Source organism: Pteropus medius, unplaced genomic scaffold (assembly GCF_902729225.1).
Source record: "Pteropus medius unplaced genomic scaffold, Ma_sr-lr_union100, whole genome shotgun sequence".
NCBI lineage: Eukaryota > Metazoa > Chordata > Mammalia > Chiroptera > Pteropodidae > Pteropus > Pteropus medius.
The window spans coordinates 3,271,723-3,343,811 of record NW_024344370.1 but is presented as its reverse complement, the minus strand read 5'-3'; the positions used below and the strand labels follow the sequence as shown (position 1 = coordinate 3,343,811).

The 72,089-nt window shown below is 40.6% G+C and overlaps 1 protein-coding gene across 1 annotated transcript; it reads left to right on the top strand.

The window, feature by feature from the left end:
* The first annotated feature begins 14,882 nt into the window (after positions 1–14,882).
* Positions 14,883–70,220, top strand: LOC120608175 (chondroitin sulfate proteoglycan 4-like). The gene is made up of 10 exons (XM_039869937.1): positions 14,883–15,180; positions 24,904–25,067; positions 25,374–28,934; positions 30,564–31,034; positions 33,809–33,985; positions 40,921–41,119; positions 44,573–44,704; positions 52,700–52,872; positions 66,589–66,772; positions 67,432–70,220. Exons 1-10 carry the CDS (start codon positions 15,102–15,104, stop codon positions 69,477–69,479), a joined length of 7,188 nt encoding a protein of 2,395 aa, XP_039725871.1. The 5' UTR covers positions 14,883–15,101; the 3' UTR covers positions 69,480–70,220.
* The last annotated feature ends 1,869 nt before the right edge of the window (positions 70,221–72,089 follow it).

The window sequence follows — 72,089 nt, the reverse complement described above, 5'->3', positions numbered from 1 at the left end:
GGGAAGTCCAATTTGAATTAATGATGCTCTGTTTTGTTATCTTTAACTCTCTGTAACAGTCTGCTTTCCTATTGTATGTCTCCTTCTGAAAATTCTCCATGAACACTGATATATTCTATTGAATTGAGAAATTCATTTGAGTGCCTTTATGTAGCCACTCCTGCAGGAGCTCTCTGCAACACCTAGCTAGGGAATTTCAGCTCTCCCTGTCATTTACTGCTATCTCCCTGTTGAAAGTAGGACCTGCATTAGGCAAACAGCCTGATAAAGAAGCTAGGGTCACATATCAGCTTTTCTTTCCTCTGGGAGTTTTTAAACACCCAAGCAAAGCAAAGTTTTCCCCATGGAACCCAAGCAACTTAGGTTTCCAGTTTGAAGTCAGAAGATTCCTATTATGCAATTTGTTCCCACTATTTTTCTCACTTCACGTTGGAATGTTGATCTTAAGCAACTGTCTCTTCTACAAAAAATACACAGAGCATCTTTTAACACAATATCCCTTTTCATTTCATTTGGCTGGGTAACTTCGTAAAAGGGAATTTAGAACTTGTCAACTGAATCTTGGTTCATCTCACTTGAATTTAAAGAGACTAGATTACTGTTTCCCTTCCTTTTCCTAGAAGTGAGACCTAAACTCAATCTTATTTCATAGAACTTGTTGGACATAGTCTGGGTCCAAAGATGGCACTTTAAAGTAGCAGGGGTCTCTTTTCTTAAAACCTAATGGCGCCCTCAAGTGGTACATTCCCTTTCAAGATCCTAAATCTTGACAACCCTTTCAGAAGTTTTTTTCCTTAGAAACTGGAGAACTTATTTTTTCAATAATCAAAGCTATCAGTTAGTTTTATTATCTTTTAAGATGGCTATCAAAATTCTCCCTTATTAGCTTCCGATCCCTGGAGCACTGGAGATGTTTCTTTGCCACATGCTGCCATGAGAACGAAACTTCAATGCACGTACCAATGCTATAGACACAATTGATGGTTTCTCAATGCATTCTCATGGAAGGGTGAGTTGGCTCTTAGATTTATGCTGAGTTGATATTTGAGCAAGGGAGGGACTTAAAAAAAAAACGGTAAATGTTTAGAAACAGCGTAGTGTGGCCTTCCGCCTACACATGCAGTTTCAAGAAGGCAGGATGACCTATGCTTCATAAGGTAGTAAATAGTACTGAATTCTTTGGTTTTCTCATGCATGTCAGTGGTCAAGTTACTGGTGGGATGATTGAACCACTCTGGTCATTATTTTTCAAGGCTTACTTTGAACATAAAATCTTTGAAGCATTGTAAGTAGATGGGTTCAGAGCTTCCCACAGGCTGGCAGCCCAATATCTGTTTCATGGGTGTTTTAATACTCACGTGGCCCAAGGCATCAGCTTCCTTGAGGCAAGAAAGCACTGCATCTCCCCTCACTCAGTCAGGCTGAGTGGTTTGATCAAAAGTCAGCACAGGCCTAGCCTGGCACATGTGAACATGGTCGGTGGTCTGGAAGGGCAAATTGCTTCACAATCAGCCAGAGGAAGAACCCAGAATGAGTCTCAGGCTTTCACTTTCCAAATAATTTTCTCATTTTATATGGACCCCACAAAAGGGTCAAAGCAGTTATCTGAAAGCTTAAAAATGAGAGGAATAAGAAAGAAGAGCTTTAATAACGTCCCTTCTCTGCTTTGAGAATAAAGGATCGATTTCAATAAAGTGTCATGGAGATTTATGCACAAAGAGGTTTATTGGTTTCATAGACACCAGAAAAGTTTTGTTGTTGTTGCTAAGCTCTCTGATATTCCCGGGACAGCAGAGTTGATACCACTTTAGTTATGGGAATATAAATTGCCGCGCTGACTTGGTAGATGAAAAGAAGCTGGAAGAGACAAGAAAGAGAAAACACAAATTTTGGAGTGTGTTTAGTTAGCACAGTAGAGAAAGAGTTCCCTGGTTCTCACACTGTCTCTTCAGGAAAGGGAGCTGTGTACTCTTGCCACACAAAGCTGTTTCCATAAAGTTAACAGACTAGAAGATTGTAGGAGTTTCATCATGAAGGAAGAAGCCTCATGATCCATGCTTTCACATAAATTTGTATGCATGGGGGGAGGGGGGAAGGACAATATCCGTAAAGGACAGGACATCCCTTTTAGCTTTTCAGTGCAGTGCTGAGCAAACAGTGGGGAAAGGATTGAGACCTGGAGATTACTGGGATTTAGGCTCATGATTCACACTGGCCACTGGAGGGCGTCCCTGTGCAATTATCATTGCCCACAAGCCCAGACTCTACTTCAAGTCATACAATTGCAGCGTCAGATAGATTGAAGGATTTCTCAGCCTCAGCACTGTTGATATTTTAGACCAGATAATCTTTGTGGTGAGACTGCCCTGTACCTTGTAGCCGTGTAACAGCATATCTGGGCTCTAACCACTAAGTGCCAGTAGCTTCTTCTCCCTGCCCCAGTCATGACAAAAACTATTTCCAGAAATTGCCAAATGTCCCCTGGGGGAAAAATCAACCTTGATTAACAAGCATTTGTGTACTGAATGTTAGTTTGAGGCATCAGTCATTCCATCGTTCTGAGGTGCAAGTCTCATTCCCTAAACTCTTGTTTAGCCTGGGGTTAATGAACAAACTCATTAGAAAAACACAAAAGTTGCTCTGGCCAACTTCTGCCATCATTTCTCAGTTAAACTCCAGATACAGGGCTCCCAGTCTGATGTAAGTGTAAATCTCACCTGCTCTCTGTCCCCTCTCTTCAGAGCCTCCTCCTCCAGCTCCAGTGACAACTGCGGACTACAAGGAGGTGAGGCATTTTGTCAACTAATTTGCACTAAGCTTTGTATTTCATCGGGAATACTTCTGCATCATTACACTGACAGGTAACACATTTAAATGGAAGAATTGCCTGAGAGAAGGTGTAGTTTAAATGTAGTAAATGACTCTCTAACAGCAGAATTCCAAGCACCATGGAATCTGCAAAATGGGAATATTAATAGTATTTATCTCATAAAGTTATAATGTGGATTAAATAAGTAAAGCACTTATAATCATGCCTGGCAAAAAGTAAGCACTCTTAAAATATTAGTTATTTTGTTGTTATTATTTTTATTATCTATCCAAGAGGTGTGTTTTAGAAGAGGTTGGCTAGCCTACCAACTTCCTATAAAACTATTCTTGTCTCTAACATCTAACCTCCATGCCATGTCCAGATACCTGGTACAGACCCTACAATGCAGCAGAGCTCAATGCTGAAAATCAGTCCACTTTTTAGTCTTCCCCTTTAAGTCACCTTTGAATGATGCACCAAAAATCATTGAATAAATGCATGAGCTATAAAGAAAATGGAAACAAGTTTCCATTTTTCGTGTATGAAGCACCTACACCATGTAAGGTGCCGTGAGGCTATCTAGAATGTTAGACATAATTGTATAATAAACACATGGACACAGCAGGGTGTAATGGGAGTAGTGGAGAGTACAGGGCGTATGGGACTGACGAGGAGGGAGAGCGGACTTCCCACACAGAAGTTTGCTGGGAAGGGCACTTGGGGACTGGGAGCTGCGGGGGTGGAAGGTAGAATATTCTGAGCCTTTATTTTGAGCCCTGAGTTATTGTTGTGTCACCAGGAAGCAGCTGCCCCTCAATCAGAGTCCAGTGGAAGTTTCACGTATGCCATTTTCACAGCAACGTCTGTAGAGTCCGAAACCTCAAATTCACACAAAGCCCAAATAGCCTGTTTTAAACCTTCCAGTCATGCTCCCTGCATTCGTGTTCTTGCTGGTTCTGAGAAATGCCCATGGAGAGTAAATGAACCAAATCACAAGTTTTGCTGAGCCTAAGAAATAGGAACCCTCATGAAAGTGCACAGCTAAGGCCTAATTTTCTCAGTCCCTTCCAATTCAAGCAGAGGGGTGTGTGTGTGTGTGTGTGTGTGTGTGTGACATAGACAGACAGAGATTGATTCCCATTTGCTTCCTCCCTTGGAAGGAAGATGAGGGCTACCCATAAGTGAGGGGCATTAGCAACAGAAAGTCAATGTTTTAGTCTTTGAATTAATGTAATTTAAAATAACTTGCATAAACAGTGTGCCTTTTGTGTGCACGTTAACTCCAATCTTCATCCTAGAGGTGATTAATAATCTTTGAAACTCACAAGGTTATTAACTAGTTATGCAGAATCCTAAACAGAAACCTAAACCCCAAGAGCAGAATTTCTTGGCACTTAACATATTTTTATTGAAAGAAAACCTAAGAGGGTATGTTAACTATCATAAGAGATATGGGATAATTTAAGTGGTGACATCCATGGTGTGAGATAGAGTTTGACTGAGAATATTTTAGAAGACTCACAGTCCTTGAATGAACAATGTTTAAGAATCTAACAAACCCAAGACTTTAATAACTGCTTTCCAGATCCCAAATCCCTTTGCCCTGCTTCCGCTGGTCACAAAGAAGACTTTATCATTGAACTTGACCACAAAAATGGGCATTTGCTCACCTTGGAATGGGCCTATCATATAAGGGTGATCATGTGAACAGGGCAGAGAGTGGAACCTCTTCTGCTGCACACAGGCTGTGGGACTGAATTGTGACTTTGGGTAGAATTTGTCCTTTTCATTGTTCTGCCACCTGGTAGTGAGCTTGTGGTGAAGGGGATGTCTAACCCAACCCACTCACAACCACCAGAGGATCAGCTTCTGATATTTACCAAAAAGAACTGGACATTTCCTGAATGGCCAAATGGACTTTGGCCAGTTTGCAACAGAATAAGCAGCCCTCTGATGGCAGGTGTGGGGATGGGATGCTGCTGGTCAAGACAGTTTATTCAAAAGTCTCATTTGGGAATATAGGCTTTTGGCTTCCTGAGGAGGGGTACACTGAGCTCCCATATTCTGTGAAGTGAATGATGAGTGAGCTATCTCCAGGGTCTCTTAGATCCTAAGAAGGATCAATGAGGAGTCTCAGAGCAGCAGACACTGTGGGTTTTTCATAGCTGTTTTTGGGCTATTGCTTCATCAGATGACATTTTCCAAGTAGCCAAAAATGGTGGGCGCATCGCAGATGCTCTAGCAGAGTGTCTGGCACAGGGCTGCGGGGATGGGAGGCAGCATGGCATCGTGCCCAAGGGTTCTGATTTCACAGAGACTTGGCTTCTAGTCTTGACAGTCTTACTAGTACAAGAGGAAGAGAAACAGGAAGGAGATTCCCAACACATCCTGCAGGTTCTTGAGTCAGAGCTCTCTAGATAACAGTCCTTTCTCATAGTGCAAAACAGAAGCGGTCACCTAATTACTGAATAAGGAGAGAAGATGGGGTTACAGGGCTAGAGGAATGAGAGAAAGGCAAGTATATTTTAATGCTGTCACTTGGAATGCCACCTCCCACAGTTTTGACAACTGTTTCTGGGACTCTGTGTGGCTCGTGCTGATGGACTAATCTTGAATATAATCTTGGCTGAAGGAAGTGCCTCACATGGCCCTGATTCCCCAGAGCTGTCTCTCAGGGGTAATAGAAGAAAAGTCCACTGGCTCCTATCTGCTCTAACTTTCTTCCTTCATTTTATGGCCTTGTTCCTAGGTGCTCTCTGAGTACAGTCCTTGAAGTGGCTCTCACTGATTGATGTGTCTGTATGGGATCCCGAGAAGGAATGTACTTAGGGAGGTTGCCTAGTGTGGGATCAACTTTTCCTTACTACTCAACTCCAGACATATTTAGCGTCTTGTTATTCTTCAGAGCTTCAGGCTTCACAAACTGCTATTTAGGGAAAGAAAGTAAAGTCTAGTAAAACGATAGGTTGCTGATGTTTGCTTAGAAACCACTGCAATCTCTTTAAAAAGCATGTAAGCGTCATTCCTTCCACATGGCCCTTTGAAGTTTCCTAATTTATGACTATAATATTTCCCATCCTCTGGTAAACCCTCGATTTCCTCTCCCTTGACTATCATAAGGTCCCTCATCCCCATCTGTAGATCACAAAAGCCCCACACCCTTCTCGATACATAAGGCAATTCTCAGCTGGGGAGGTTGTGACTTAGGTTACATCACTATGTAAAAACAAGTCTGTAATTTCAATGTTTTAAGGGTTTGGGCTGTTGTGTTCGCCCAGTTTCTAAGCACCTCTTTTCAGCAGTGCAGCCCTCACTGTGGTTTTCTTTTCCACAGAGGAGTAAACTGAGAGAGAGATGGTAGAGCGTCAGAGGTGGGTGCAGGTCACATGGGCTTTGTAGGGCATAGGGAGGATGTTGACTTTCCCTCTGAGAGATCCCTAAAATCGAAAACTTATCTCGTCTTCTTACCTGTGTGTCCTAGAAGCAGCATTGATATATGTCATTTATCCACACGCTATCCAATCATCAGAACTTTCAAAGCACTTGAATTTCTAGCCTTTCATTTCGCATGCCTAGAAAATTTCCAAATGTGGGTCAGTACTGTACCTTTCCTTCTTTGTATATGCCGCATGGTCTTACAGGAGAAAATGACACAGTCGTGCAGGTTGATAGAACATTACTCTCTCTCTCTCTCTCTCTCTCTCCAGCTAGGACTCTGTTTAGAGTAAATAGATACAATAGATAATTACATCAAGACAGTAGGCATAAACCAGGACTGTCTTGAACACACCGGAATAATGGTCAACCTACTTATAAACAATTTTATATAACAAAGGGGAAGAGAAGGAGGATCAGACCAAGGATAATTCCAAACCTTCCAGTCCTGTGTTGAGCCCACTTATACTTTGCAGACACCTTTCATCCCACTTCAAAGAGAAAATTAAGGCTACCAAGCTCAATTCCTTGAGCTCTGGCCTATAAACTTGCCGTATGCCCAAGTCCATCCCCACTCCTTCTCCTCTTGTTCAGGAAATGCTTCCACCTGCATCTGGACCCCATTCCCCTCCTGCCTCTTCCAAGACTCACCTCTAGCATTCCCTGCAATGTTCCATCTCTCCTCCTCTATTTATCCCCCACTTAAAAGCAAGCTCTAATCCTAAAAACCCCTTTCCTGATATCAGGTTCCCCTCGTCCTACACTCTAACTGCATTTCGACTCGTTAGCCCAAACTCTTTGAGGCACTATGTGCATGTTTCCCCTTCACATCCCATCCATTCAGGGCAGTATAATTCCTGTCGCCGCTGAGTAATTGAAGCTACTCTCATCAAGGTTAGCTTGACCCAAGTGGCCAAAACTACTGGACGATTTTCATCTGTATCTTACTCGACTTCCCTTGATATCCTTGACTCTCTCAATGTCTGTGAAACTGGGCTCTCTGGTTCTCTTGGTGCCTCCCTTAGGCAGTTCATCTGTGTCTCCTCTATGGTCGGTTGCCACCAGCACATTACATGAACTGATACCATATGAAGATATAAACCACTTGGCTGTTTCTACTATCTGCAGATGGCACCAGAGACCCAGGATCATGAACAGATGGGCCAGAGAGGGCTGTGGAAAAGCTGGTGATCCTCTGTATTTCTGATTTGAAAATCTTCAGTGCTCTGGATCTGGAGAAGCCATATGGCAGAGGGGTCTTTTTAGTGTACTTTTTTTTTCAAGTCTAATCCAGTTGTAGGGTAAAGATAAGATTGAGTCACATGTATAACTTGCGTAAGGGGGAGGCCAAATGCAGCAGCAAATGGTTCTTTGGAAAGCTGAGTTCAACAATTTCAAATCAATTTTCTAGTTCTAAGATAGCTGAAAATAGTTTCCTGTGGTGTCTTACGTTCCTTTAACCAGCATTATCAGAACGCAGCTTTGTGTTAGAAACACAAGTTAAGCAGATTGTGTCTTCCCCTAACAAGGCCTGGTGCCTGTTGATATTGCATCTGAGCCCCTGGGTCTGTTCAGTGGGTGGTAGTGGCAATCTCTTATTTTCTAGTTGCTGAGAAGTCCACAGATATCCTGTGGACATCTAAATGGCCATAAACTACTTTGGAGCTTTGGGACTCAGTGCAAGGCTTCCAAGTGGGGCCCGGCTCTGTCAGGGGCCTGGTGGGTGGGCTTGTGGGCAGAAGCTTACCACCCACAGCCGGACGTGTGGAGCTCTCATCACTTAGTGAATGACTTTACATGAAAGCCTGTGGCCTCATGGAGGCTTGATTCTGAGCGAAGCTAAGCAGGAGACAGGGCAATCGGGAAGATTACAGGAATTCCCATTGTGGTTACAGACAAGAGCCATCTTTGTGTGTTCTGTGTTACTGAAAGGCCTTTGTAAAAGTTCATTTGTTCAAGGCATCATGAAATGTCAGAGCTGGCAGGAACCCCAGAGAACAGCTAGCCCCACCTTCTCATTCTTTTTAATATAAGTTTTGAAAGGCAGATGGTGATTTGATCCCCATAACTGCATCAAGTTATGTGATTCCAAAATTTTTTTACATTCCTTCAATGATAAGCTAGTCACTGCTGGCAGCTAAACAAGAAATGATAACCAAGTGAAACACAAAAGGTTTTTGAAGCTAAATTCCTCATACAGTCAGCTTCCAGGACATCCCCCATTTCTTTATTAACCCTTTGCCAACTGACTTCTGTCCTTACCCTCTACAGAAACAGTTCTTAAGGCATCACATCCTCCTTCCTCCTGAGTTTTTACACCATCTCTGTCGACCCATTCTTCAAAGTCTTGCTTAAATACCAAAAAGGGCTCTTGCGTCTCTCATGTTTATCATATACAGTCTTTGTTCTAGTTAAGGCCCTTTTAGTAAAGTTCTTTTTCTTGCAAGCAAACTAGTGTGGCAGAGTAATTTTTTTAAGTGAAATAAATCTCTGCATCCCTACACCCAGCTATTGCCTTTTCCCCTTAGTCATATCATGTCTGAACAGTATTCTTCGAGGAAGGGATATCTCACTTTGCTTAAAGGCAACAGGAATAGTTAGTTAGTATTCCAAAATACTGCCTATTGTCATGTGCTGAGCACATTGCACGGACGATATCATTTAAACCATCCCTATGGACTACATCATGTCCACTTCTCAAATGATAAAACTGAGGCACAAGGGTTAAGTAATCTGCCTTGCCAAGTGGTGGAGCTGAGATTATGAACCTCTCACCACTCACCCAGTCAGGGGCTATAGAATCTACAAGAAAAATTTGCCTCCCTAAATGATGAGGCTGTTTGTTACTCAAACTGCTCTATAGCTACATTAGTATTCTCTCCATTCTCTACAGTTACTAGGGGACTGTCTGGCCTCGAGGGGAAAAGGGAGTGGAAAGAGCCTCGGTTCTTGCAGAGTCAGACGGGCCTCACTCCAGTCCTCTAATTTCTAAGCCTTATCCCGACCTCTGACCCCAAACACACCACAGTTTCAATATTATTAGCTGTGGACTCTCTTTTGGGGTAGAATCTCCTATAAAGGGTTTATCTTCCTACAGGTTGAGAGAGAGCAGAAAACATTCATACTTCCCTACTTGGAAAACATTTCCCGCTTTCTACTCAGAGCAGATCTCTTGAAAGATTTCCCTTGGGCTAGGCAGAGCCCTCCTCTGACCAGGATGGGAGACTCTGCATGTGCCGCTGTGCTCATGCCATGGTGCCGTAAGTTGGGTGGATTTTGCAGGGTAATGAAAGGCCTTTTGGTTGCTGGAGGTAGTGGGTTTGACTAGAATCACTCTGTTCCCCCCAGGAAGAGGTTCTGTTCTTTGAGAAATTCAGAATCCTTGGCAGAGGCCCTGAGGAGATTCTTGACTTTCCTTAGACAGCTTCCTAGAACTCAAAGTACTTAATCTCTGCAGCAAACTCTAACAAGGCTTCATTTGCCCTTTCTTCCTTCCTTCTGTTGGCTTCCTAGGAGATGTAAAGCTTCCTGAGATGTGTTTTTGAAGACTGGTATTTCTGAAGCCAGCAGAGACTGCTGAGAGTCTGCTTCACTTTTGCACATCGATTCCCACTGAGATCACAATTGTTGCCTCAAAGAAATTGGCTCAAATTTGAAAATCTTTTAACTAGTCTGGGAGTTAGGTAGGTCCTCTGAGAATTATTTTACTCTTGAGTAGGCCCCTTAATGTAGCAAATACGAATCCTAGTCTACATCTCAGATTGGCAAGAATGATAACTTTATATTTCAATAATTGAAACTCATGACTTCATATCTTGTTCCGCTGAGTGGCTAAAACTCCATTTTGTTCAGTGTTCCCCCTTCTCACTGCCCATCAGGCCAAGAGGAAAAGGATTTCTGGCTTGGGGGACAAGGCAGTCCAGGGTAAGTGGTCAGCGTGGTGACATTGGTGGATCCTAACGAAAGGCAGAGTCCCATGGAAGCAGTAAAATACCCATATCTAGATTCATAAGCCTAAGAAAGACAGTAAGACCCCAGAAGAGAAAAATGTCTGTGTGGCGAGTCTTGGCAACCAAGGCCTCACGCAGCCTCACGAAGAGAACTACGCTAGAGGTGGGCTGAGAACATTCCAAGTGGCCTGGGAAAAACAGAAAAGTTTTTCTGGCACTTGACAGGGCCATTCAGGTGGGAATGAAGCTCTATCTATAAAGCTTGCATGGACTTCTGAAGACCACGTGGGGTGAGGAATGTCTCTGTGAGCCCACACAAGGGTGTTAGGGAGTGATAACTGCCACACTCCTTTTCCCAGTCACCCCTGATGTGCTGGCACTATGTAAGTCCCATGGAACCTCAACACAACCTGGGGAGGGAGATGCAGGAGGAAAAAACCTCAGTGGACTGAGGTATAGTTTTGCATCTACAGCAAATTGGGAAGTCAAAACAGAAATCAAGTTGAGTTTGGGAAAAATATACAAAATTATTATTCATGCACACCTGAATTTGTGAATCTAGAGTTGTATACTGGCTCTGATAAAGATGGATTTATCAAAAGATCCCAGAAGCATCTCATGTAAACAAAATTCAAGAATTATATCTAGGCTTTGGAGGAATGAGAAAGCCAAGAGGCAGCTATCGTCTGTGGCTCTGACTGTCCTTTACAATCAGCTCTTCTCTGGGACATGATAGCAATCTCCTCTCCACAAAGAATGAGACAGACAGATGGCTTTGTCTCTTGAATCATGGCCCCATTCTTCCATAACTTTGGTGAACATGGATCTTTGGTTAGTGAGTAAGTTTGACTTAGTGAGGAAGGAGTCATCTCCAAATGACTTATTGGTTCTGTGACTATCACAAAATTATTGCATTCTTAATGCCACTTGATTGAAAGTTTTGAGAAGGAATCAGCTTTGATACTTTTGTTCCCCTGGGTCATGCCCTTTAGACTGGGAGCCCATCCTGGTTCAATCCTTTGGGGTTAGAGAGTGAGGGGTCATGTAAATTAGACATGGCTGCTCAAGCCAGTCACATCATCAAAGGTGTGTGAGTTGGACAGTTCTAGAAAAGAGTCTTGAGCCCTGTTTCTAATTCACCTTTGTTAAAATCACTGCTGTACATGCCTCATACCCTTCTCTATAGTGCAACTCCCTTGAAAACATGGACTCTAATTTATCTCTCTATGCTCCATGACATCTTTTGTGTGCCTTTTGCATTTGAGCGAGTTCAATGAATCTTTGTTGAATAAATGCACGTATCTCTATTCCTATACCTCCATTTCTCTGTACTTTCATTTCTTGATATTCATTCTCTGCTTTCTGTAACTTCATTTCTGAATGAACAGTTCAGGTTAAAACCTGAATAGAATAATTCTTGTTGCTGGGGCATGGCAGGTGAGTGGCCACCATGTGAGTGAATTTTTTGAGCAGACAATACAAAGAAATATCCTTATATTCACCATGTTTACAACTGGGCTTTCCCTAACAATTGTGCATCTTAATTTCTCATTATTTTAGAGCCATCTGAACTGCTATGGAAATTAACTGGAGACTACATTCAATTTTTGAAGCATTAAATGATAGATCAGAATTAATTTAAAGCAAGTGGTTCTCTACAGGAAGATAATTCCTAGTCTCTCTTTGACATTCTGAATGATTTTCCTAAATTAAAAGCTCCAAGTTTATTAGCAACCACTGCTTTGAGTAAAATTCAAACGTTTTAAGTTTCTCCCTGTGCTAATTAAAAGAATTCTATCTAAATGGCAGAACTGCCCTAATGCCAATGATGACAAATTAGAATCATAAAATTTTGAGCCTGAAGAGAGTTTACAGATCATTTAATCCAGCCTGTTCATTTTATAGGGGAGGAAATTGAAGCTGGCATAGGGTACGTGACTTGTCACCCATATAGAGGCAGAGCTAAAACTCCACCTACCTAGTCTGGGGTTCTTCAGTCCCAAGAAAATCAAAACTACTTAAGGAAGTGGAGGGATGTTGGAGATTACTAATATGGTATAGTACTGTGATTTATAATAAGAGATGTATATTTGGTTTAGTTTATGCAGAGCTGTAAATGATGAGCAAGCCATAATGGCTAAGAATAACAGGTTTGCGCACAGCCTGGAAAATCGATCCTTTCTTGTCTGGTTTCTGTTTTTAGCTGCTTGTCAGCCCAACTGATGGCTCACTTCTTGCTTGCCTGTCAGACAACAGTGATAAAGTGCATGGCATTTTTGGTGAGGGAGGGTAAAGAACACACAGAAACTGGAAGACATAGATGAGTGAACAGGGGTAGAATTCCAAAGACCCAGACAGTTTTACAGGTTCCTGCAAGGGGCCCGGGGATCCCTAGCCAGACTCTTCAAGCTACTCTAGAATCCTGCTCTAATTTAGTTTGAAGCTATAGATCCCAGAGAAGAGAAGGGAGTTGTGTGAAATGAGGCAGTTGGACTCATCCACCTTAGGCACAAAACCGTTTCAGATCTCGGTGGGATCTCTCTGCTTCTTTGTCACTTGGCTCCATGCTAGCTAGGACCTCAAGAAAATCTTAATCCACACAACAACTGTGGTTGGTAGGAAGTATTGTGAAGCCCATTTATGGAGAAGAAACAGTGTGGCAGGCATGGTATCAAGGCTCTGGGTGGCCAAGGTACTTCTCCTAGGGCACTTGGAAAAGATGGATGCAAAGCCAGTGGCCATATTCTCTAACTATAACATGTCTGCTTCTAGATCGAGAGGTCTCAGAAGCTCCTTCCAACAGCAACACTTTTAAGTTTTGTGATTATCTGAGTATGGGGGAAGAGAATACTCCAACTACCCACGTTAAAGCAGGTAATTATTGTGGGCAAGAAGAGCTCAGTCCTCTAGGATACCATTTAGAACCCCCTTCAGCATTGTCCCACTGTTGAGCAAGGAAGCTTGGATATTTTTTCCACTAAGTTCCTTCTGTCACTGGTTGAGAACTGCTCCTGCAAGCATTCACTTTTGCCTGCCTTGGGCACACATGGACACCCATACACAGGCCAAGCGTGTTTCTGGGCCTAGAGTAAGCTGTCATGCAGAAAGCTGCAGGAGCTTGTAGGAGAAAGTCAACAGCATGTAAGGTAATCATGCTGTTGCCAAAGGAATCATGAGCGCCAAAGGAATCTGAACTGGGGAAAAGTGTCCTTCACACTCATGCTACAAGTCCATCGTCAGTCAGCTGGACATCTACTCTTTGGCTCAGGGCTAGCAAATTTATGGCCTGCAAAATATACACAGGAGTTAGTATGATGTAAAGTGTGCTTGGATTAAAGTTGATTAAAGCTCTTTTGGTCATAAGTAACAGAATCCAATCTGCACTAGCTTAGGTTAAAGGGGACTTCACTGACTCTGGGAACCGAATTCCAGAAAAGGGAAGAGCTGCCTCCCCCACCACCTCCCAGCCCATGCTGTAAATCTTCTCTGTGTCTGCTCTCTTTTCTTATTATGGGCTAGCTTCTTTGAAAAAGCCAGGATTTGGCTACCTATAGCTTCTCTTCCTTCCCTGCAGAGAGGAGCAGACCCTCTTCCCTTAGAACTTTCCTGAAAGTTTCAAATTGGAACTGATTTAACACAGCTCTGCAGCAAGGCCCCGCTGCCTGACCAATCACTGTGGCCTGGAGAGGCCATGAAAGTTGGTGCCAGCTCCCATTTTCAACATATGGTGGGGGGCAGGATGGGGGCAGGGAATAGAGAGCAGTTCCCCTAGAGAAGGAGGGTGAGGCTCCCAGGAGAATGGAGGGCTGCTGGGCAGAGGAAGCATATCTGCTCAGGAGAAAAACAAATCAGATTATCTGTTCAAGAAAAGGTCGAAATTGGATTCTTTGCTTAAAAAGCACTTTATTATAGAACTAAACCAAGTAAAGACAGGGCAAATGAAGTCATCTTTAATTTTATTAGGGAGAAAAAAATATCACTAGCATTGATTGCCTTTGTTGCACAAGCATTGGCATTTTGTCAAACACCAGTGTTGCATAGGGGGTAAATGTGGCCCAGATAAGCTGATCTAGAAGACCCTGAGCTCTTGTCTGTCAAACCCTGTCCTTGTCAGGCCCTGTTCAAGTGCAATTTTATCAGAAGCCTCAGACCTGAGAAAGGCTTTTTCTCTCCATGAGCACGTGCCCAAAATCAGGATGTGAGTGTTCCTGCACATGACGCTTGGCCTGGATTAATTCATCGAACAGACAGTTGCTCTCAGTATTCAATGAAATAACTTGAGGGACTGTCCTTTAAAATAAATTAAAACATAAGACTCATATTTGAGAAGGATTATGTCGTTTTTTCTCGTCCCATTCTCACTCATTCATCCAACATGTATTTGCTGGTGCTCATGCACCAAGAATACACTGGGGATACAGCAATAAACAAAACAAACCACCAGTCCTCCTGGAGCTCACTCTGGCCAGGGGTACTGGCTTCCTCAAAGCCCCGTTAGGATGCTACCCTCTGCATGAATCCTCCCTCCTACCAACACCTCCAGCCTCCATTTGCTCGCACACTTAACTCCATCGCAGATCTCGCCAGGCAGTACTGGGGCCACATACTCGGTGCCCTCTGGCGAGTGCCTGGGCGCTGGGCGTCCCCGCAGCAACCCCGATTGATTTCAACGTCAGCGCGTGAAAAAGGCCGGGCCTGCGCCACGGATCCGAGTGAGGCTGAGTGCTGATGGGGCGCAACAGCTGCAGGCTGGAAATGGCTCTCCCCGCCCCGGTCCAGCCCCCGAACTGGTTGGGGGCGGCGCCCCTAACCAGGCTCCGGGTCCAGGCCACCGGCAGGGTGGGGCCGGTGCAGGTAGCTCGGCGGCCTCCGGGAGTGAGCGCGGGGCGTGAGGCCGCCGCGGCGGGATGGGGCGGCTCGGGGCCCGCCGCCTCGTCCTGCTCGCCGCCTGCCTGGGGCTCTGCTGGGCGCGCGGGGCGCTCGGAGGTACGCGCCCCAACTTCCCTTCCCCGTCCCTTCCCAGGCCGGCCGCGCGCGGATTCCGCCAGAAGAGGGTGGGTGGGGAGCAGAGCAGAGGGCGTGGGCAGGGATCCCCTGTGCTCCGGGGGCTGGTCCCGCAGCGATCCCTACTTTAACTCTCGGGCCCTGCTTTCGTTCCCAAGCGGGGCGCCGGGGGAGGAGACTGCTCCGTCCCGCGCAGAGACGTCGGCGCCGCGGCGGAAAACCTCCAAGTCCCGGCTCCGCGGGGCCGGGCCCCTCCGATCCCAGCCAGGCCCGGGAGGCACCGGGAGGGGCCTGGTCCCGACCTCCGCGCCGTCTGCGGGTGCGCGGTTTCACAGCCCTTGTCCTGGTTGCGCTCCGACTAGCAGAATGAAGGATTCCTGTTATCTTCCCCGATGATTCTTTTCAGTTCTGCTCCTTACCCAGGACCCGTGAGGGTTTCTGGAGCGCACGTGACCGTCACGGTTTTGGGGCCTTACCCTCATGTCCGAAATCCTTCGGTCGCTGGCCTCCTGTTCCCTATGACCCTCTTTGTATTCGCTTAAATTATCTGGGCTCATTTCTTTGAAAGTGCTTTACATTTCTACGGAGGTTCTCAGAAGCGAAAAATTGCCACTAAAATTGTAATCATTGAGACTTTTTTTACACAATCGAGCCCTGCATTTGGGCCTTCCCACACTCTGTGACTTAGAAATTTAATTCAGTTCATTAAAAGATTTCCTTCGAGACTTTTTTAGAGAACACATTTTAAATCAAAGGCCTTCTATTTCTTTATAGTAATTGGATTAAATTCTGGACGCTTATTAATTCATTTTAGGCTTGGCCAGTGTCATTGCTGACGGTTTCACTAGGAGCTGTGGAGTAATGTTCCAGCCCTGAGCCGCCTGTACTGGTGGATGCCTTCCTCTTGAGTATGTGATCCAGGGTCTCTTTCCAGCTCCTCCAGCTCTGCTCCAGTCCTGCTGTTCCGGAGCGCCCTTCCAGAGCTCCTCCCTCCACACCTTCCTCCTTCCTTTCTTGTTCCTCCTCTTCCCCTTCCCCTGCCTCTTCCTGCCTGGCAGGCAGGATCCATTGGGCCAGTCTGGGAACTGGAGGTCTGGGGCTGCTTTGACGGTGGCTTTGGTGTGGCTTTGAGGGGGAAGGTGTGAGCTGCAGGCTAGAGAGATCTGAGAGGACAGCGAATGGTATTGGGGGACAGATTGGGTGTGATGGGTGATGAGCGAGTGATCTCAGTGGTCAGTGTAGGGTGATGAAAACCCATGGCTTTGCAGTCGGATGGACTTGGGTTTCAATTTTGTTTTATGTATATTTACATATATTTCTTCTCTAGGTCTTGATTTTGCATCTGTAAAATTGTGATAATAGCTTCTGCAGAGAGGCTTGAGTAAAATACTATGTAAGACCTCCTAGCAGCCTGAGAACTACTCGATCAATGCTCAGTTCCGTCCTTTCCTACTCATTACCCTCTTTCCTTTTTTTTCTGTGCAATTAACGGGTATGAGGCCAAGGACCAATGGGTAAAATATTCATTTAGGGGTTCAGAGTGTGGACAGAAGAGATTTACTGAATAAAAATTCCATAACATATACTTTAATGCATATAACTGTTCTTCACCCATAGCTCTGATTGCGTGACAAATACCGATACCAAAGTCTTACCAAAAGTTACTTTACAGCACTTTGAAGAATATTTTCTTGAGTGTGTGATCAGCCAGATATGTGATCTGAATTTACGTTTCTTCCTTATCTCTTTGGGTGACTCAGGCTATGGCTTTGAAGAATCTAATTGTCAAAGACTTGGATTCTTAGAGGACAAAAGATGATGTGTCCTCACTTGGCGAGTCTTTCCACAACAGAAAGTCACCTTTGGTAAACTGATTGTCTCTGTAATAATATCTTCAGCATACACCCCTAATATAGCTCTATTTGCAAATCAAATATCAGTACTACTGTCACCAGCCACTTTCTCAAGGTATAGATACACTTAGCACTAGACCCATGTTGTTAATAGTTCAATAATTTTTCATTTTTTTCATACCTTCTTGCTGGTTCCTTTGCATCATTTGTATATATCTTTATGACTTGTTTGCTGGATTTTTTTTTTAAATGATCCTTTTTGTGAGGATCTGTTTAATTATGATGAGAGAATATAATTTTAAACCCAGTTAATCAGGTAAACCCACGTGTGGTGTGTCACTGAATAGGGAAGGAGAGTGAGGGCATCCTTCTACCTTGTAGAACTTCTGCTTCTCCCTAAGAGAGACTTGTGTACCCAGCAGGGGAGACTCACATGCCAGCTGAGGCAAGATGCCAATCAATCTGTAAAGCAGAGATGAATAAAGCTTCAGTTCTTATTTGTTTGTTTTATAGATGAAAAACAACCCCAGAAGTCCTAATATTTTCTTCCAGCTCTGCAGTGAATAATCTTGGCACCTCACTTCACCATTTCTGCCTGAAGCTGTGGTGCCCAACCAGCAGCTGGTATGGCAGGAGGTGACATGGAGTGGGGGATCATGGTGCTGGAGCATCCTTACCCCACTCATGGTTGCTGTTGTATGGGAACTAATGGGTCCTAGAGTGGCCTGAGAGGCTGATATTTGAAGGGAAGCCCAAAAGCCCAGGTTTTATTTAAAATTTCTTTTATTTAAAACAAAATTTAAATTTAATTTAAAAAATATAGTTGCATAGGTTATATAAAACACAGACAAAACTCGTCCCCTATACTTCTGGGTTCCTTTCCAATACTACTACTTTATTTACCTTTATATTTCTACTTTATTTACCTTTATATTACTTAGTCCAGTACCTACAGACGATAGGTGCTCAGTAAATATGAGTGACTGAAGGACAGAGTCCCTGGGGATTGTGGTGGGCAGAACTACATGTCACCCCACCACCACCACCACTACCACCCAGAAATTCACATCCTAATTTCCAGAACTTGGACTAGGTGACTTTACATGGCAGAAGGAACTCTGCAGATGTGAACAAATTAAGGATTTGGGGATGGGGAGATTATCCTGGATTATCCGGGTTGACCCTAAATGCTATCACAAGGGTATTTAAAGAGGAAGACACAAGAGTCAGAGTCAGAGAAGGAGAATGTGATGGGGGAGGAGGTTATGAGCCAGGAAATGTGACAGTCTCTAGAAGCCCCAGAGCCTCCAGAGAAATGCAGACTGCAGACACCTTAATTTTAGCTCAGTGAGCCCCATCTTAGACTTCTGCCTTCCAGAACTGTAAGACAATAAATCTGTGTCATTTTAAGCCATTAATTTGTAGTAATTTGTTACAGCAGCAATAGGAAACTTATGCAGGGAGTTTTTGTCCTAGTAAAAGATAATAACAAGAGCCATATAGTTCCGATAGTCAGACGATAGCACATGGCATCAGAGAGGAATGAGGGGCTGTGGGCTTTAGGGAAGGTTCTGTCCCTGTGGGGTGTGAGGCTATGTCCAGCACTTACTCCAAAGACTGTGACTGGGACCTGGAAAGCTCCCAAGCAGTGGGGTAGCAAATATGGAAACGCATGTCACGTAAGTGAAGCATCCAGGATAGGACATAGGCTCTGTAGTCACTAAGAAGGGGGTTGTCGGCTCTACCTGGGCTGGCCAGGGGCCAGGACTGCTTCACTGCTCCATTCCAGGGAGTGCTACAGGAATCTACAGATTCAGCACGTACAGATCCCCCTAGAGTTGCGTGGGTCACGTGGGTCACGATCTGCAGGGCTGTGTGCAGCGGGCCTGGAGCGTGCCCCATTGAGAGGAGGTAAGGGAAAGGGTGTCAATGTCCTCTGCAACCCGAGCAGCTGGTGTGGAGGCTAATATTTCAGGAATGAATGAAAAATGAGAGCCTAGTGGGCCCTGCTCTGAAACAGCAAGAATTCCAAAGCTGTAAATTGCTCTGGCTCTACCTGGAAACCCAAGATTTGCATTCTCACAGTGGCCCTGGGCCTACTACCTGTTCCACCCTGTCCCCCCACCTCCCGCCTCCTACCCCAATGTGTCAGCAACACCTTAAGCATAACAATGTGGTGCCAGAGGCTCCCTTCCGTCTGTGCACTCCCCCAACCCCTCAGCTCAACATCCCCTCAACTGCCTGCTCTGCATCCATGGAGCCAATATCTCCTTGCTCATTTATTTTGTTCTAATTTAAATATTAAGAGACTCAAAAGTTTTGTTGGAGAGACTTTTAGAACTGTCCCTGTGGGGATTTGCTTTCAATGAATAAAGAGGTTGGGCCTCCCACAAGTTATTTCATCTTTCTCAGAGTACTCTGGATAAAGTTAGTTATCTCTTGAATAAATATCCCACTTCAGATTGATAAAGTGTGCACCATCGATAGCATAGTGAAACATGGTAGAGATTCTTAAGAATAGAATTGTAGGGCAAAAAGTGGCTTTTTTTTTCCTAGTAAGTTATTCCACTCAAATGATAGCATGAGCAAGAGCTGCTGCATAGTGTTATGAATCTCTCAGGCCTTCACCTGAGGATTTTGTATCGTGCAAATATTTTAGCGGAGTAGTTTTGTTTCTGTTGTTTTTTTAATTTTAATTTTAAATATAAGCTCCTATACTTATCATATATCATCTGTAGAACATATTTGGGGGAAAGGTAATGTGTAAAGGGGTACAATATAAAAATGCCCCCAATATTATATTATGATAATATTATATTATAAAAAGTAGAATACCGAATTTTGATTTTCAGTGAAAGCAATCAGTTCTGAAATCTTTTTTTGGAATACTTTCCTAGTAAGTTTGCATCCTACTGCTCTTGATTCCCCTTCACACAGTCACCAAACTGATCTTTCTAAAATACATTTCTTCCCAACCAAAACCCACTAATTCTTCCCCACTGTCTGCAGAATAAGGTTTGACATTCTTAATATCGTTTGTAAGGCCCTCCTGGTGAGCGGGCCCCTGCCCATGGGGATCCAGTTGGTCAGTCAGCCATTTCCTCAGTTCATTCAAAATTTCTTGTCATATATGCACCAACAAAACAAAGCAAAAGGAAACCAAAGCCTCTCTTCCCAGAGTCTCCTTCTCAGTGAGGAGACACCCAGCCAGAAATCTGGATTTACCCCCGTGTTTTCTCCCTTTCCCTTCCCTGAGAGTCCTTCTTAAATATCTCTTGAGCCCACCTGCTTCTCCCCATGTCTGCTTCCCTGTACGCACCATCCCTTTTAGTTCATTCTTTGCATCTCAGCCAGTGTCAGCTTCTAAATTGCAATTTCATTGTGTCGTTTCCCTGTTTGATCCCTTTATGGCCCTCTTTGGATCGAGTCTGAACTCTGATTTGGCTTCCAAAACTGTCATTTATTGAGTGCCTACAATGTGCTGTGCACTGTTGTAGGCACTGAGAATCGAGCAGCAATCGAGACTAATAAATGCTCTTGAACTAAAAATCTTACATTCTATTTATGCTGGTTTGATATTGGGGCTGAATAATAACCAAGAGAACAAATAATGAAAGTAATGAGAGATCATGATAAGGGCCCTGAAGGAGTAGTCACCCACTGGGTGGGTACATTTGCAAGCATGAATGAGGGTGTGTGTGCACACTTTAATTGGGAAGGTCTTTCAGATGAATGCAGTGGCATTTGCCCTCTGACTGTTTGCCCCCGACCCCTCAAAGCTCTGCAACTTCTACCCTGGCCAACACTCCTCACACTGTACTGGACCTTTAGTTCCTTGCAGTCATCTCTTTCCTTCCTTCCTATCTCTCCCCTCTTTTTTTTCTCTCCTCTTCTCCCCACCCCCTTACCAGCTCTTCTTAGAAGCCATTACCTGAGGGCCTTTACTCCACCCTCCTGTTAGGTCAAGTGCTTCTATTTTGGTCTACATTTCCCAGTTAATAACTGAGCAACTGTAATTGCTTGATTAGCAGTCTATCTCATTCACCATTGAATCTCCAGTACCAAACACTTGGTATATTTGTGGACAGAATAAGTGCATGTAAGATGGGACTCTTGAAACTGTCAGAGAGAGACACTTTATGATTAGATCGTTCCTTTCCTCATATCCCAGATTGACCCCTAACAAGCTTCTGTTGTACCAACTGTCTAATGTCACTTGGGTGCACTCTTCTTCCTAAGCAGCTTTCTCCTCTGCTAGATTGCAAGCCCCTTTGTCTTATTCATTCCCTACCTTAAACTCCTGATAGTACCTGGCACATAGTAGTTGCTCAAATAGTAAAAACAAAACAGCAACAAACAAACCCCCAAACAAACACAAAACCCAAATCAAACAAAAATGCAGGAAGATGTAGTTTAGAAGAAGCAATGAGAACCAATTCTAAAGTAAAGAAAATAAACAATCACCCACCTGGGAGAAATTAGAAATAGAAATGCAAACTTGCCATGAAAAGAATTTTACCCACCTTACTGCCAAACTTTGGCTTCCATTCAACCATTTCACGGTTTATTTAAGCACACACGTTGCTCCGTTTTTTGTTCTCCTTGATTTGCTACACACATATAATACTGAAATCATACCTTTTCCTTCACTGCAAATAGGGATCACCTTTCTTTTTCTAGGAGCCAGTTTTACTTGTGCTTCTATTTGCTTTTCATTGTTATTTTGAGGCACTTATTGGGGCCCACAAAAGTTGGGGTCAGTTTGGAGGTAAGCAAGGAAGTTTTAAAACCAGAAGTTTTAAACTTGCTTCCTTGTTTTTCCCTTGAGGCAATGGAAATTTCTAGCCACCAGCTGGGGCTGGAATTGATTTAGTGCCAGAGAGGTGAACCGTGGGAAAATATAGGGATGTTGTTTATTAATGTTACTTAGTCATTCTCAGCGGTAGATTTTACGATTTAGAAAACATTTCCTGGTTTTGAAAACTTAACAATACAGCCTCTAAGTCTGTCAAAAATTGGAGTGGGGGGATTCAGTAATGGGAAGGCCAGGAGGATAAACGAGGATAGCTAGTGGGTTTATAATTGCTGGTGTCAACTATATGACCTTATCCCTACATTCTAGTTTTATTGAGTTTAACTATTAATGGCTGTTTTTAACTAGAGAAAAGGGCACTTGTACATATCTGAGGAAGTCTGTAGAGATCACAATCACCTCTGTATCAACTTCGTATCTCGGTAAAAACACTAGATTGATGGTTGAGAATGCTTGTTTTTTGTCTTAGCTGTGTTTCAAACTAACTATTGACTTTACCCAAGTCCCTAAGCCTCTCTAGACCTGAATTTACTCAACTGTAAACTAAGGGTCTACTAGGTTAGTTTAGTTTGTTTTAATAAATGCTTGCTTGCTGCCTGCCTATCTTAGGTGTGGTTCCATAGAGAGAGAGGGTTAGGCAGGAGTTCTTGTGCAAGCTAATTATTGAGTGAATACTATAAGGAGTCAATCGTAAGGAAGTGAGGATGCAGGATAATAAGTCAGGGGAAGCGCCCAAGCAAAGATGTAGTTTCAGCTGATCTAATCTCAGCCTTATCTCTGGAGAGCAATATGCTTCTACATATTTTATGCATCTGTTTCTGTTATTGGCTATAGGTTGCCCTCCAGGGCAGGGGATATAATTTTACTGAAATTTCTTGATTTTTATTGTTATTTTGAGGCACTTACTGGGGCCCACAAAAGTTGGGGTCAACAAAGTTTATTTGTTGGAAGATGTGTGCACCAATCTGTTAAAAGGGATCTAAATGGGGCACCGGCAGAATCTATTATATCACCTGTGTGCCAGGTACTGTGCCAGGTATTGGAGAGAGAAAGATAAAAGATATGGTCCCTGATCATAGGAAACTCATGGAATAGTGCAGGAGATAGGTGAATAAACAAGTAATTTTAATACAACATGCTCTTCATTATACACCCATTGTGGCAAAGTAGGGGTGGCAGATGACAGAGGCTGGCCGTTGCCAAAGGGCCAAGTCATTTTGTCTGCCTGATTGTTTAGTACCATTTTTTGGTGGGTGTTTTCTGGTGGGCATGCAATATAATGATATTCCCACTTCATGCTGACATTCATGCATCTATCCCAGATCTCCTTGTGCCTTTTCATTCAATCTGTCTCATTCTAGGCTCCTGACTGTCTGTCTGGGCCATTTACCGCTACCTATCAGGTTTTATGTATTCTAATCTCAGACCACTTCTCTCTCATACAAGATGGATGATGAAGTATATCGCCCCAAATTCTATTTATTTAGAAGATTTCCCATCACTAGTATTTTTCATGGCCACCCCGAAGAAGCACTATAGCGCAGTAGGGGTCCATTTTCAGCTTGCACCCATATGATGAAGTTAACTCCTCCATGAACCAAGCTCAGGTGTTTTGCTCCTCCATCGGCTGGTAATAAGGGATCCTCATGCAGCCATATGTGTGAGCTGAGGAAAAGGTGCTGGTGCAAGAATGAGAATGACATGGAGCTACCATCTCGTGTAACTTGCTTGTGCCTCTGGCCCTATTCATGCCGTATCCTGGATATACCACTTCCATTCCTTGAATCTCTTCTTCCATCATCTGTCTTGGCAATTCTGTCATGTCTGTCTCGGGGTGGATCTTTGCAGTGTTTGTGCTTCTAGGAGCCACCTTAGTAGTGAGTTTATACCATTTGCCAGCATGTTATATCCTCTACCTTAGGAGAGTACTCCGAAATCTGTGAATTCTCTCTTATCAACCTTATGTTTCCGTCCTCTTGATCAGATACCCTTAGTCCCATGTGTATTCTCCTAGCTACTGGCAGTCCATTCTGGGTGGGTCCTCCAGCTCCTTTATGGTCTAGTCCCTTTCCTCCCACATCAAGCCCAGCATGTCCCCACACAGGTTATGTTGTGCCTTAACCTTTGTTTTTGGTCTAGTAGTCGGGAGGAAAGATGGGGACATATCTTTAGGGTTCACATGTTGCTTGTAGGAAGAGGCCTCTGCATCTTCTTTAAGCACAAATAGTGCCATAGTTAATATGGAAATAGGTCAATTCTGTGGGTTACGAGGATTCAGAGGGATCTAAGGACCCAAGATATTTGAATACGTCAATCCAGTGTCTCCATTCCATATATCAAGGTTCCATTCTTTCTCAGCCAGAGCCATAGCCTTGTCAAAGCAAGCCTGTCTTGGTTGGGACTTTATCTGGAGCTCGACTACTCTGTTGATTAATTCCTGGGTGGAAGTCTCACCTTTCTCTGTCCTCCTGCTATAAGAGATGAGAAAGACTACCAGGGAAATACTCTGGCTTTCACATTTAGCTCGTAATTGTCAACTAATCTCTTCTAAATTTTATCTTTTCCCAAAACTTGATTCAAACTTAGCAATAGACACCCAATTCCATTGCCCTCATGGTTACTATTTGCCCTATATTTTTCACAGCTTGATATTTCATAGCCAGCTAATGTGTTCCCTTCTACTGTTATACCAGTTCACCTCCAGCGACTTGGGATTAGTTCCTGTGGAAGGGAAAGAAGCAGTATTGGGTAGATGGAGAAGTCGAATGGCAATTCAGTTTTAATGAAAGCCCCAGTCGCCCCTCTTGAGACTTTTGAAGAGGGACTGACCCATCAGAGCTGTCCTGAGTTAAGGCGAGCGAACAGTGAGCTTTTGTACCCCCATGTCGGATCCGTGGGACACCCAGGAAGCAGGGGTGGCCTTGAGCAGGGCAGTTTTCTTCAGTAGGGTCAGTCCCTGAAGGGAGATGACAATATAAAGTGGAACAGTCATTGTTTAATAAAGTTACTAACATGTTTCTTTTAAAAATTTCTCCCTAGCTTCTTTTTATGGTGAAAGCTATGTGGAGCTCAATACCATAGAAGTTTCCTCTGAGTTATCTCTTCGATTGAAATTTCAAACCAGCAAACCACAGGGATTACTTTTTCTTGCAGCCGGGAAAAATGACTACTGTATAATAGAACTTCTCTCAGGAAATTTATGGGTAAGATTTTTAAAAATCCTTAAAACCATATAAGCATTCAATTACTGGAGAGAAAAACAATGAGAGAGAAAGACAACAAAACAGTTATCCCTTGGATTCGTGTTATTTCACTAGAATAAAATCATGTGCCATCTGTAAATTCTCCAATTTGTCTTAAATATTTCGACTCTGAAAATTTTTAACCTCAATATGTAGCCCATAAATATAGAAAAAGTTTTCATGTCCATGTTTCTCTCTCTCTCTGAATGGCCCTGTTTTCTTAATAAAACCCTGTAACATGAAATCGATTGATTCTTTTTCTTTCAGGTGAGAGTGAATCTTGGGGCGGGTGAACAAGTACGCCTTTCTGAACAGAGACTTTGTGTGGATGACTTGACCTGGCATTTAGTGGAACTGTACTGTGTTAAGGATACTATCTCTCTGATTGTTGACAAACATTATGAGACGACTCGCCAGGTCACTGGTGGGATGCACAATTTGCACTTTCAACATGGAGTCTACGTAGGAGGCCACAGCGGACTTGATGTCCCTTACCTAGTTGAAGAGTTCCCCAATTTCCGTGGATGTGTGGAGGATGTGGTATTTAACCGGAGGGAGATCCTTACATCTCTTAGATCTTACCCTGGTTTTAAGAAGGTCTATGAGGTGTCACTGGGATGCAGTGATGAATTTTTTGCAGGAGAGGGTGAAGCCATCAATTTCTTTAGCTCCAGATCCTATGTCACCTTCCCACAATGGAAGGTGCAAGGGGAAGGGCTGTTGGAATTTGCTCTTCAGACTGGAACTCAACAAGCCTTGATTTTATTTCAGTCAGGTAGAGAAGGAGAGTTCGTCGCTTTGGAAATTGTTAAAGGTGTATTGAGGGCTCATGTAGGAAGGAGTAAAAGTAATACTCAGCTCTCTTCTTTTAGCTTAGTGAGTGATGACAAGTGGCATGTTATTCAACTCAGATTCACTGAAAGGCATCTGGACCTGATGGTGGATGAACAAGGGGTAAGGGCATCACTGCCTTTGAAAGGCAAACTGTTTGTATCTGAAGGCCCCCTCTTCGTGGGAGGTCTTGATAACCACAAGAGAGAAGAAGTTAAGAAGTTAGAACTTGCCTCTGTGCCTAGGAAATCTCGAGGAATCTCTTTCAAAGGATGCTTAAAAGGCTTGGAAGTCAACTCAGAAAAGAAGGCATTAAAGGATGCCCTCGTTTCCAAAGATATATCTGTTGGGTGTAAAATGAAATCTCGTGATGCCGAAAATCTTTCCATAACAACAACAGAAAATGCGCTTCGGTCAGAAGTTCTCCTTCCCACTGCTATTCCTGAGACTGGCAAGCTTTTCCTTCAAGATGCGAGTAGCTCTTTCTTAGTTCTGAATAACTTGGAGGTCCAAGAAGGTGGGCAAGCCTTGCTGGAACAAAGGCATGTGAAAATGGGTATGCAATTTAAAGATTTGGGTATCCACCATTCTCAAATACTATTTAAAATAAAGGAAATGCCTATTCATGGGTTCCTTCGATTAGCTGTTTCCCCTGAACAGGAGATGGAGAAGGCTTTTACTCTGTTAGATTTGGGGCAAGGGAAAGTTCGGTATATCCATGATGGTTCAGAAGAAGCTAGGGATTACTTCACATTTTCAGTCTCTTCCAAGAGCAAGGAGGAAATGCCTTTGTATCTACAAGGTCACGTTCCCTATGTGTTTAACATTATTGTCATTCCAGTAAATGACCCCCCATACCTTAAACTCCCTGAAGGAAACTTGCTTCTCCTGTTTGAGAACTCGAAGAAGCGACTGACTCCAAATATAATCCATGTGTCAGACCCTGACACAGATTCCTTGAATCTTAGTTTTTTGGTTCTTGGCAACTTCAATTCAGGTGCTGGATTTTTAGAAAATACCAATGATCCCGGGAGAGCCATTAATAGCTTTACCCATGGGGATTTAAAAGATGGCAACATTTTCTATGTGCACAGAGGCCATCGGAATTCTCGGATCCTTCTCAGAGCAAGTGATGGCGAGTTAGTTAGCAATACAGTGGTGTTACGGGTCATGGCTGTTCCTTGGGACTTTGAAGTGGCCAATAGAACAGGGGTGGTCGTACGGCAGGGTGACACAGTTCTGATTACACAGAGCAACTTGTCAGTGGCAGTTAACGGTGAACATTATGAGATGGAGACCCACTACATTATCACTCGTCTACCTCAGTTTGGCCAGATTCAGCGGCAGGAGTCAAGTGGCGAATGGAAACACGTTAGTACCTTTTCTCAGCATTCTATTGATCGGAGTCAGATCCGGTACTGCAGTACATTCAAAGAATTACAGCTAGAAAATGTTACAGATCACTTTAAATTTAAAGTTAACATAGAAGGAAAAATGAGTGGGGAGCTGATGTTTCCTGTTACTGTACAGTGGCTAAAGTTTACACTTCTGAAAATTGTTCCTCTCGAGATCGATAAAATGAACAGACAAGTATTGAATTGTGATCACTTACAGGCTGTAACAGAGGGTGTGGAAGTAGCTGAGAAGGAACTACATTTTAAGTTACAGACCCCACCTAAGAAAGGAAAATTGCTACTTGGCAATAAAATTCTAAAAACAAACTCAATCTTCAGCCAACATGACATTACAGACTCAAAGGTAAGTTATGAACCACAGGAGAGGCCTAGGGAAGACACACAAGATACTTTTAGGTTCTTGATTGTTGCAAAGCACATAGAATCAAAAGATTATACTTTCACAATAAACTTAAAAACTGCTAAGACAAACATTATTTTAACTAACAGAGGATTATTTGTAAAAGAAGGAGAAGGGAAGTTAATTACGAAATCGGAATTATTCGCTCAAACCCTGGATAATCAGACTTTCCAATATAAACTCACCAGGAGTCCTCAACATGGGAAGCTGAAACTGGTTAACTTTTCAGATTCTCTGGGAAGTCATGACAATATCACCACATTCACTAATGAAGACATAGTGAGTGAGCGGCTGATGTATGTCCACGATGACTCTGAGACCCAGTGGGATGAATTCCTCCTTGTGGCCTCTACTGCGAGCCAAGAAGGAGTGGTCAGGGGTCTTGACACAGAGCATTTGTCTACAGAACTCAAAGTCATCGTTTCTGTTGGGCTAAAAAATGATGAGAGACCCGTGCGTGTGGTAGATAAGGTCTTCCATGTTGTGCGGAACGGTCAGCGTTTATTGACACTGGCAGATCTCTGTTACCATGACCCTGACTCAGATTTTGATGATGGGCAGTTGCTGTACACCCGGCGGGGCATCCCAAATGGGGACTTAGTGCGAACCAGTGACCCCACTCAGAAACTCTACCAGTTCAGGCAAGATGACCTACAAGCAGGGCGCGTGCTCTTCAGGCATCGGGGTGCAGATTCAGCCCGCTTTGTGCTGTTTGTGACAGATGGCATCCACTACACGTCGTCCCTTCTTGAGGTCCGTGTGTCAGACCCCTACATCCAATTAGCCAACAACACGGGGCTGCTCATACAGAGAGGAAAAGACTGCAGGCTCACAGCAGCCAACCTTAGTGTCACCACAAACCAAGATATTAGAACAAACCACGAGATTGAATTCCATATCGTGCGGCCCGCAAAGCATGGCAGAGTGCTGGTCAACAACTCTGTGTCCCACTCATTTACCCAGCATGACTTGATGCAAGGACATGTGGTTTATAGGCACGATGGCAGTGGCAACTTTGATGTGTTGAACCTGACAGTGAAAGTTAAAGAAACATATTTAGAAGTGAGTGTCTATGTGCGAGTGTCCTTGGAAAACCACCAGCAACCCACCCAGGTTCTACACAGCAAGACCCTTGTAATTGAAGAAGGAAAATCAGTAAAACTGGGTAGAGGAAAGCTCCAGGTAGGTAGTCATCCTGGCACCACACAGTCTCACCCTCCCAGAATCACAGTGGCAAATCTATTTCTTTGCTTCTGAAAGCTATTTTTGTATTGATTTCTCTTCTGGTATTTGGAGTTACTTTTTAAAAAATGTAGATGCCGTTGGAAGATATGTGGGAAATTTACATGATTTTGATTCTACTAATTTCCCTATAGTTGGTAATGAAGATAAGCAATACTAAGCCTTATTTTAAAGCTGTGTGCACAAAGGCACATGAGTATGTGTGTATGTTTGGTATAGGATGAACTGGGAATGAACAAGGGATGTATATATTATAGTAGATAAAAGAGCTTTACTTTTTGAAATTTTTCATAGTGACATGGCCAATATTTTATTTGATCTGAGTTATATTTATAATGTGATGAAGCAGGAAATAAAAACTTTGAATAATTTAACAAACATAAAAAGGATTCTTAAACCAGCAGAGGATAGCATATTACAGTTTATTTCCTTAGCTCTGAGTGTAGTCTTGTTTAGTTTCCTGAAATAGATGGATACAATTGGCCTAGACCACTGGAATTCTGGGCGTGAGACCTCCCACCAGAAGCTACCTGGTTCCCTGGGGCTCCCTCTTGGACACTTCCAGCAGGCACAGTCATGCTAATCAGAGTTAGGAAAGAGTGTTCTTTTTAGAGTAATCTCGGACAGCTTCGTAAACTGATTTATGACAATTGGCCACAAATGCAGGTATTCTGTATCTACCTTCAGGACTGCAAACAAGTTTACTTGCAGGCTAAATATAGGCAATAACACCAAGTAGAAATGAATTCAAATCAGAAGCGGTTTACTAAGTAATGAGGTTTTTTGGTATCTTATATTCTGTAGTTTTAAAAAATTGTGTGAGAACATACTCTCCCTATTTTGTAATCATCAGTTTAATGTCTATTTAATATCCATAGGGGGGATGTACAATACATTTTTTAATTAAAATTATTGGGGGGATGCAATGAGAAGTTAATGCATTATAGAATTGTACACTTGAAACTTATATAATGTTTCAAATAATGAGTTTTGACTAAGGGAACATGGGGCCCACCAGCTTTTCTCAATTATTTTCTCAATTATTTATCTTAAGAGAGTTTATGTTTAAGTTTCCCCACGAGGGGGCGTGTGCAGGTCAGTGACTGTAAATCAGTTACAATGACAGTCGGGATGGATTTTACTGAATCAGTCGATTAAATATATATTGAAAATGTTGAACCAGTTAAAATGGGGGAGAAAAATAAACTTTCCCCTAAAGTCTTAGAATTTTAGTGATTCATCTGCTGCTGCTTCCACCTTTTATTTCTTTCACCTCGACTTTCTGAATCCTGAGTTTCTTGCCATTATGGACGATGCCTTGTTAATCTGTTAGCAGCTAGCTATTCAAGCGCTGTTGACCATTACTTTTCATTGCCACTAGGGCTAAAATTCAAAATATTGGCCTTAGTCACCAAAACAGACCCAGGCTTAAACTGTATATCCACCCTGATTGTAACTTAAGCCATTTGTGGGCATTAATAGAAAAAAATTTCGTTCCAGGGTCATGACTCTTACATGTATTAATGTGTTTCCCTTTTTGTGTCTGTGTCTTGTATATATAAACTCAAGGCTGTGCATGAAGATAATATTCCTTCAGAGGCAACGTTCATTGTCAGAACTCCACCAACACATGGCTCCCTCCGAAAATCTTTACTAGAAGAAAGCAGCTTGGGTGCAAATGAAAAGTCCCCATTGATTTTTACACAACAGGATATTGATGATGGTAACATCTATTATGTGCAGACAGCTCCTGACCAACAAAAGGATCGTTTTTTACTGGATGTGATGAATGGTTTCCAAGCTGTGAGTGCAGTTGAAATCTTGGTGGATATTGTTCCTAAGCAGATTCCTCTGGAGGTACGAAACTTCACAGTCCAAGAAGGTGGTTCCAGAGCACTCCTGGAAGATGACCTCAAAATTCCAAGCAAATACTTTGAAGGACTTGACTGCGAATTTGTTCTTCTCAAACCACCAAAACATGGTTATGTTGAAAATTCTCATTTTCCAAGAGTAAAGCTAATGAAATTTACCAGGAAACAGGTAATAACTCTCAGTTAATATATTTGGGTATGTTGGATAAGAGAAAAAAAAATAGCTTTATTATTTAGATTCATCAACTCTTGGGAGTGATAGAGCCTCAAAGGGTATCTGGTTAAACCTCCCAACTGGGAAGCCCTTTCCCAGCAACCTCATAGAGAGGTCATCTAGCCATTGCTTAAATATCTTACGTGATGGAAAACTTATTACTTCCTGAGATGAGCCCTTCCAGTTTGAAAAATAATTATTATAAAGTTCTTTATGCTGAGCAGAAATCTGTCACTTAAAAACTTCTCATAGGTCTTGGCTCTGATAGCCTACAGAACAAGTTGTACCTCCTTTTATGAAAGCTCTTTAGATATTTGAAGGAAAAAGTTATCAAATTCCTTTGTATTTTATCTTCTTTGCATTTGACTTCTCTGGTTTCTCTAGCTTTTGCTCATATGTCTTGAATTTCTAGCCCCTGCAACATCCTGGCTACCCAGTTCTAGAGGAACTTCACACTGTCAGTGTCCTTCTGAAAGTATGACACTCAGACATTTAACACAAGCATGCTTTAACCATTAGTGGATTTTTTTCCATTCATTTATTCTCTTGTTTCATAAACAGACGCTGATAGAGTATATACTCTGTGTCATGCCCTATGAAAATCAAAGCACTATCAATGGCTAAAATGGTCCAGCTCCTGTAATAAAGCAGTTGGACACAACTGCCAATCTGGTGTCCAATCAGCGTAAAATAACCAGAGTCAACTCTAGGCTGCTATCAAATTTCCGTGCTTTGGGCTAGAATGTTATTATTGTGAGACTGCTTTCTTATAGTGAATAAAAAAATGATTTCCATTACTTTCTTTTTAAATATTGAAAAGTAACTGGCAGATCCTCATCGTTTCCTATATAAGCTCCTAAGTGAGCGAGGTGAATATGAAGGAAGAACATTCGGGCAGAGGGAAGAGCAAGCGAACCGCTCTGTGTGGGGAGCATGCAAGTTTAATGTGGCCGGAGCTGCATGAATATGAGGAAAGCAATAGATGAGGTTAGGGAGGTCCAGTATGGGAAGGCCTTCGACTTCACCTTTGACCCTGAGTGAGGTGGAGAACAATGGAGGAGGGGGGATGTGAGCAGATGAATGACACAATACGCCCTGAACATGATTGGTGACAGGGGACCGAACACTTCTTATTCTTTTAAGATTTCCTACAAGTTTGTTATATCTTTTAATTTCAGGTCAGCGGATGCTTTTCTAGTGTTAGAAGTCTAGAAATAAAAATATTCCCATCAGACCCTCTTCTTTGCTTTTAGATTAATGCCTATTAAATGGCATATAATTTAGGGGAGTGCCACTTTATTGAGGAAAGACGAATTTCCTCAGGAAAAATAGTGAGGAGGTAACATCTATTTAAATGCTCTGTTTCGAAAGCTTATTAGATTAAAAATTCTCTTGCTCTCTGGTCAGTGCCATCTTCCATGTTTGTTTACAAATAGCTTGAGACAGCATGTTCCAAGAACATGTGGTCAGCCCTATGATCTGCAGTTCCCCTGCTTGTGGAACTCCAGAGAAATTCTCATTACACCTGTGTACGAATAGCCACAACTTCCCTTGAGATTCTCTGAGAGATCAAAAGTCTTTGCTCAAAGGAAGTGCACCATAGGAATGGGTGAAGTTGAACTCTTAAAAATTTTGGCTGTATTTTATCAAAACAAACAACCCCAGAGACTTTTTCAGAAGTTCACCTATTCCTGTTGGGCTTTGGAAATTCTGTGCTGTTGTATGTTTGGGTCACGGATTCACTGAAGCCAAGTTCCTTTCTAGCTTTAAAATTCTCCTGGTCTCTGATTTTGCTCCTGTGCTCTTGGGTATTTCCATCAGAGCCTTAAAGACATGAAAGGCATTTCTGATCAAATTGGTGGTTGCTAGAAATCCAAGAGAAATAACTAATTCATTTGATGACCATTTCAGAATGAAAATTAGAAAGATGAAATCTAAAAGGGATAAAAATAAATGTTTGCATTTGGGTTATTACAGTGAGGTAGATCTGCCTTGATAGAATAATTTGGTTCCAATATATTTCATTATATTTTGTCCACAAGAGATATATGGTAGCTAGTGTTGGGTAGCATCTATTAAGAGATACATCAAAAAACAATTGTATTTTGAAGGAGGAGAAACAGCATGCTGATGTAGCAGGTGTAACCTCTCATATGAAAAAAACAATTAAGGGAATAGTTTATGCTTAACTCAGAAAAGAGAAGTTTAGGTAAACTTAAAAGTTGCCCGTATGTTTACAAAGAGCAGAAATCCAACCAGCAGGTGGAAACTTCAGAGCCTAAATCTAACATTCTGACTTGCCCAACAAAGCAATCCACAGCTTCAAAAATTAGTCACTCTAAATAAACAAGTAGAGTCTGAATTTTAGTGGATGTTGTTCCATTGGAAGAAAGGCTGGATTATATCACTTACCTACAATATATTTTAGTGTTAGAAATAGCCTTTGAACTTTGACTTCTGATGACAATCCAGCGTTCTTTTTACCCTACATTGCTTGATCACTCTGTTCCTCCTTAAACTTATTTCTAGAATGCAGCATCTATTCATAAAAACTATACAATTCATCATAATTTACACTCTAATTGTCAGAATCGAATTTCATGGTATGGACACATGTTCTGTGTTTTAGAGAGTGATTAAAAAAAAACTAAGATTTATTTATAGCAATTTACTTATATTTTTAAATCACATTTTAATAAGTTGGTGATTTTTTTTGCTGTTGTTAATAGGTGGAGAATGAATTAATTTACTATGTTCATGATGATAGTGAGGAACTTCTTGACAATTTCACCGTCTTTGCAAATAGCTTAGAGCTGGGAAAACAGAGTTTTCCCCAAACTCTTTTTGTGACTGTTGAATCAATAAATGATGAGGCTCCAGTAATAACAGCCAATAAAATTCTCCAGGTAAGTGCTTCGTGCTCTTTGATTTATCATAATAACATGAGAGCTATCACTTTGATTTTCTTTTGTATTATTCCTAATGCTAAATAATAAGACATATGACTATGTATGTACAGTTGACATATTCCTACTGGTTTTAAATAAATGATAGTTATTACCATAACATTTCAGTGATAGTTATTACCATAACATTTCATTGTGTGTCGAGAGATGATGAATCACAACGAGTTACTGTCATATTATATTTCTCAAGCGGACACCACTCACATTGTATTCCCTGATGCCTGGCCTTTTCTAGTTAGGTTAGGAAGGTGTTGGTAGCATAGTGGTTAAGAGAGTGGGCTCTGCTGTAGACAGATTGGGTGAGAATTGGCTCCCCAGTATTTCCTATGTGATCTTGGGCAAGTCATTTAGCTTTTTAATTTGCTCTCATCAAGGCAGCGGAAAATGGAGGCAGAGTTGTGAAACTTAAATGCTAAAATGATAGTAAAATTCTCCCACAGTGACTGACACGTGGTTAGGGCTCAATAAGTGGTAGCTATTATTACTAAAAAGTTCCAAGGACGCACTAATTTTAGAATAAAATAAAGCTTCCATACAGTTTTGTATTTTGCCGGTCCTGGGAGCTTCTATCACCCTCCACTCTTTCCTAGAATCCCCCGCGAGTGGCTCTTAAGCACTCAGATAAACATGCCTTAGCTGCCACATGGTATCCTCTCCTGATCTGGAGCTCTGAGGTAAGGTCTGCTGTTGTGGCTTCTGTTGTCCACACGAAGGGGCCGAAGCACAGGAAGCCTTCTGGCTCTGAAGGCATCATTTCCTGCCACACCAGATCTCCCTGCATCGATGCTGATGATCCCATCCATGCTGGTTTACATTCAAGTATCCTAAAGCTTTCATATAATAGACCTGGTTTTAACTCACCCCTTCTTACTGTCCCTTCTTCTAAGGACTTGGATGTGAACCCACTGTTCTGGCTTGGAGAATAATCGTAATTGTTATAATAGTGAGTATTCAAAAAATAGGTATTAGCTATTATTATGTGCCAAGTACTGCTCTAAGGGTATATAGCTCACTGAGATATGTGCTACCATTTCCCTCATGGGACAAATGAGGGAATTGTGTGACAGCTGAATGACAGGCTCACGATAGAGTGACAGCATGGGAGCCTAATGGCTTGTTCATGCCTCTTTTTATGGTCTCCAGCAATGTCTGACACATAGTACAAAATAAATGTTTGTTGAAGGAATGAGTAAATGAAAATATTAGTTGTCAATTCCCCTCAACACTGGCCCATGTTTCAGAGACCAGGCTTTTGTCTTGGCTCTTTCTTCCTTCAGAAGAGCTGCATTTCTGAGAGAATCCTTGGCCCCTTGTAGACACATTCATTAGATACCACTTCATCAAGATACTTTACAACATGTAAGAGGTTTCTGTGTTTGGGGATGGGGATGGGGTCAGATTGTTGCCTTCAGCTTTTAAGTCTCTGCAACTACCCATCATTATAGCCCTGCCTGCCAGGTTAGCCTTGCCTGCCCATACGCTGCCCACGTGCCTTGTTCTTTCTGAAGGAAAGGAAGTGGGGATGGAAGGAGCAGGTCTATTGTCTGAAAAACCGGCTAATTCACTATTGCAGCTCAAAGTCATGGTAAGGAGGGGAAATAAAGAAAATAAAGGAAAATAAAGGAAAAATATAATAAATTATAAAAATTTTAAACATTTGAAGAAAAATTTTAAACATTTGAAGAAAAAGAAAATGATTGTAATATTGCTTTCCTATTATATATATTGCAAATGAAATTGTTGCAAGAATTTTAGAATAATGAAATCTTGTGCACTGAAATTGATGATATAATCACAATGTCTATTATCAATCTCAGCATAATTTAGACTTCGTGAGAAAGAGCCAAGAGGCAGCCAGGGAGTTGTCTTGCTAGTTTTGAGAGCCCATATAAGCAGTTTATAATGTCTAAGACATTCTTTACTTTCTGTCCCTAATTTTTTTATTGGCATATGATAGCTCTGTCATATCCATGAAAATATATTATAATAATAGCAAATGAGAATTTAAAAACTTCCTGGCAAGACTGTGTGTGTTGGACATGTTGTAAGATGTTCTCACAAACCAATAACTTTTAGAACTATTAGAGAATTGTCACATATCAAGCTTGTTAACTTTCTGAAAACTAATGTATGAAAAATATGCATTTCATCAGAATAAAAGAGCTTCGGGGGTGTATATTCCAACAACAGATAGTTTCTCCAAAGCTTTGGTGAATGGTTAAAATTTACTGGATTATTTTAGACAGTGACTTTTCATTTTCTATATTTCAAAGCATATCGAACAGTAATAATGATGATCATAATTATAATGATAGCTAATGCTTACATAGTACTCTGTGCTGCTGATTTAAGTACTTTATATTTATTTACTCATTTAATCTTCAACTACTCTGAGACACCGCTTTTAATTTAAGGATGAGGAATGTGAGGCACAGAGAAGCTTAGATATTTGCCCGAGATCAAAAGTGGAAGAGCCACTGGTAGACAGGAAGTGGCAGAGCTAGGATGCAAGTTCTTACTCATAACCATGACGCTCTCTTGCCTCTTCCTTCGCAGTGACAGTTAAGAAGCCCAAGGACCCGGTGTAATAGATAAAGCAAGTATTGCTCTTATTCCCATTTTAAAGAAGAGAGAATTAGAGTTTCAGAGGTTAAGTAACTTGCACAAAGTAACAAAGTTAGATAGTGGCAGAGTCTGGAGCAAAGTATGAATTCATAAGTCCTCTGTATTATTAAGGTTCTCCAGAGAACCAGAACCAATAGAGTGTGTGCGTATAAAGATTTTACACACACGCATATATTTATATACACACACATGCACATATATATACATACACATATATATACACACATACATACACTTTCTCTGACTTTAATATGTATTTTTATATTTATATAATATATATTTTAATACATATGTTTACACACACACAGACTATCTCTGACTATTGAAATAGCATTTTCTCAAGACCTTCATAATATCCTAAATGACCCCAACTTTCCTTACTTTACATTAGAGCCTGCAGGAGGTGGCCAAAGGGTCATCTGCAATCTACTTGGCAGTAGGAAGAGAGAGTGTGGGGGATAGAGCTGCTGACAGCATCTCAGACTCTGGGTGGGAGTTCAGAGGCAGAAATCTGAAGGTTAGCCACTCTGTCCCAGCATTTCAAATACATTTCTTTCTCCTGATGTGCTTTAAACAACATTTCCTTAAGCCATAGCATTGTGGCTGGATGATCTCCAAGGCCATTTAGTGGTACTGGAGATCATTTCTGTCCTGACAAACTGGAATTAGACATTGGAGTTAGACTATCTCAGGCGAATCCTTTGCATTTTACTCTGAAATATATTCTACTGAATACTTTTGTATTCCAGTGTGACCAGTGGTTTTTGAGCATAGCTGGTAGGATGTGTTTGTATCCACAAGGGGGCTTCATTTTCCTATTTTTCAACTTTGGCTTTCTATAATACTGTACAATTTTTTTTTTTTTGTACCAAAAATAGAACCATTTGCTTGTTTCCGATAAGCCCTTGTCATCACTAAAAAGAGCTTTGAGAGCTAGGGACAGTGGAAGAATTAGGGCAGCAAAGTCTGCAATGATGACTGAGGCCTGGAAGGGTCAAATAAGGGAGAGTGAATTCATGAACATTTCATATCCCTCATTGGAATTCAAAACAATGGTCTGGGTTTTCAGATATTAGAATCACAATCAGGATTGTAATGAATCATAATTAGGTTTCTAAATTCCATTAGCCTCCTGTTTAAGTCAAAGGTGAATTAAAAAATATATTATTCCAATTAATAAGTATAAATTTTTTTTTTCTTTTTTTTTTAGATATTCCTTAAACCATGTTTTCTTGGGCTTTGGGTCACTTTTAAATCTGAATTCAAGTTCAGGGTCTTTGTTCTTCTTCTCTTCACATATTTGAAATTTGTATTGACAAAGGCTGGGCACTAAATCAGGTCTCACCCAAAGCAATGGGGCTGTTAGTTGAACTAAATCTGGTTTGAGTGGAAATGAAGACCTGAGGTTACTAGCTCTTGTTTCGAGTGGCAGGTTTTCTGTTTGTTTTGGAAGATGGTATATTCCAGAGGCAAGAGGGGGCAAGGCAGTGTTTCTCAGAAGAGTAATACAGTGGAAAACATGCCTCATCCAGCTTTCGGATGCATGGTATTGGAAAAAATGAACATCTACGAGTCATGGGAAGAGAAATGGCAATACATTTCCAAATCAATGTGAATTCCTGAAGAAATGAGAATAAGAGGCATAAATGGATTTAAAAGTGTAAAAAGTGAAAAACTAAAATGAGTGGGCTTGGAATTTTGTTAAATAATCTACCTCGTATGTTTTATAGAAACTATAACTTCTCCATGGATTAACTAAATGCCAAAACCTTATAATTTGAACATTAGGTTGATTAGAATTTCTGGTAGCTATTTGAAAATTGATGTACTTATAGTTTAAAGCTGAAAAATCTTTAGTGGCCATATCCCAAATGCCAAGGTATAGGGGCATTGATAACACAATCATTAAACAGATAAACCACCCACCTCAAATTATGAAAGAATGCTGTGGGATTAAAGAAAATCTGCAGTACATGTTATGGAATAGTCCCAATAGTGGTTAGCATCGCACTCCAAATGACTTTTAAGTAATATTTTGAAAAATCACATCTATTCTTAGAGTTAGATGTGCTGAAGATGGATAACATAAAGCTAATATTAATATTGAATACTTATTATGTGCTAGGTGAAGCTTGTCTGAATTAAGTACTTTACATATCTTAAATCCCTCATTATATTTAATAATTCTATCATTCTTAGTTTACTGATGATGAGGAAATTAAGGCACAGAGAAATTAAGAAATGCGTCCGAGGTTACATAGCTGAAGTAGCATATCATGCCTGATATGAAAATGTTGAATCCTATATACTTTTTTGTCTCCCTTTCTCAAATTATGTTTAAATAGTTAGTGGAAGGTTAGTGGGCATGAGTTAAGTTATTTCATAAACTGTTCTACTGAGCCTCTTAGACCAGAGAGGTTATCTATTAAATGCTTAGGATTGAATTTTCTAAAAAATTGGTATCAAGTGTAGAAGATGATAAGGTTCTAGTCAGAAAGCAAAGAATGAAATGAGCTTGGGAATGTGCATGGTGTTTCTGTGGGGAAGACATTTACAAATACAGATAGAAATTTGAAAATTTAGTTAGTGATATAGCTGCCCATTTTTAGTGTTAGTGAATCACCTGATTGCACGATTATAGAAATTCAAACAGCCTAATTCCATCAGATATGACTTGATGTCTCAATAAGCATTTTAAACTCCACATGTTCAAAACTGAGCTCCTGAGCTTACTCCCCATGTCCACTCTCCTGCAGCTCTCCTCATTTCAGTTGGCGGTAGTTGCTGAAGCCTAAACTATGGAGCTTTTCTGCTTCCACCCCTTACCACATTTAATTTGTCAGACACTCCGTTGGCTTTACCTTCAATATACACCCAGAATTTGACCACTTCTCAACTCTACAACTTCTGTCCACTTTCTTCTTTTATCTACCTCTGGGATTATTGCTGTCACCTCCTATCTGATCTCTTTGTTTCCATTCCACCCTCACTCTCCCACAGTCTATTCCTGATAACAGAAGCCAGAAGGATTCTAAGACCTAAGTCAAACGAGGTTAATCCTCACCTAGAGACCTACGATGATTCCCCCTGCACTCAAGTAAAGCCGAAGTTCTCAAGGTGGCCTTCAAGACCTTGTAGGATGTGCCCTGCCATTGCGTGGTGGACTCATCTCCTTTTACCCTTCATCTTGCTTATTCTGCTCCCACCACGCTGACCTCTTTGCTGCTCCTCATGTAAATGAGGCTCGTTCTCACCTCAGCGCCTTTCCCTCTGTCTGGTTGTTCCTCTTGTAGATATCTACGTGGTTCCTCCTTCACTTCCTTCGATTTTCACCAAATGAGCCTTCTATTTAACATTTTCTCACTCTCGAGCCCCTCATTTTGCTTTATTTAAATTTTTTTCACAGTGCCTGTGACCTTCTGTAGACTATATAATTCATTTCTTTATTATGCCTATTGTTTTTTCCCCATATCTTTTTATTTTCTCCTGCTGGAACATGTGCTCCATGAGGACCAGACCCTATTTTGTTACTGATGTATTGCAAGCCTCTGGAACATTGCCTGGAACATAGCAGATGCTCAATAAATAATGAATATTTAATAAGATATTCAGGCAATGTAAATAGATATTAAAAGTAATTGCATAACAGAGACTATTATTCAGAAACAACTGTAGATGAGATATCAGCACAGCAAACATTGCAAGTCTATAGGAAGCAGATAGTTGCTTTTCTGCAAGACAGGTGAGATAAAAGAGAATAAAAAATGTGCAGTATGTGTTGTTCCTTCTAATTTTTAAAAGCTGATGAAATCATTTCCTTATTAAAGTTATGAATAAAAACCCTTAAATGAACCCTCTGAAGTAGATTCTGTGATTATCTGAGATTCCATGTAGAGGATGTGCATATGTCAGCCACACAGAAGGTGCTTACTAGCCCATCATTTATTATTGCTATTATACTTTATATAACTGCATATGCACTTTAAATAATTATTTTTGAATAAATAATTATGAATCTTATTTTTTATTTAAACCTCATAAATTAAACAAACACTACAACATGCCCTGCATTTCATCTGGCATTTAATTGTATGTCTGTTTTGGATTAAGAAATCTCGTGCTTTAAAATCTCTGGCGAATGACTTTAGTTTTAAATCTTTGTGCAAGAGGCCAGGGTAACATAGCTATCCAGTTTACTAATGTGACGTGGAATTGGTCCTTACAAGATCTGTGGTTCTCCTCTTTTTCAGGTGTGGGTGAATTCTGTCACTGAAATTACCAGTAGTGACCTCTGTGCGGAAGATGGGGACTCATCCCCGCAGGACCTTGCCTACTGGGTCACTCCACCCAGCAACGGACATTTGGCTCTCAAGTCCTTTCCTGGCCAGAGCATCCAGAACTTCACCCAGGTTCAAATCAACAATGGCCAGCTAGTGTTTGTGCACACTGGTATGTCATAGAGAAAAAAGATGTAAAACTAAAATGAGTTTCAGTCAGACGTTAACAAGGTAGTCAAACCTAATAACTTGCTGACTGAAAACCACAAGCCATCTAAAAACTTTTCAGACTCTATAATTTTTTTAAAAAGTGACACATTTTAATAAGGCTGATAATAGCTAACATTAGAAAACACCTTAACTCACATGTGGCTCCCTCACACTGTCATGTAAGGTCTGCGCTCAAATAGAAGCTTCTCAGCCTTTTCCTGACCGCCCTCTAAAACAGCATCTCTTCTCTTTCAGCCTCCATCCTTTACCATGACCTGACGTTGTAGTGTAGATTGATTTGTTTGTTTGTTTGTTTGTTGTCTTTTTTCTTTTTCCACTAGAGTATAAGCACTATAAGAATGGGATCTTTGTTTTGTTTACTTTTGAATCTTCAGCACCTAGAACAGTCTGGAACATAGTAGGTGCTTAATAAAAATTTGTTGAAAGAATGAAATAATATTGAATACTTATTATGTGCCAGATAATGTTCCAGATGGTAGGGACATTAGTGAACAAACCAAACATATTCGTTAGATGAAGAGATGAATGAATGAATGAACAAATGAATGGATGACTATAACTATAATTCTAAGAGACCCTGACATTAAAAGCTTTTTTCTTTTTCCTTCTGTTCATCAATAAATCAATAAGTCAAGCAGCCACTATAAATCTGCAGAAGTGCTCAGCCTGGCTTTGTTTCCAGGCTGCCCTTTTTAGTGGCCTGAGAGAGGAAACAGCCCATTCCCAGCCTGTGAGAGGAAATGGGAGGGAGCGTGAGCCAGTGACACATGACGGAAAAGCTAAAATCATATCTTTTCAGCCATTTTTAATTATCTTATTTGAAAATACAGGAAATAGAGATAAAACATCTAAATCTAAAGGTAGTAATTTCCTGATTATCTTTACAGTTAATGCAAGGAATCCCCAAATAATCTGAAAATAATTGACTCTGTGGATGCTCTCATCTAGTGGTTCAAAACATGTAGTCTGGGGACCTGTGGAGTTAGTGTTATTGCAACGAAATCCTAAATCTACACGCATGTGTCAAAGCACTGTTTCTAGACTGAGTGATTTTTTTTCCACATATATATGTTCCCATTTTTTAAATGTGTGCAGACGTGCTTATTAATAAAATACAATTCATTTAAAGAAGCACTGAGTTGATAGGAGGTTTCTGCCAATTATGTGTGGTTCTTATTAGTAGATAGCAAAAATCTGAGTGTTAGGTGAGGGCCTAGAAAGAGTTTTATTTTTATGAAAAGATTATCATATTTTCGAAATGGAGAGAACTGCTCTAGAGACTTGCATGAGGGAAGTTTTGGATTTCTAAAGCTATACAGTTTGCAACAGAAAGAAATTACTGACCCTCTGGCACATGCTGGCCACCGCAGGAGGTGCAGTCACTGGCTCCATTTCATTTGATCTGCAAAAGTTCTCTGAGCCATCAGGAGTCCTGACCCCATTTTAGAGACAAAGAAACTGAGACTCAGAAAGATGTAAGTTGGTCTGACCCTGAAGCTGGACTTTCTCCACTAGCTGCCACCCACCGAAGGGCAGAGTAGATTGAAGAACTGGTTACTATTTGCAGTGAAGGTTTCAAATAATAATTAGCTCTCTGTATTAATTTGTCAACTGCCAGGTCAATATTCACTCTTGGCAAGTAGAGGGAATAATTTCTTCTAAAAAAGCATGAAGGAGAGTTAAAGGCAAGGTCTTTGAGAGCCAATCCATCACATTTTCTAAATGGACTTGGAGGCAATAATAGCTCTGAAAGTGGCTGGAGCCCAGCTGCAGATGAATCTGTTGCTGAAACCAGCTGGTTTTCCCTGTTACGTCTGTCCATCATCAGCCACAAACAAAAGGCTTGGGTTTAATTAGTCTCTCTTAGCATGTTATACTTGCAAAGTGCTCTGCCATTAATCAAATTATATTCCACATAACAACCTAAGTAGGTTGACAAAGCCAAGATGTGAGAGGCTAAGTGATTTCAGGTTGCCCTTCTGAAAGCACTGTCAGGAAAATCTGAGGTTGTACAATAGAAAATCCACAGGTCGCCCCTACATTCATGTCATCCTGCTTTCCTCTCTTTGGTCATAAATTAGTATGATAGTTAGGGTATACTCAGCCTGCCATTCCAGTATTTGTTTTGATGTAATTCCTTTTGATTCCGTTTCCATTTTATTTCGGATTCATGAAATGTTCAAAATGCCTAATGGCAGAAAACATTCTCTCTCTAATTTCATGATAAATTAAATACAATTTTCCAAGTACTATTTCTAGTAAACACAAGTAAGCAAACGAACAAACAAATTTCATTGTGGGCTCTTGTGCAAAATTAGGTAGACTCAGAATTCTTTTTCTCTTTCTTTTTAAATGATGATTCGAGCATATTGGGAATTTTTTTTATAAGACTCTAACCTTTTTTTGTGAGGAATCAGAACTCTCAGGGTTTGCTTAGATAACAGAAACTTGAGAATCTGTTAAGCCCTTGGCCACCCCTTTATTAAGTCATGTCATTAAGGAAGTACTGTATGTAATTGCAGAGTCTGGCCATGCCTTCTTTGTTCCTTGCCACACGTCCCTGAGGGCAACAAAGAGGACATTTCTACCCATTACATGATGCAAAGACCTGTGGGCCTCCAGATTTACTGCTGAATGAACATTTTCAAAGGGTGACGGGAATGTGAACATCAGGCTCTGCATTGCGATCTTGCCTGGTGCTTTGTGAGTCAGATTGGTAAAGCACTCCGGGGAACTGGATCGATAGGGGGCCCGTCTCAATGTCTGTTTCGCACATAAGTTAATTTATACCTTTAGTGGTATCACTAATGCCTTGACAGAAGTGTGGGAGTAGGATTCTTTTCTTGCAGGAATTTAACAAAAGTGGGCCTGGATCTTTCACCACTCTCTTTCTCTTCTTAGCAGCGAGCAGCTAGTTTGAGATAGAATATCTCAAATTAGAATTATTTGGGGGGAGGAGCTAATTGTTGTTTACGTCACCCTAGTTTTGATTTTCAGTATTATCAAGTGTTATTAATATTTCAGAAACTGCTGGGGTGTGTGTGTGTGTGTGTGTTGCATGCATACATTACTTTTACTGGTATAAATTGATTCCAAATAATAAAATGCAGATAATGAATATGTTTTAAATTTTTTTTTAAATTTCTTGGAAGTACCATCTTTGCTTTCCTTTAATATGTCATGGGGGAGGGGGAAGTGGAGATATGCATTTTGGACCTTTATCATTCTTTCAACTTCATGTTTTGACAATATTTGTGTGAACTCAGTGGCTGTGTTAACGCACTTTCTAATTATAGGGGTTATCTTGCAAGGGAATTAAGTGGGAGAGAAGACTAAAGTGGGTAACTCTTGCAGAACAACCAAATTGACTAGAGTGTAATTTCTTTTTTTGAAGGAGCCATGTCAGGAGGCTTTAATTTTCAGGTTACTGATGGTTTGAACTTTGCACCACGACAAATTTTTAGCATCACAGCTCGAGCTCTGATCATTAGCTTAGAAGTAAACAGAGGACTGAGCATCTTTCCAGGTAAGATTTTAACTTGAGTAAATGTTTGGGTTTAAGGGTTTTTTGATTTATTTAGAAAGTTCTACCTGCATGGTATAGAATGTTATCTTTGAACATAGAGTGATACCAACAACAGTTATAATGTCCCAGAAAGAGTTTTCTCTTTGCAGAGATTTAGCAAAAGCAAGGCTGGCTCTTTCTGCCCCGTCTCTGCCCCTCTTGTTTCTCAGAAGAGGGCACATTGGTAAAGAACAGTGTGGGAGGAGCCACTAAAACTGCCATCTTTATGGTCCATGTGCACTTTTTTGCAGCTCTCTCCTCGGGTCCTTAAAGAAGGAAGGAGAGCCAGGCTCTGCAGTGATCCTCTGGATCTTGGGGTTTTCTTTTTCTTTATATAAAATTCCTGTGCGTCAGGGGATTTCAGGGGAATTTACTGAGTGCTTGCTTCAGGGCCCTGCAGCCTCCAGACTACTATTTGCCAAGAATCTCAGCCTGGATGAGGTGGAAAGATCTAAGTAAGCATCTCTGGCTCAATATCCTCTTTTCAGGGCTAGGGAAAGATTTACACAATGCCAAGGTATGTAATAAAAAAGAGGAGAAAATTTAAACTTGCACTGAAGTAGACAGCATGAGAAACAATACAATTTATGTTACAGTTGAAAAAAAAATAGCCCTGTGCCTTGTGACTTGTTTAATTGATATGCATATCCAGTAACACATAGATAAAGAAAGACATAAGGGCCTCACCTTACAGCAGTTGAATGGGAGTCTCTGGGATGGAGCCTGGCTATTGTGGTTTTTTTTCAGTTCCAAGTAGCTCTGAAGCTAAACCAGGATTGAGATCCATGGGGCTAGGCACTGGACTACTCTTTGAATTCTTACATCTATGAGATAGGTGATAAAGTCATAAGAAATTGGCAGGATTTGTGGCTTGGAGAGATGATGCACCTTGGCTATGCACCCAGTAAATGGTGGATAAAGCTCACATACATCTATAGTAGACCTAGAGAAAAATCGCTTTTTGTACCTTAAAAAAATTTTAAGGAGAAATTTTGAGTTGCCTTGAGTATCTGAGCTCATGAAAAGAAACCTTATCAAAATCTAATTGAAGATATGTTAACCCAGATTCTTCTATTCTAAAACCTTTTTATTTTCCTAATTTTTCTCTGAGAATAAGTGTGATGCTTTTATTGATTTTCAAGGCAATTAGGATGCCATTAACTGTTTTAAAAAATAAGCAAACCAACTATTGCACCCTAATAATCTGAAAAATATAGTAATCTGTAAAAATGATGTTCTAAAATCAGAGTAAATCTAATAGTTGCAGAAGATTAAATACTTTTCATATATTCTGGCAAAACTCTGGATTAGTCATATTGGATTACAGGGATGTTATCCACTATAGCTTAGAAAGTTTAGAGTTTCTGGTGCCTGTTTTATAGAATATTAATTTAGCAAGAAAAGTATATTAAAGTGTCACAAATTACCTTGTCACCTTTGTGGAACTATATCAAATATATAATCTTCATAGCCCTCTCTTTAATATTTGGACACAGAACCAAGTAATGGACTCCTTTCCCTTCTCAGCATGCCCTGTACCTGTCCCGACCTGGCCTTTCCATATCCGAGACTCTTCCACGGGAATCTGCTCTTTATCCTCAAATCTCAAAGCGAGCTGCCCCTAGCACATTAACTATCATTCTTGGTTTCTGTGTCTCCCTCTATCCCCAGACTGTGACTTGTTTCAGCTCCAGCTCCTTGCCAATAAGAAGGAAGATGGATTTGGCTCCTGAATTTGATAAAATCTCAACTTGGGTGGGTGTGGAAATGAGAATTGTAGAGTCACAGATTTTAGAGTTTAGGATGGTCTTTATGGGTCACCTTGTCCAGTTGTTCTTGGTGTTTTTAATATCCTAACATCCCCAAGAAGCATTGGCCCACTCTGTTCCATATTAGAATTCCCTGGTCGGGGTGTGGTTCTCATGACCACATCTCCGTGTCCTCTCTCCAGGGACCCAAGTGAGCTTTGCTCAGACCTTTCTTCTGCAGCAGCCACCTGAGGATGTTGGCCCTGCCACTTACAGGAGGTGATGATGATACCCCAGTCTTCTTCTTCCCTCAAGACCTCCCGCAACTATGGTCCTGCTGGGAGCAAGTCCTAAGTGACCTCTGCCTCCCTCATCTGTCAGCCAGCCCCATGGCTGAGGGAGAGGGAGGCATGCTGTGTCCTGCCTCCGGGTATGACTGTAGGTATCAGCTATCAGCTACTGCTGCTCTAGTCAGACTCAAGTTGACCTATAGGTTCTGAAATATCAGGAAATATCTATTCCTTTTTACCTTTTTATAGAACTATAGATTTTTATAGAACTATAATAGGAGAAAATCTACATATAGATCTATATGTAGATCCTAATATAGAATGGATATTCAGATACTATTGATAACTGTGTTTTTGTAGTGCTTTATATTTTTTATCTACTGAGTTGTTATAAGGATATAAATGAAATAATGTATATAAGAACAAGTTTTGATCATCTCCATTTGGCAAATACAAAACATTGAGGCTTGAGAAGTCTAAAGTCATGTAACTCATAGGAGCCATAAGCCCCAAAACCGAGTGAGTACCAACTCCAACCCCAAATCCTGTGCTTACCTTGCAGCACCTCCTCTCCTTTCCGTGTGCCCACATTCCAGGCCATCTCTATTTTAGAATGTCAGTTCCCTGAGAACAGGGCCATCATGGCGGCTGCTTATTTTGTCTCCTTCTTGATGTTAACGATGGATCGACGTACACAACCAGGAAAATTTACATAGCATCTTAATAAACAGCAACAATTATGTAGAAACTTTGTGTGTTTTACCCTCTTGGATTAGAGAAATATTTCAACCCAGCATTAGTCAATATTTTATTTTCATTTGCATTTATCCCATACCAGTTGGACCTCCTCTGCCAGCGCGGCTTACTTTGGCCATGCTGTTTTGCCTCCTTTGCATACTCAGTCTTAAAATATGGCCCTGGCTTGAGACTTGTAAGAATTTGTAGAATGAGCCAAACTAATTAAAACAATACTTAGTGGGTGAATTTATTAAGGTTAACCATAGCTTCCATGTCCTGCTAAATTTGATAGTCATTCTTTAACTTAGGTATTTTAAAGTAGGAAGGACTATAGTTCTAAATGAACTCTTTGTGTGTGAACTAAGAAAAAAAAAATCTATTCAATGTATATTTTCGCTTTGTAATTTTACATTTATATATACATAAATACACACAGACACACATATGCATATTTTATTTCTTTCTACAAAATTTATTCCCCAGAAGTTTTATAACCAGTTCACTTTGAATGTTACATTGCATGTGTTTATTTATCTTTAGTGATGGCATGTTGGAACATGCTGTGGCCTCCGGACCTAGTTTTTCTGCATATGCAAATTGTACTTGGCAGAGAGTGTTGAGGAGATCAGTTGACCTTGAGAGTTTTGTCAAACTGGTCTAGAATATAAGCTTATATAGACCGAGAGTTAAGTAGCCCGTCGGTGAAGGGTATTCATAGCAAACTGTGTGACTTCAATACCTTTGGGGTTTGGGAATCACATCTGGGGAGAGAATCACATCTCACCAATGGGCCATCTGTCCTCTGTGGTAGGAATTGAGGGAGAGAAGAAAGCAGAAGGAAATCACAGCGTAATGCTAAACGATTTGAAACAGAAATTTTTAAAAACTTTTAGTCGACTGGTCTTGAAACATTGAATTGAATATCGTAAGTAGGAGATAACCAAGAACTAGAAGAAAATATTGTCAATCCTCCAGGAAATAATTAAAGACTTACTAATTGTGGAAATAAGAGACTTACACTCAAGAGTGCAGTAGTCTTGCAAAGTTTGTGGTGAGTCGTACAGTTTAGGTGAGTTACATGCATTCAGGGGATGGAAATTTCCCATAGATTACAATGGTCAGGGAGAGCTTATTGACCAGACAGGCCTTGAGCTGCCTCTGCAGAATGAGTAGCATTTCGATGGGTGGTGATGAAGAGAGATGAGCACACCAGAGAGGGCAGCATGACTGCAGAAATGAAGACCAGGAAAGAGGGGTGTGCTTGGAAGGTGGAGAAGAGAATTTTTGGGGTTTGTTGAACGAGTCATTACGTTATTTCTTAACTGAAATATCATTTCAGCCCTGATCTCCAAGTAGTATGGTGAAGGCAATATAGTGTCAACTTTAAAAATACTTTGGAGTTAGTGAGATGTACATTTGACCATTAGGCAACTTGCTTAACCTCTCCAAACCTTATCATCCCTTCTTAGAGGTGTTGAAACAAATATATACTTCTTAGGATTATCATGATGTCTAAAAGGAGGGGAAGGGACTCTGTCTTTACTATTTCCTGGTGTATCTTCACTCTTTATTGTAGAACTTGTCACATATGAGTCACTTGCAGAAATGTATATGGTCCCCTAGCCTAGTGACCATGAAACTATTGCTGTTATGGTGGTTTTTGTTTTTCACAAAACAAACACAATAAGATAGATACAAGTATGTTTGGAATATGTTGTATTTAAAAGTTGGATAAAACAGATTTCTTTACTCCAAGACTTAGATTCTTTAACATGCTGATTCACTTTTCAAATCTTCAAGAGGCGAATATGGAGTGAGGGCTTTTCAACCAGATAAGTTTACAGATAAGGTTATAGAGCCCTTTCATTATTGCACCCCTTGTAGGACAGTTAGTCTATGGAATGTGATTTAGGTGGGACCTTAGAGAAATCCTTCCCAAGTTAAGTGCCTGGAGCTCATTGATGAAAATACCAACAGCTTGGATGAAATGAGGTGAGTGGGGGCAAATGATGTTTGGCTTTTGGTGAATTGGGCTTTGTAATAAAAGATGCTCATCAGGCAGTTGTAAAATGGAGCAAGCTAATCTTGCTGACTGAGCATGCCCAGGGTGACTGCTGAATAGGAATTAAACCCTAGATACTGGACAAGAGAATGAGGGATTGATGTACCCTGGCTGACAGAAAAGAACTCCTGGAACATCCCTTGTGAGTCCTCTATCCCAAGAGGCTAAGATAAATGAAGTTTGTTTGTTTGTTTGTTTTAAAAAGTACCCCTCACCCTCTACCTGCCAAAGATAACCTGAAGTGAAGGAATAAGTATAAAGCTAAGGTCAGTTTAAAAGAAGGAAACAATTAATAAGGCACAGTGGAGAAAAGTTCCAAAGAAAAACTGAATATGGAGAAATTGGATGTTGGGATGCTCAGAAACTGCACATATAAGACATAATCTACCTGACGAGAAGTGGGGCCCACCTTGGCCTCAGTTATACTTTATGTAACATTGACTAAGAGTACAGAATACTCTCTCTTGGCCTCCCCAGGGTGACCTCTGATTCTAGACCTTCAGCTCCAGAAACCATAAGGTGGCAAATGATTGCAAAAATTCCAGCAGCAAAATATAAGAAAATGTGGGAGGCAGTTATAAGCCTCACATTAGTGTTTTTGTATAACAACCAAAGTTGTGCCCAGGTGGTCCTGAACCTGGAGTAGAATTGTGTTCCTGAGGCTGACATTCCCAGGTACTCCTACCTCACCCCTAGGTGCCCAGGACCTAGCGACTGTCACAGGGACACAGGTATTCATTTTATTTTATTTTATTATCTTATTATTTTTCAGCTTTATTGAGGTATAATTGACAAAGCTGTCAAATAAAAAGATATTTAAGGTGTGCAATGTGATGATTATGATTTGATATATGGATACATTGAGTTAACATATCCATTACTTCATATTTATTTTCTCTTTCTCTTTTTGTGAGAACATCTAAGTTCTGCTCTTTTAGCAAGTTTCAATTACACAATACAGTCCTATCAACTATAGTCACCATGTCTTACATTAGATTCTCAGACCTTATTCATCTTATAACCAAAAGTTTGTACCTGTTTACCAACCTCTCCCTATTTCCCTTACCCACCCACCCCCCTTAGCCCCTGGCAACCACTTTTCTACTCTGTTTCTATGAGTTTGACCTTTTTTTAGATTCTGTAGAGCCTATTTCACCTAGCATAATGCCCTCCAGTGGCAAGTGACAGGATTTCCTTCTTTTTAATGGCTTAATAATATTTCATTATACTATACCACATTATCTTGATCCATTCATTCATTGACAGGCATTTAAGTTGTTTCCACATCTTGGCTATCATGAATAATGCTGCAGTGAACATGAGAGTACAGATATCTCTTCAAAACACTGATTTCATTTCCTTTGGATATGTACCCAGAAGTGGGATTTCTGGATCATACGGTAGTTCTATTTTTAATTTCTTTAGGAACCTCCATGCTGTTTTCCACAGTGGTCGTACCAGTTTACATTCCCACCAGCGGTGTACAGGGTTCCCTTTTCTCCACATCCTTGCCAGCCTTTGTTCTCGCTTGTCTTTTTGGTGATGGCCATCCTAAGAGGTGTGAGGTGACATCCCATTGTGGTTTGGATTTGCATTTCCCTGATGATTAGTGATATTGACCATCTTTTCATGTACCTGTTGGTCTTTAGTATGTTTTCTTTGGAGAAATATCTATTTAGGCCTTTTGCCCATTTTTAAATTGAGTTGTATGAGTTCTGTGTATATTTTGGATATCAACCCCTTATCAAATTATCAAATGTGATTTACAGATATTTTCTCCCATTCCATAGGCTGCCTTTTCATTTCTTGATGATGAGCAGAGCAGAAGCTTTTCAGTTTGATGTGGTACCACTTGTTTAGTCTCTCTTTTGTTGTCAGACATTTGAAATAGAGCCTCCAAACTGAAGATGCAGAACAATACTTGTGCAGATGGAAATCTTCCTGACCCAAGACTAGCTCTCCCTTGTATTAGCTGTAATTAAGGTCCTGCTTTTAAGCACCTAACGTAGTTTAAAGACTACAATTGGTGGCCCTCACTCTCTAAGGATACCATGGCTGAGTAAGGAAAGCAAAATGGATGTCATTCAGGAGGCTTATTGGGTGGTTTACTCAATTTCATAACAATTTATAAAATGCCTAAGGGCTAACCTTGCAAGGCCTAATACTGAAGCCCTTTAGCAAGGGCTAAAACAGAAGAGAGAAGATTCTGAGCCAAGATGGCTGTGTGAATCTCTTCTTCACCTGCCGCCCTATAAGGATGGGGCTATTACCTAAATTAATGCCAAGAAGCTAGATATGAACTCTGACTCTGTGCTCCTTCAGTTGTGGTCCACGGCCTTCTGGTCTATGAACTCATAAGAATAGAAAGTGAGAGGAAGCGTTTAGAAATTCTTATAGCAATTTGATATTGCTGTGACATTTTATTGTATTTTATAAAATTATTGGTTCACCATGGATTAGGAGGGAAAATGCTGATCCTTCACCACAGAGCATTTGAGCAGCACTGCTCTAACTTGAATGTTTCTAAGCCTCTCTGGCGTTTGATTTCCAATGAGGTCACATCCGCACACAAATCCACATGTCACTGGTTCTTCCTCACTTTGCATTCACATGGGACCTTTCCTCCCCACAATTCTGTGCAATCTGCTTGCCTGGGGTCCTCTAGAGATGTCTCATGTTGTTGGTTCAAGAGCCAACCTCTCCCCAACAGTTGTCTGCAGATAAACACTCCATCGAGTACCTGCAGCTACCATCAGTCAAGGACATCTCTGTTCTCCCAGGGGAGGGCACTGTCTCCTGTACTCTCAGTGCACACAGTCTGCTTCCCCTTCCTGTGCCCGAAGCCCAGCTGGGTGCTACACGCACTGATATTGCCTTCCTTCTCTAGGGATCGGTTAGACACACAGGCCCGGCGGGGGATGTGGAGCCCATCTCATCTGGCTTCAGTAGCAGCTCACACCCATAAGTAGTCCCTCACAGCCCAATTACAAGCTAAGGCTAACTAGTAGCCCCATATGTAACCATGTTTTTTCCTGAGTTTCCATGAGTATATAAAGATCATTTGGTGAATCAGCAGCCTTCATATATTTTATACTTACACGTTTTAATCTTCGCTTAGGTTCCATGAAGCCTCTTTCCTCTCGTGACCTGAGAGCTGTGACCAATGACGAGGACAGTGCAGGAAACAGAACTATAACTTTTATGGTTGTAAGTTCCCCTAGACTTGGGAAGCTGATGCGAGTAAATCCTGACAACAGCACCGAGGATGTTTCCGTGTTTACGCAGGATCTGGTGAGTCCTGACGTCTGTCTGTGCAGCTGGGCAGTGCTGAGTGCCTCTGCAGGGCAGCCCTCGTTCATCTTCATCCTGTTAAGCTAAGCAGATGTGCTCTTTTCCCCAGGCAATTACTCATTTCATTGTGCTGGTTGTAAAACTGGACATGTAGAGAGCACAGATGAGACACCATTGTCAGAAAACATTAAGCAAATTCGAACTCTGTGTCTAATAAATAAGAAGTGATCTTTTTATCACTAAGGGCTGATTTAAAAGGAAATCGAAAGCATAGTTGCAGGAGTAAATCTACAGGGTATGTCAGTGTACATTTATATTTAAGATGTAGTATTATATTATATACATTATTTCATATATTATAGTTAGATGTGTGTATATAAATGTGTGTGCATTTAATCCAGAAGCATCTATTTTAAACTTTGCTGGTACTGTACCACCACCACCACCCACATACGTTTATATTTAAATGGATAAACCTTCAAACCTTTTTATTTATTTTTTTTTTATCTTTTACATTCTAGGAATCTGACTGACTGGACGCATTTGCTTATATGTGATTTCATTTTCTAATGTCTACATTTTCAAATGGTCTTCTTAAATATTTCTCATTTGCCATTCGACTTTCTTCTTTCGTTTCTGAACAGTGTGGACAAGGATCTGAGAGTTGATTTGGCTATTGGTTTACATGACTAAGGAGTTAAAAAATCCTAAGTCAAGTTTAGATGAAATAGCAAGTGTCTGTCTTTAACCTTTGAGTCATTTCTCTCCACGGTGATGTGGCAGAATTACATTTGACTTTTGCTTTGCAATTGCCTTTGTCGGGGATGCATTTAAGGGGGCAGATCACGAGGCTAGCAGAAGCTCTGGATGTGACTCTGAAAGGAGGAAGTATAAATTCTGTAGGTCACAGATGTACTCTGGATGAAAAACAAAAGGCTTAGGATGAAAACTAAGCATTCTGTGGGGAGCTTAATGTGCCCAAAGGATCAGTTTATATTTTGAACACTAACAAGAATGATATTAGTCACATAAAGGTGCCTTGGCTCTAGCCCTAGTTTTTTAAAAAAAAGTAATTGATGATGATTATTTAAAGCATTAGTTTCCACTACTTTTTTTGCAAATATGTAATATTTTAGATTAATATGTTCTATATAGGTCTTAGTGGATATGGTAGCCAGGATCCACCAGATTATGCTGCAGTAACAAACTCCCAAATCTCAGTGCTTAAAATAACAAGTTTATTACTCACTTGTATTGCATATGAGCTGTGGGTTGGCTGTGGGTGTCTCCTTTATTCCAGGGTCCAAGTTGAAGGAGGAGCCTCTCTCATCGTCATTGCTGTATTTGTAGCAGAGGGAAAAACAGTGATGGTGGAACCATGTGATGACTCTTAAAGTTTGTGCTCTGAAGTGCTGTGTATCACTTGTGCTCACATCTCATTGACTAAAGAAGGTCACATGAGGAAGCCTGAAGTCAATGGGGTGGAGGAGAATCGTTTCACAGGGAGGAGGCCCTGAATAATCGGAACAACAGAACAATCTGCCACAGTGGGCTAATCTGAAAACTGTTTATAAATACATGTGGATTACATTTTCCTATGAAAACAAACTACCTTTAGAATACAACACATTTGTAAACAGGAATTAAAACTCCAAGCTAGTTTTAAATCCCTAGAGTGAGAGGCAAAGTCTTGATTGATTGAAATCCAATTATTTTGGTTTTATTTTTCTTATTATTCCTTCTACTTTAAGAACCAAGAGGCAAGTATGAAGAAAATGTCTTAAATAACCAAAACACTAGTTTGTAAAGATCTATGCACCCCTATGTTTACGGCAGCACTATTCACAATAGCCAAGATATGGAAGCAACCTAAGTGCCTATCAACAGAAGATTGGATAAAGAAGTTATATATACATATATACAATGGCATATTACTCAGCTATTTTTTAAAAAAATGAAATCTTACGATTTGCAACAAGGTGAATGGACCTAGAGAGTATTATGCTGAGTGAAATAAGTCAGACGAAGAAAGATAAATACCATATGATTTCACTTGTTTATGGAATCTAAGGAACAAAACAAACAAACAAACAAACAAAACTAAAGGAAAACAGACTCATATATACAGAGAACAAACCAGCGATTGCCAGAGGGGAGAGGGATTAGGGGCAGGGTGAAAAAGGTGAAAGGGGTGAAGAAGTACAAATTAGTAGTTACTAAACAGTCATGGGGCTTAGAGTATAGCATAGGGTTAAAAAGAAAAAAAAAAGTGTATTAACAATGGCGTATTAACAATGGCAGATGGGGCAGGCAACACGTGACCCTGGGCTGAGGACTGTAAGCGGCCTGCGCAGGGGTGTCTGGGAAGAGGGGCCTTTGAACCAAGTGTTGGCCCTCGTAGGGACAAGGGCAGGCTCCAGTGTGAAAGCACAACCTGGGCAGTGCCACAGCCACAAGTCAAGCGTGGTGAGAGAGGAATTTCCTTCTCCTTTTCAACTGGACCAGGTGTACCACACACAGCCCTTTCCTCTCCAAAGCATGCACCCACCGTGCCAGGGCTGGCCGTGCTTTGACTCAGAAGACAAAGGAGAGTTCTTTTTATAGTACACAAGGTATCAGACTGTGTATCAGGCTTTTTATGTGAATACAGTCCTGAATGTGATGATTCCTGTCTTCATAAAGCAGCTTCAATGATATATTCAGAGTCTAGAAATTCAGTTCAGCAGCCCACACTCTCTGCCTGTGGAGAGAGCACGTAATATAGAAATCAGGTGCCCTGTTGTTGTTCCTTGATACTGCTAACCAGTCATGGCTGAGGACAGTCCCATGACTCCCTACAGTCAGAAGATCTGGATTAGCTCTGTGAGTTAGGGCAAATTACAAATCTCTTAAACCTCATTTTCCTCATCTGTAGAATGTAAAAAGTAATGGTAATAATGAAACCATTTTGAACATTCACCATGTCCCCGGCACTGTTCTAAGCTTTCTTCTGTATTATTCATGGTCTCACTTTATAGGCTTGGATCCTAAAGCATAGGGAGGTTAAGCAACCTGCCCATAGTTACACAGCTCAGAAGTGGCAGAGCCTGGACTTGAACTCAGGGCTTTGACTCTAGGTCATGCTCCTATCCTCTAGGCTATACTTTCCTCTTAGAGTTTGTAATGGATTAATACAGATAAAGAATACGAAAGTGCTTAACACACTGCCCCATTTGTAGCAGACAATAAATGGCAGCTAAGGCTGCTGTTATTATCTTTCTGTTTTTGGAAATGTGAGACGTTCTTTTCCTCTCATTGTGGCCAAAAGACTAGTTTTACAGGGGCAGAGAATTTTCTGGGACACTGGAACTGGCTTCCGTGTTTACCCTGAAGTGCTATAGTGATTAAATGCATGGAAATGAGGTCATTAGAGGAGAATGAGATTTGCTTCACCTTATAACCTACTTACTGTTTCCCTCTGGGGGAGAGTGCCTGGTGTTCTGGAAAACATTTCCCTGAGTGATGATGCCAGGTGGGGGCTGAGAAAGATGTCAGGGGCCTCATGCCTGGATGAAGCACTTTATCCTTGGGCAGAGCACTGGCTGGAGGCGGAATGGGGTGGGGGTGGGGGGCGGGGGGCAAGTCAGAGCAAAAAGGACCTGATGGAAGGGTCCCTCCCAGATCAGCTGAGATCTGCCGTAGTGAACTGGAGGTGTTTTTACAGGATAGGCTGTACTAAATTTCTACGAATAAATTTCATTGAAATGTCCTGTCTCCCTTTCCACTTCAGTAGCAATAATGTGGGTAGAGGAGGGGGCAGGCAGAGAAAACTCTGTAAGGATATGAACCAAAATACTAACTCTGGCGCTTTCCAGTGTGCATGTTTTTCTGAGTATGAAAATAACGTATGGTTATTGTAAAATAATATTAGAAAACATTAAAGCATTAAATTTGCATTGAGTAGGAGAAGGGCACCATCAATAAATTCAGAACAGTTGGTGTCAACCTAAAGACATTCTGATTGTGTTCAAAAATGCACATTTTTGTTTGTGACCTAGGAAGAGAAAGACATTTATTATTCATCTTCCTGACTTTCCCGTTTCCAGATCCTGTCTCCTTTTTCACATGCAAATGGAATGTGACTCTTTTTCTAAAATCTGCAGTTTTATGACCTCTGCCAAATAGAACCATGGTCAACTCTCAGGCGTTTTACGATGGTTCCGATTACTTCCAAGCAGCTCTTTTGGGAAGCAAAAGAAATGGTGGAACCGGTTTTGGAGGTAGTGGAGATGGCCAAAACCTTTTCTCTGAAATTACTTAATGAAGACATTTATTGAGCACATATTATGTGCTCTGATTAGACCTCTTCAATCTGGCTAGTGAAAAGAGGTATTACTCAAAAAACAATTTCAGTAGTAAAAGGAGTTCAGAACTATCCAGCCACGTTCACATAATCAAATAGCTTTGAATGTTTTATGACTTTCTAGACCAGTTTTTCTAATTTTAAGAGTCTGTTCCAGCCAGTAACCTGCTAAGTATCCAGCTGGGAGAAAGTTTTAGGCAGTTGATGGTGGAGTCCTCTTTCATACCTTTACCATAAAGGACTAAATTGTTTCCAGTCCTCCACCACTCTCAGCTGTAGGAGGAAAATCCACTGTATCATTTGCCCATAAAAATCACACCCTCTTTTGCTTTTTATAGATAAATAAAAATGATCATTTTAATCAGTAGCTCTGTATGGATACAACTTATGAAGGAAATCTAGACTCTGTCCATTACGCTTAATATCATGCTTTGGCAAAATAATTGTGGGGAAAACATTTGCGTTATTATAGCTCAAAATATTTTCTTATTACAGAATAAATTCACTACTTTTTCAAGCCATATCATGTCAACCTACCAAGGTAAACAAATACCATTCTTGTTTTCTACCGTAATATTACATTTGCCTAACTAGGAAAAGCTAAACTACAAAAACTTGTGCTGAAAATCTTATATCCCGAAGAATTAAACATATGAATACACAGAAGAGGTGAATCATCATATTTTAAAATGAAATGAAAGTTTTTTATGAATTTAGAGAAATTATTGTTTATTTCAAAGACTGTGTGAACAAAGTTAAGAAAAGAGTTCTATAAAGCACTAATCTCTTCCAAGTAGATGAGACTAATTGAGTGATTCTCATTCTAGTGCTTGTTTAGATAATTGAGAATCATTACAAAGTAAAGTGTCCTGGTTTTGAGGTTCATGACGCCTAGCCTTTTTTAGTTTCCATAAAGCCAGTAATTGCATTTTAGCCAATGTGCTGCTGTGAATGGAAGATTGTCCATCATGTCTCTGCTTCCTGCTGCAAGAAGATACAGGTTTCCAGGGCCACGTTTAGGAAATAATGCAATCGATTCTGGGTAATGAATTTTGTCTAATTACCTCTTCTCCCAGAATCTGGATTTATTGTTCAAGACAACACTTACATTTTAAGAAATTAACACATTTCCCATAGGATAGAAATTAATTTATTATAGTGTAATGGAGAGTACAATGGGATCATTAAAGGTTGGCTCTTTAATTTTCTGAGCAGGGAAGGATGAGTGTCTTTGTGTAGTGGTCACTACTACCCACCCTCACCCCTGCTTTTCTCATGTTTCTTTAGTAGCCAGCTCAGTGGCAAGTAGACTCAGTCATCATTTTGGACATTTTCCACCAGTTTTTTTTTTTTTTCGATTTTGGTTTTGCCGGTACAGTTCACCAAATTATGTTTGAGCATCCTTTTCCATGTGTAGAAATTACTGGCTTGTGGTGTCATTTAGTCACCTATTCATTATTCGAACTGGCAATTGGCTGATGGGTCCTGGCCCAATGGCTTTGAATGACCAAATATATATCTTTTTCTTAGAATTATTGGCTCCTTCTTTGAAAAAGCAGTAGAACCAATTACCATTTCAGTGAGAGTGGTTTATCCTTTCTCCTTGTATTAATTTCCTATGGCTGCTGTAATAAATTACCACAAACTTGGTGGCTTAAAACAGTAGAAATGTATCCTCTCATAGTTCTGGAGGCCAGAAATCTGAAATGCATTTCACTGGGCTGAAATCAAGGTAGCAGCAGGGCTCTGGTCACTTTGGAAGCTCTAGGGGAAAATTCCTTTCTTGCCCCTTCCATCTTCTGGTAGCTGCCGACATTCTTTACTGTGTGGCTGCATCACTCCAATCTCTGCCTCCAAAGTCACATTGGCTTCTCCTCTCCTGTCTGTGTCAAATATTCCTCTGCCTCCCTTTGCAGTTAAGTCCCACGTGGATAATCCAGGATAACCTTCCATCTCAGGATCCTTAACTTAATCACATCTATAAAGTCTTTGCCATGCAAGGTAACATATACAGATTCAAGGATATAAGACCTGCTATTCTGGGGGGGGGGTATTTTTAGCCTGCTACATTTTTAGCCTGTAATAAAAATAAGATGTCCCATACTACCTTCTGGTGTTTCTCAATGAATCACCTTTTATATAATTTCATTTGGTAGTCTTATTAAAGGTCTACGTTCTTGTAATGATGTAAGACCCTTAAGAATCTATGTTTACTTCTATATAAATGTGGATTTGGACCTCTCTGCCATGTGGGGCTATAGATAACTATATTGCTGGGCTCCTTGAACAACTTTTGTTCCAGTATTTTTATTTAGAGTCTGACCCAGTCATGGAGGGGCATGAGCCATAACTTCTTGGATAATTATTTGGACCTGTTTTTCAATTGCTCATTTCTAGCTGGAGATTTCACCATTTTGGAGCTTAGTTTTCCTAAAATGCCTCTTCTATCTATTCCCGTTAAGGAAAACTACTCCCAGAACTTAACCCAGTTTCCATTTTATTTATTATCTGCAACCTCTAATCTGTGGCCCTGGACTTCTAACTTCTTCTGAGAACCTTGAACCCCCTGTGCCCGGCTACCTTCTACAAATGTGGTAGTGCCAGTCATGGTGGAAATAAGAAAGGGTACATAGAAAGAAGTCTTTTCTCTGAGCTCATCCTTCAAGAACACAGGATCTTGTTGTCTTGTGAATCTTAGCTTTTAGGATTTTTTGGTGAACCCACATAGAACCTTAGAGACTTTACCTTTTTGAATTGTCTGGAATCTCTTTTCCCCATGATTATCTGCCCAAGATAGAGATTTTTTTTGCCAGTTCTTTATCCCTTGCTCCTTCTGGCCAACCACCGTTTTGTCCAGAGACTTAGAGCTTTGGCAAAGCCGTCATGTTGTGGAGACGCAAGCAAGTGGACTCCATGTTTCCTTCTCTTCCTCCCCCTTCTCCCAGCTGACCCTAAGATAATTTGGTTACTCTCTTTTCCAGTGGGAGTTTCAAAGCTGTGATTGACTTTTAGGCTCCACTGTGGGAAAGATCAATGTAAAGGACTCATGCTCTGGGTTTTTTTTGGTCAGGATCATAGGGAGCTATATTTAGAAGAACCCTCAGAATGTTGATATTCTCCAGAGCATTCTAGCCCTGCCTTTTGGCCAAGTTTGACAATTTTATTCTCATACAACTCAGCCCTGTCCACATGTACTTTTGTAGATCTAAGGAATGTCCACATGTTTTAGGGGAAAATATCATTAGATTTCATGCCATGGTTGACACCACCAAACATGACATATCAGAGCTCCTGCTTCATCTCTGGGTTCTTCCAGGTGTACTCACAACAACTCTTAGCTCTCTGCCTCCAGGTTTAAAAAAAACTTAGTCTAACGGAAAAGATTATTTGCTGGTCACCTTGGAGCTCAGAAAGGAATTACCCTCAAATTGGAGCCAGGTAGAAACTTGTTTCCCCTCAATCCTACCTTTTTAACCCCTGATGTCTTATGAGAAAGTCTCTACCTGGTCAACAATGGCAGGCAATAGTATAGAAGAATTAGAATATAGTCTTTCTTTAGCTTGCCATTTGGAACACAGTATATAGAATACAGTATGTGAGCTATTTCTTTGAGTCATTATAAACTCTGGCCAACAGTGACTGTACCTAAGCCAGTCCAGATCACAAAATGGCATTTGTCTATCTTACCAACTGACTTTCTACATTACTAGACTCCTTAGGGTTGGAGAGCATATCTTGTGAATTTCTTGGTTGCCTAGAGTCTCATTGAGCTTTTCACACTGTTGACTAGTGTTGTGGGAAAGGCACAAATTCTGGAATCATGGGACTAGAATAAAAACATGCTCTTCCACTTGTTAGCTATAGATGAATTATTTAAAATTTCTGAGCCTCAGTTTCTTTTTTAAGTCTGTTGGATGGGCATAATAAGTGCCCCCTAAAACAAAATTAAATAAATTGAGTTACATAATGTATGTATTTAGTTCTCGATAAAAGTTAGGTACTGTCTATGTGTTTTTATTAAATAAATGGATAAGAAATACTACTCTTTCATGATATAAATATATACTTCATAATTAAATTTTGTAAAGCACTTTTAAAGTAGTTTATTTGTTCATTAAACAAATATTATTGAAATGCCAAGTATAGAGTGGTGAACTAATACTTACCAACCAACTGAAAATAAGCTCCTAAAATATGTGCCAAGATTCCAGCCTACAAATTCCTTTGTTTTTATGGAAAATTTTTATTTTATTAGGCATGATTTAGAACTTTCTGATTGCTTAATAGTCTTGTGCCATGACTCCTATAAAAAATGAGTTTAACCTTCCATCTTAACCAGAATCCCCTGATATCCCAGTAAGATATTGGTCAGTGAGGACTTAATGCTTTCTTGAAAGACCTAGAAATATTCAGCGCCATTTTGAGCACTGAAAAGATGATAGACCAGTTAGGTCAAATGCATAACTCCAAGTGAGATATTATTCTATATTTTAATGCAAAAATGGAGGCTCAGAGAGATTAAATGACTTGCATAAAAACCACAGAGCTGAAAGTTGGTAATATTCATATTTGAACTTAGATCTGATCAGTCCAAGGCTCAAATTCTACTACACTCCTCTGCTTCCATTTTCATATTAATAAGTGTCCATTTTTTTTCTCGGAGGAAAAAGAATAGTAAATCAAGCAGCTGGAACCAAGGAGGCCTCAGTACAGTCTACTGGAGAAAGATCTCTTATCTACAAGCTTGGAGATCTAGCTTCTGGTCCCAGTTCTGCTATCAGTGAGCCCTGTGATTGGGGGAGATAGAGGAGTTCCCTAAATTCCCAACTTCTCTGAGCTTCTCAGCAGCCTCTCAAGTCTAAGCTTTAACTCATCACAGAAAAGTAAATAGGACCTCAAGCCTTCTTAGAGTCAAATTTATCTCTTTAACCTCTAACAAATATTTTTCTGTGTGGTTCTATAGAAATCAAGGATATGAGATCCAGAAGGTTTAGATCTCAGAGATCCAAGGGGTGGTATCATATTATCCTTTCAATAAAAGCATTATTCTGAGAAGGTCTAGGATTTGGAACCACATGTCCACCCATTTATGAGCCAGGTAGGAATACAACCTTGTTAAAGTCCTAGAGAAATGCATCAAGTTGGGGTGGGTAGGGTACCATGTCGGGATAGGAAACAATCACTTTTTGATTTCAGAGTGCCAAGGCATTTGTGAGTTCCTTCCCCCATTCTGCATCATCAGAGAAATGAGTCATCAGAGAAAAGGACTATTGCTCCCTTCTTAAAGTCGATATAGTAAAATGCCATGGATTTACTTTTTAAAATTATTTTTAACTTTTTATTATAAATAATTTCAGACTTATATAACAATTGTAAAACAGTGCAAAAATTCTACATACTATTAATCCACAGTTCCCAAATGTTAGTATTTCCTTTCCGACACATACACAGATACACACAGGCACACACACAGATATATATGCACACACCCACATTTCTGAAAATTTGAGAGACAGTTGCAGACATGATGCCCTCTTACTTCTAAATATCTCAGTGTACATATCCTAAAAACAAGGCCTTCTCTTTTATAATTACAGTATACAAAATCATGAAATTAACATTCGTATATTGCTATTATATAATCTATAGGCCTTATTCAGATATTACAAGTTGTTTCAATAATGTCCTCTATAGCAAGAAAGAAAAATACAGTATTTAGTTGTCAGGTGTCCACTGTTTTCTTTAACCTGGAAACCATCCAGTCGTCGTGTTGACTTTTGCAATCTTGACATATTTTTTGAGAGAACAGGCTAGTTATTTGTAGAATGTCTCTCAGTTTGGTTTTATCTCATGTTTCCTCATGATTAGATTCAGGTTGTGCATTTTTGGCAGGAATGCCATGAGAGATGCTGGGTCCTCAGGGTTTTATGTCAGGAGGCATTGATGCTCACTTTGTCTGTCACTAATGATGTTTCGTTTATCACTTGGTTGGGTACTGTCTTGCAGACTTCTCAACTGTGAAGGTACTATTTGCCCCTTTGTAATTAATAAGTCTCTTGTGAGAAGACACTTTGGAACTATTTAAGTGTCCTTTATCTCATCACAATTTAGCTCACTAGTTTTAACAATCATTTTAGGATTCTTGCTTGAAACATTTATTACTATGGTGGTTGCCAAATGGTGATTTTTCTCATTCTGTTTTTTCTTCTACATTTATTAGTTGGACTTCTACACCATTGAATTTCTAATGACATTTCAGAAAGATTCCGTCTGTAAAAGAGAAAATCTCTGGGCTAATCTAAATCCACAGGAAACAAAAACCTCCCTTCTCCCCTCTCTTTAATCCGAGAGCCCAGGTATCCAACTAAGTGGCTTATCTACCTATATTTAACACAGTGGAAATATGCAGACCTGCTAGAAGTTTTCCTAAGGCTGCTTTCTATTTGAGGTAACAAAATTTCTAAGCCTTTCTGAGATCCTTCTCTCCTCAGGTTTACCCTATACTTTTTTCGATCAAGTCTTGGTCTCATTCTCCCTTTTCTGGTCCTTTCCCAACACACGTACACACACATACCTTAGAACCTAACTCTCAAAGCTGATGAGGCAAAGCTGTCTTCTAAACTTTAAAACTACTCACCTCAAACCTCTTTCAGTGCATGACCGGCGTGTTGACATTTCACAGACACCCTTATTCCATTTGACTTCTAGCTCCACACTTTTCATTACCTGCTCTCCAGTCTTAAAGCTCCGACGCTCAAGATGAATCTAATCAAATTCTCTCATTCTCCGGTGTAAACAATGGGTTACTCATGATTTCTCACTCTTAAAATGCCTTTCCAAAAACTGAACCTATAATAGACCTCTGCTCCACTAGTCTTCAGAAGTACAAGGCCATGTATAGGACTCTCCTTCAATTACTTTTCTCATAAGATTTCTGACCTTCATCTCACATGTTCTCATCTATGAGAACCATTCTTTCGCTGTGACAATCACTCTCCATACTACAGATATCAGAAGATCCTTAGATTATTCTAATAACTCGTTATATAATTTTCAGGGGAACTAATTTTCACTTATACCAAAGGAGCAGTGGACAAGATTGCCCAGCTCCCGGGAAGAATTTCCTCTTGGTTAATAGACTAGGTTACTTAATATTAAGAAACTGAGTCTATTTTTCCATATAATATTATGCTTCTCTCCGGAAGAATGGGAAACTTTTAGGAACCATCCTCCAGTCCAGAATCCATGGCACAGTCACTGCTTCTGGGAGGAGGAATACATTTATGACTAATCTTTTGTCATAAATCTTAAGCTGGGAATAGAAATGGCAGAGCTGCTGAATAAAACTAGTTAGTACCAGAAATTACTGTCTTTGGAGAAACTCCAATTCCTCATGAGTAACCTTGCTTATTTATGAGGAAATGTTGAAATGATATTTTCTTCTCCTCATTTAAAATCCCCAAGTGACAGCATTTCCTTGCGTCATCCTTGAAAGGATAAGGAATAAAAACTCACCAACAGTTGTTGGCCATTCTGGAAAAAGAGAACTTGTATTCCATGGAAACTCACTAGACCAAAAAGCCTCATTCTAGATACCTCCACTGTACCAGAAATGAGACAGAGCAGCACATCACCACATTCTGTTAATTAACACAGTTGTGAATTAATTATTAATTTCTATATACTGACTGATGAAATAGACTTAATTACTCTGTAAATTATATAATAGTTTATCCTAGGCACTTTTGATGTGGACATTCAAATACCTTGGCAAAACCCACTGGTAAGTTCGGATGTTATAATAGGTAGCAGGTCAGAAAAAGATATGACCCATAGAAGTATTAAGTATTTTATCTATAGCCTTTCCTTCTGTGGTTACAATTTTGGAACTTTCAATCATTGTTGTTGAAAGAAAGACTACCCACATGTTATCTGGACAACAAAATACTGGTGGAACCCATCTCCATGGATTGAGTTAGAAAGAACATTGACAAGCAACAAGCATTAGGAACTAATATTAAATCTTGAAAAATACCTTAAGCAAGGTGGGAAAATTTGAACATCAATGGGAATACTAATTGCAATGGAATTTAAAACATCATATATTAAAATTAATGAGTTATAACGATTCTAAAACAAAGAAACAAACAACAAAATCAAACCAATAGTCATGTTTGGAGGTTGGAGCCAAGGGACTCTTCTAAAAATTGGTGGATAAGAGAAGAAATCAAGCATTTGTCTTGTCTTTTCTGCATGCACTGTACCTCATTGTAACCAAATAGCTGATGAGGGACAGTTCTTTATAGAAAAATTTCAAATAAAAATCAAGAAGGTATGAGAAAATGATATCATTGTTTTACCACTGCAAAAATAAGAAATTTAGGCAATCATATCAGTGACTCTATAAAACTATTAGGTGACAGGCTGATGGGGAACTTTAAAATAGATGGAGCAACCTGGCAACACTTGAATCCATCTTTCAATTTTAACATATCCAAAAGAGAAGTAACCCAACGTTATTTTACCTTGCAGTGAGATACAAGAGAAAATATACCATACAACCTGTAAAATATTCTTAACAAAAAATTGAACCTCCTTTTTATTAAGCCTCTAGATTTAGCTATCACTATACAGGAACTACAGGAGATAGAGGAATATGTTAAACACTATAGGGATGCAATTAGCAAAATCCAGAATGTAGGAAACTAAATCTACAAGACAACCCAATTTCTTTAACAAATAAATTACAAGAAAAATATTAGAGAAGGGGAACATATAGATTAAAAGACACTCGAACAAATGTGATAGGTGGACTTCTTAGGATCCCGACTCAAACAAAGCAACTATGTAAAAAAAAATAATTGTACTAGACCATCAGAGATGTTTGAACACTAATTGGATATTTGATGATATTAAGTGTGTATAATATTTAGGTGTGATAGTGGCACTGTGTTTTTAAAAGTGTCATCTTTTACCAATACTTACTAAAATATGTACAGGTAAAATGTTATGATGTCTGTGATTTGCTTCAAAATAATCTATTGGGCAGAAACTTGGGTAGGAGTATATATGAAACAAGATTGGTTGTGAGTTGATAGTTGTTGGAGCTTTCTGGCAGGTAGATGGAGGTTCATTATAAACTTTCTATAATACAAATACCTTAGGCATTAGTCATTTCAAAATCAATGTGCTTTTCTTCCTCTGATAAATAGAATCACCTAGGTTTGACAAGTAAGTGAGCACATTTTTAATGTTCCTGCATTTGTATGGATCTGTGCAATAATTTAAGCATGAGTAGAAAAGGCAGCTAGGGTATGTGTTAATCTTTGTATTATCCCTGAAGCCAGGTGCTGATTTTTTTACTCTCTGGCCAGGTCAATGAACAGCTGATATTATACCAGCATGTGGACCATGAGAACACTGGCCGGACTGTAGAAGATTCTTTCATGTTTACAGTGTCCTCCCCACCAGCAGCTCTAGGCCCTGAGAAGTTTCATATAACTATTTCATGTGAAATTAATGAACCTGGTCGGCAGAGTCGTCTGTTTGCTAATACAGGTAAAGCCACACTGCTATAGTCAGTGCTTTATCTCTACTTATTAAAGTAGGGACAGTTTGGAAACACATTTTTTCTTCCTTAATTGCCAATGCCATGATATCACCCTTTGAAATAAAACTTATGGTTATAAAAATTTGTAATTTCTTTGTGTGTGCTCTTTCTCTGGGCTTTTTCTTATAAACTTTAATAGTTGTAGTGGGGCGGGGGCGGGGGGTGGGGAAGGATGAGAAATTAGCTTTAAAGAATTTTATTTGTACTTCCAAATGGGGACTTCACCATGCCCATGACTGAAAATTGTTGCTAGAAATGAAAATGACAAATAGGGTTAAGTTCTTGAAAGGAAAGGGTATTGAAAGCTGCACCCATTTCCTTGGCAAGGGAACATCCGGTAGTAGATACGTTAGGAGAGTAACATTTTATAATGAATCTCAAAAACTCCCTTGTCTGAAATGTTGACTTAGTAGTGTGGATGTGTATATTTAAATTTTAGTTTTTCAAAAGATGCCTTGGATAGCAATGTTAATTAAGGTCCTTGAGCGATAAAAGTGTTTTGAATAATTCACTGGGACAGGCAAATTTGAGGGAGAAAGTGCCTTACTGCTTTCATCTGAAAGTTCTAATGAAATGCCACCTTGTTCCCTACATTTATGTTTAACAGGAGCTGCTGTCAAGGAGGGAGACAAAGTTCTCATTGACCAATCTAAGTTGGATGCTTCCAACTTCTTGTTGAAATTGCCCGAATCTCAGCGTTCTTCTTACGAAATCTGGTTCCAGGTTACATCTCTTCCACACCATGGAACCATTATGGTTGGAGAGAGAAATATTACCAAAGGAAAACCCTATTTTTCCCAGTATATAATTAATAAATTTGGAATCACATATGTTCATGATGACTCTGAATCACTGGCTGATAATTTTACCTTTGCAGTTTGGCCAAACCCAAAGAGTAAATCTGTCGCTAAGCCAGAGGCTGACTTTCTTGAAGAGACGTTTAACATCACCATCTCTCCTATTAATGACCAGACACCAGAATTAAAGACAAAAGAGCTTCGGTTGAAAGTTCTGCAGGGCAGTAAGTTGGTTGTGGGACCTGATAAACTAAAAGTGGAAGATCTAGACAATTCTCCAGAGGAGATCAGATATACAATCATCCGTAGTCCTAATAATGGCTTTTTGTCAATGGCTCACCATCTAGACACCCCAGTTCACCATTTCACACAAGCCAACATTGATGACTCTCAAGTGTGGTTCACACAAGATGGAAGCCCATCCTCTGGAGCGTTTTACTTTAGTGTGACTGATGGCCAGCACCGCCCACTCTACAAGCTGTTCCATCTGGATGTCATCCCCGTCTCCATCACCCTTGTCAACCTCACTGACCTACTTCTCCCACAAGGCCAGACAACCATCTCAATCACCAACGCTCATTTGTCAGCAATGACCAATGGGAGGATCCCCCAAATCACGTACAAGATAACATGTCCTCTCCAACATGGGCATCTGCTCATTGAAAACCAGATGGTCGTCAGCTTTAGACAGGAGGATCTAGATTCAGGAAGACTCTCTTATCACATGACAAACCTCACGGCCTCAGAGGACCAGCTACAGTTCTCAGTGTTCACATCAGAAAGCAACCTGACAGGACTAACACTGAACATCAGGGTGCAGCCTTTGCTGCAGGTTCTGTCAGACCTGACAGTTACCAACAGAGTGGCTTATCAGCTGACAAGAAAGGACCTTGATGCTTCTGAGCTTGCTAATAGGACTAATAGTGATCCCAAATTTGAAGTGACAGAACCCCCTGTCCATGGAAGACTTGTACGAAGAGTGGGCCATGGCACTCTGATGGAAGACGCCACTCTATTCACTCAGTGGGACATTGACCAAGGACTGTTGATGCTTGATTCACATGCCAATCTAACCGGCACTGATATCCTGAATGACTCCTTCACTTTCTTGCTGCGGGCAGACCACGTTCAACCAGCAATAGGCTATCTCCCCTTCTCCATAGTGCCACCTGATGCCTTACTTTTGCAGCGTTTTACCCCTGATGTATCTTTATTAGTCACTGCAGATAACCTTGTGACTTCAGCTCTCTCTCAGGAAAAACCTGTGGTTTCCTCAGGACCCATGGCACAGACAGAAACTCTGGGGAAGCTGACTCAAATTAGATGGCAGAAACCAGATCCCTGGGGACGACACAGTGGTGAAGGGCCTACTGTGGATGGCAAGGTTTCTCCCACTGGGGTCATTTGGCCACAAGCTGCCACCAAAGACAGCCCTTGGGCACCCACCCAGCCCAGGAAGAGCAGTTATACTCTGATGGTCATCATACCCTTGGCTGCTGTGGTCTTCCTGCTACTAGTAAGTGTAGTGGCCTTGTGTGCCTGGCTGCTGGGCCAGAAGGTAGAAAAGAGAAAACCTCTTATAAAGCCCCAGACCGACTTGGAACCCACAACTCCAAGTCCTAGGCCAGAAAGGAGCATAACTGTTCCCACTGTCACAGTGACACCCCTTCTAAAAAGCTCCAGCAGTCCCCAAGTCAGTCTTTTCAGGGCCCTTCCATGTGAGCAGATGGCCTCTCCAGTCACTGAGCCAGTAGAAAAGTGTGCTCCTTGGGAAACATGGGTGAATCTGGATCCTGACATGGTCAAGCTCTGCCGACAAACCAACCCAACACTGAAGCACAACCAATATTGGGTGTAGACTGAGGGCTGTTGTTCCTTATTGACTCTCTACCGTGGGCCAGATACCGGGATAAGCACTGGGATACAAAGGCAAAGAAAAGCAGATTGGATGTACTGAGAAAAACCTGGCCCTGCTAGTCACTCAGTCCTTTGTTATGGTTCCACGGTTAGATGTTGACAGATATTTATTGTAACTTTTGTACAATACTCATCTTATGGGCTCTCCACAATGAGCTTTGTATGCCTCTTCTAGACCAAACTCTCTGCGTGCATAAGATGTGGTCAATATTTAAACCCTTTACCAAGGCGCTACAGACCATGCTGTCTCGACACGCAACAGCAGTGTTAACATGGGAGCTGGAGTTAATGGAGGAAGGCTTTGAATATTTATCCCTGAGGATTCACTCTCTCTGAGTGAGTCAGTAAGGAAGTGCAAGAACTGTTTCAGCAAGTAGAAGAGGTTGTTTATCAAACCAGTGACTTTGTATCTAATGTTTTTCTGCCATGTCTTTTCCTCCTAGGAGTCTCTATGTTTGACTTCTAAATGCAGGAAATGGCCTAGTGCTCCAGATAGTGGGACCGTCTGGCCTCCTTTGAAGGTATTACGGAACACATTGTGTTTCAAGAGGCTTTGTCTATTCCGATTTGTACAATCAAGACTATTATTTGAACCTCTAAAGAATAGAAAACTTTGTTAAATGCTTTTGTGATGACTCAATTTGGCTTAACTTTACAATAAATTGAAATAATGGCAAATTTATATTTGACTGTCTACCTGAGCTTACCATTGGCAGCCTTGAGCTTCTAATTGGGAAATGAAGATATCAGTACTTGCATTAGTTAGGGGTGCTTTGTGTTGCAAATTACAAGACACCTTCTGTGAGTGGTTTAGGTTGTGGATTGGCAAACTTTTTTTGTACAGGGCCACACAGTAAACATTTTAGGCTTTGTGGGTCATATAAGTTTGTTTATTTTTATTTTTTAACAATCTTTTAAAAATTGTAAAAATAATTTTCTAAGTTCCTGTATATGACTCACAGACCATAGTTTGCCAACTATTGGTTTAGCTAAGTGATAAAAGTATTGAATTATTTCAACTGACAAGCAGCCTGAGGTGGACATTCCAAGGCTGGTTCAGCAGTTCAAAGATGTCATCGGGGACTGAAGGCCTTTTGTTCTTTCTACTCTACCTTCCTCAAGCTATTGGCCTTTCATTCTTTTCTTCAGGTCCTTGTGAATATAAGATGGCTACTGAAGCTCCAACAATACAGTCACATTCAAATGCAGAGATCCAAGTGGGGGAAAGACAAATATGCAAAAAGATTTTTCCTTAGAGATTATTATTATTGTTTTTATTATTATTTTTTAATCTTATATAAGGGGATTCTCTTCTCAAACATTTTTCACCTTCTTATGTCTCATCGTATAGAACTAAGCAACATGATTCTCATCCCTTGACCAACAACTGGCAAAGGGAAATGGGGTTCTCATGACTGACCATCTCTCGTGGGGCTGGGAGTGGATTCTGCCTTGTCAGAGACCATTGGATCATCTTACCATGTAATTAGGGAAGGATAGGGGGATGGCAATTATATAGGCTATGAAATAGGATCTCTTAAAATACTCTTCAAGTATTGGAATACTTGGGAAACAAAGATTTTGATCTTTCAAATTGGTGTCTACTTTAACATCTCCTTGTCATATTTTAATGATTTTCCTAAACCCAGAGGCCATTGTTTCCAGGGTAAGGGGAGGAATTGCCCCCTCAGGGGCATTTGGCAATGTCTGGAGACATTTTTGGTTTTCACAACTGGTGCTGCTAATGACTGGTGAGTACAAGCCAAAGATGCTGCCAAATATCCCATAATGCACAGAACATAACAAAGAATTATCTGTCCCAAACCGTCAGTAGTACCAAGGTTGAGAAACCCTGGTTGGAGCTGCAGCGAAGAGTTTTCTTATATAACCAATGAAAGATTAGTAAATCCATTACCAAGTCCAGGCAAAAACTGTATTCTAAAAGTAGATGGAAGGGTGAAAATTTCATAATATGTTTGAAACTCTGAATGGCTTATAGTAAACATGAACATTTGTAAAAGAGGCTGTATTATAAACCAAAGCAAGCTTGAGAGCAGACTCATTTCTTCATATTCCTTGTTTAAGGAAAAGATTTTGCCTTATGTTAACGGGTGGAACACATCAGGAGAAAAAAGGGAGCATAGATATTTACAAAGGTAAAGATGAGGTCAAAGTGTCCCCAAAAGTCTGAAGCCTCTGATGTGTTCCATATGGAAAATGCTTTTTTTCTCATTCTCTCCATTTTCTGCTCCTCTAGGTTGCTTTTCTCTCCCAACCTAATTTTAACTGCTCTTTGTGAAAACAGATTTCACAATCTACAGAATAAATGGAAGTATAGGATACTTGGGCCTAGAGACAAATTACACATTAGATCTAATACCACAGACAACTGTTGCTGTGTCCCCTGGCCATGGACAACTGTTGGTGGAAGAAAACTACTCTTCTTCCAAAAGCGATTCTCTCCTGCATTTCTGGATTCCTGAATTATATATAGCCCCTTTCAACTGTTTCTGTACTTAATTTCTTTAGAAGAAGGAGGAATGTAAGTCTT

Bases quoted from the DNA above. Each gene is read 5' to 3' on its own strand.
- LOC120608175 (XM_039869937.1), top strand. From the start codon at position 15,102: ATGGGGCGGCTCGGGGCCCGCCGCCTCGTCCTGCTCGCCGCCTGCCTG. The intron at 33,986-40,920 runs GTAAGTGCTTCG...CCTCTTTTTCAG, and splicing joins CAGCCAATAAAATTCTCCAG to GTGTGGGTGAATTCTGTCAC. The intron at 52,873-66,588 runs GTGAGTCCTGAC...CTCTCTGGCCAG, and splicing joins CCGTGTTTACGCAGGATCTG to GTCAATGAACAGCTGATATT.